This window comes from Lactuca sativa, chromosome 3 (assembly GCF_002870075.4).
Source record: "Lactuca sativa cultivar Salinas chromosome 3, Lsat_Salinas_v11, whole genome shotgun sequence".
NCBI lineage: Eukaryota > Viridiplantae > Streptophyta > Magnoliopsida > Asterales > Asteraceae > Lactuca > Lactuca sativa.
In genome coordinates, this window is record NC_056625.2 from 310,855,947 (window position 1) to 310,928,035 (window position 72,089).

Sequence of the window (72,089 nt, forward strand, 5' to 3'; positions counted from 1 at the left end):
AAAAAGATGACATAAAAACTCAATTTTCTCTCTTTTCTACATTTTGTATAGATTTGATTGTCAAATTTGAACATTCATTTTCTCATGTTTCATACAAGAAAATATGGTAAATGTGATAATCACCATTGTTTTTGTTCACGTAGTCGAATCGAATCGATAATCTTAATGTTGATATTTAAACACATCATATATAAATTTTGTTATTTAGATCATACATTTTATAGGTCAATTAAAAAATTTAGCTCCAATTAAACCGGTCTAGTAGACTTGTTTTTTGGTATGTTTTTAATATGATTGAAGTAAGGTCTTACCATTTTTGTATGTTTTTAATATGTTTGAAGTAACATCTTATCCTTTTGGGTGTGTTTGAGCTCTTGAAAGTTTTTAGGAGGTTGAACTTTTATATCTAACAAAAATGTCTAATTAAATTAAAAGCTTTTTAATACATGATTAAAGCTTTTTTTAAAACAAAAATTCTAATCCAAAAGCTATTTCAAGTAGTGTTTAAAGAAAAACTCTCTTATTATAACAAAATTACAAGGTTGCCCATTAAAAAAAAAGCTCATGTTGTTATTCATCTATTCTTTTATGTGATTTTACACGTTTCAAAGCTTACAACTATTTTTTCCAAACACTTACACAAATAAACATTAGAGTTTCCAAATAAAAAATTCATCTTCTAGCTTCCAACTTCCAACTTCCAACTTTTAGCTTCAAGCTTCTAACTACCGGTCACCATCTACACTTTGCTGATGTACACATTTGAACTATATCGTATTGGAACTAAATCTATGGTTCCTTACGGTTTGGCGTAATTATCACTTTGCTACCTTGAAGTTTTTCTTAATTTCCTTGTAGTAGAATGATCCTTTGAGCTTTCGTTTTTTTTTTCTCAACTTCCTTGTGATGGAATTAATTACATCGTCCTTGATGTCTAACATGTCTCAATTTCGTGTTAATTAACCGATTTCATATCATTATCACTAATTTAAAAGAAGTTGGGGGTACATATCAAGGAGCGCTATTCCACAATAAAACTTACATTTTGATCCCTAAATTTCATGTTTTCTTATGTTTGTTGTATATTATTAACTTTTATTGATTATGAACTTGTTCGGCACGTAGTTTTTAGAAGCTTCTAACTTTTAAGAAAAAAAAAAAAAAAAAAAAAAAAAACTTGCATTCGGTAGTTTTTAGGAGCTTCTAATTTTTTTGGTTAAATAAAAAACTTCAAATCCAAAAGTTACTTTAACTAGAGTTTAAAAAAACTCTTTTAGATTTTAACAAATTGACTTAAATACCTTTTAAAATAAATAAATCATATTCATACTTTTGGTTCTTATCTAATACAATTAAATGTAAATATATTTTAATAATTGTTTACACACGTTGGGTTGGGCTCATTAAGATGTAGCTTGGGTTGGGTCCATTTATGTATGTTGGGTTGGGCCCATTTAGTTATGTGTTGGCTTTTATATGATATATGGTATTTTTGGGGAAAGTTTACTAAGTTTTGTACTTCCGGTTTTGTAGTTTAACATTTTCAAGTACTTCAGTTCAAAAGGGAAGGGTCCATAATGATTGCATCACATCCACTGCAGATTTAAATTTATGATTTGTTGATACTATAATGTTCTTTTGGAAACATTGTTGACAATGATGATCTTTTATGAAAAATACATTGGATGTTTTATTATTTTAAAATGAAAAAAATAATGTCCATGAGTTTTGGGACGTTACAAATACTTGAAAATATTCGATATAGCTACCAAATAAAATAAAAGAAAATTTGCATGAGATTTGACTAAAACGGAATAAAAGCATGTTAAATAAACTACAATAATAATAATAATAATAATAATAATAATAATAATAATAATCTTCCTATTCTAATAAATGAATAAGTTTATTTTCCTATTGACAAGTGTCACAATATTAGAAATTTTTATTAATATTATATGTCACCTATCATGTACATGTCAACCTATTAATTCTCTATTTCAAATTTTAAATTTTAAATTCTCACTCTAATTACATTAAATTAATAATTGATTCTTCATCTCAAATTTCAAAATTTTAATTACATTAAATTAATAACATTAAAATAAAAGATAAAAAATAAAATTAAATTAATATATATATCATAAGGTGATATAATTTCACGTGTTTATTTAAATCAACGATTATAATTTTATATAACTTAAAAATATTTCTTAATTAATAATTTATTTGAAATAACATATTAATAATTTTGAGTTTTTACTATGAAAGTTTAACTAATTTTAAAACCGTAATTATAATGAGTTATAAACTTCTCCAACTCCATCTATATTCTAATAAAAGAATATGTCTATTATCCTATTGACAAATGTTATACTATTAGAACTCCTTATATGTAACATCCCAAAAACACAGTCTGAAAATTTCGTTTTAAATTAGTAATAAAACCATATTCATCAAACGTCATATAAGAATCATAAACAAGGTATCTCAAAATATCTTAACAACTGTCAAATATATCAGAGTATAAACATCCCAGGCTGAACAAATGGTATGTGCACTGCAATCTTCCCGAGCTCCTCTTTTGAAAACTGAGTACCTAAAACCAAAACTGAAAACCATAAGCATGAAGCTTAGTGAGCTCCCCCAAACTACCACATACCATACAATAACATGTAAAGCAACTACTGGGCCTTGCCCACTGCATCGGACCGAAGTCCGGAACTAACCAGGGCCTTGCCCTCTGCATCGGATCGAAGTCCGGAACTATCCAGGGCCTTGCCCTCTGCATCAGACCGAAGTCCGGAAACTGCATCGGACCGAAGTCCGGAACTAACCAGGGCCTTGCCCTCTGCATCAGACCAAAGTCCGGAAACTGACTGGACATAGCATAGCATAATCATAGCTACTAACATAACACATATAATGCATACTGCATCGAAAAGAGTCCAGAACACATAACACAAAACATGTTTGAATCACAAAGACATCAAGCACTCTAACTACTGCATTGGACTGAGGTCCGGAACTAACTGAACATAGCATAACATAATCATAGCATATAATATGAACACATATACTGCATACTACATCAGACCATAATCCGGAACACATAACTCATACCATGTCTATATCACAAAGACACCAAGCATACTGAACTACTGCATCGGACTGAAGTCCGGAACTACTACTAACTTAAACGGGCCGACATTGTGGCCGTAGACCCGTTCCTACTGGAAGGAAACTTACCTCACACTGCTGAAGTCCCGTAGACACAATCTCATACTGTTGAAGTCCCGCAGACTCAACCCTAGCTGCTGGATGACAGATTCCCAAACTGTCAACACGGAAATAACACCCAATTAATAATTGGGTTCCAACTCATTACCATAAGTCCATACTTGGGTAAAAGACTACTTTACCCCTGTCTTAGCTTGACTTAGTCCCAAGGCCCAATCCAAAGGCCCAAAGTCCAACTATGGCTCAAAGCCCAACCTTTGGCCCGATTTTCCAAATTGGGCCCAAACCTCTACTTGGACTTCCCTTAAGGCCCAATTGTTCAGTCCAGTCCAACATGTCTCATTCTAAGGGCCCAATATCATACAACCATCTAGGCCCAACTATGGCCCATCTATGGCCCAATTTTCCAAATTGGGCCCAATCCTTCTTATGGGTCTTACCCTAAAGCCCAACTAATTACTCTAGTCCATTTGATCATTCTTGGATGGCCCAACACAAAGCCCAAGTGAAATTAGGGTTTCACATAAAATGATGATTAGGGTTAAGTGTTTCTTACTTAACCCATTAAGGACTTAATCCATTAAGTCCTTTACTCTACTAGATCAATGATATGGAGAAATTGGGCTTACTACACAATCCAATCTCAATAGCCCAAAAGTGGGTCCAATAAGTCTAAGGCCCAATTACTCACAATTAGGGTTTCTACTCAAACATGGCCCAAAAGGCCCAAAATAAATCTTTAAGCCCATTAGGGTTTTGGCTAGGTCCATTAGGGTTTTGCTTGAGGGGCACCACCAACTACCACCTCGGGTAGTGGTGGTCAATGGCGGCTCACGGCGGCGGCCACCACCTTACGATGGTGGTTACTATTATTATTTTCATTATTCCATGCGATTATAATTACAAGGCTTTTATCCAAAATACACACAATAGCTAATACACACACTAACTAATACATACACACACAGCCACACCATGGTGGTCGGCGGTGGTGCTTGGCGGTAGCCAGCGGCGGAACGGCGGCACGCGGCGGCAGCAAGCGGTGATGATGGATTTTTCCTTCCATTTCTTGACCAAAGAAGACCTACACATCAGTAACCTTATGAAAATGAGCATACACATAACCAATCACATACACAGCCACCCTCACATGGTGGGTGGTGGCGGCAGAAAGAACGACGTAGCGGCAGCCACCTCCTTGTGGTGGTGGCGGCGGGGGTTTTTGGCTAACTGTCTCGCAAACAACCCTCGAATACTGAGAACGACCTGCATACACAATTATACTCATATTCAGCCACCTCTCGGGTGGCTGTCGTCATCGGAAAAAAGGCAAGAACGGTGGCCAAAAGGTCACCGGCGCAGCAGGGACGCGTCTGACACCGCACACACACACACAAAAGGAACGGAGGAGAGGAGATAGAAGGGCGGCAGAGGGTCATACCAGGAGTTCCTCGATAGTTCGCGGCCCAAGCATGCGAACACAACGCTTCCATCGATCCTCGGCGATCCTCCAGTGCCTGCAACGTCTCCGGCAGCAGTGTCGCAGCGGCTCTCATCGGTGGGGCAGCAGGCGGCGTCCTTGCCTAGTCGGAAAAGCGAGAAGAGGGGAGGTGGCGGCTGGAAATGGTTTCTTAGGTTTAGGGTTGAAGATGCGATATGGGGAGGGGATACGGGTATATCCCGTGTCTCTTTCAAACTGATGCCCAAATATACACTTCTGGTCCCTTCCCATCCATTCTTTTTCAAATGAACTCCAATAGTTACCATATAACCCCTCATGACAAATTTCTTTCCAACTAGATACTTAATTTTACCATTTATACCCTGTCTTATGAAACCCCTTTCAAAACAAGTCCCATAATTACTAAGCGCACCCTGACTTCTAAAACTTTTCAAATTAAATCCATAACTTATACTTTTAACCCCCAACTTTTAAAATCCTTCACAAATTACTCTGGGACTTACATTTATTAATTTATTTAAATAAACGGGACGTTACATTATTAATATTATATCTCATTTATCATGCCATATATCAATCTATTAATTATCCATTTCAAATTTCAAATTTCAAATTTCAAATTTTAAATTTCTCATTCTAATTACATTAAATTAATGATTGATTCTCCATTTTAAATTTTCTCACTCTAATTATATTAACTTAATAACATTAGATTAAATAATAAAATAAAATTAATACAGATTAGAATGTGATATAATTTCAAGTATTTATTTAAATCAACGATTATAATTTTATATAACTAAAAAAAATCTCTTAAGTAATAATTTATCTACTCTAATAAATGAAAATGACTTTGCCATATGTCCTTCTCTCATAAGATTAGCCACATGTCATTTTGTCATAATTTGAAATATATTTATTTTCCACTTGTCATTATTTTAATTTTCATTTTCAATATATCATTAATTTACTTTCCATAAATTAAACCTACCATAATGACTATTAAATTTTAAATTTCAAATTCAATTCCAAATAAATTTACAGTTTAAACCTTTATGTTTAATATTGTGTTATAATTAACCCGTTTAGTACACAGTAAACACATAATTTTAATTAATTTATTCTTTGCATGTTTTTTTCTCATAATTTTCACTTATTTCAATTTCAAATTCAAATAAAATTTCTATTTAATCGTGCGTACTTAACATTTTGTTTTAATCAACCCGTATATTATACGGGTCTCACAACTAGTTTAAAATAATTGATTAATAATTTTGATTTTTTAATATGAAAAATTAATTAATTTTATAACCATGATTCTCACGGGTTATAAACTAATAATAATAATAATAATAATAATAATAATAATAATGCCACCCTCACAACAAACTTGTATTGTCCATCTCCCAACTATGCTCTCCCTTCTTAACTGAAAGTTGAACTTTGATGAACTACCAATTCAAGTTCTATACATTGATTGTTTTCAGCCTCACCGTTCTAATTTCTCATCCACTTCCATACCCACACATTATTATGCCACCGATCTGGAATATAACGATTTTTTTTTTCAAATTATACAATCTATGAAACATTGTCTTATGAGGAACATTCCTTACCCACACATCCTTGTAGAAAATATTATCCCCACCAAATTTCCTACCTTTTGTCTCATATTCGTATGAAGGACGATACCAATTCTTGTTTATTAATATTATGTTTTCTACAATCCAAAATCTTGTTTATCAATTTTTGTTCTTCTACCCAATTTTCTAACATTCTAATTACATTTCATTGTAAAAACATCATTTTATATTATTAGCCTTCTTATTCTATTGTCAGTAGATAGTGTGTTTTAAATATTAACTTTGAAAATATCTATAATTTGAATAAAATGAACTAAAATACATTAAATTTACATGTAATTTGCCCTTTTGACTATTGATGATAATCTGCCCCTTTGACTATTGATGATAACTTAGAAGTTCATATTAGAAAATATATATTCCTTTTATCTTATATAACAATTAGCATAAAAATGATGAGTTGTTGACAAGTCTTTGTATTATAAATATGTTACCTATTTTCTTTAGACCAATACCCTCTTGGAGGTGCTTTCATGGTGGGAAGATTGATTCATAATTCATAAAATGAACCATAAATTCGATATAGATATGTTATAACTTTATTTTCAATCAATCAGTAATGAATATCTTATTTATTAATTGGATCTTTTTATTTGAAAAAAAAAGTTATAATATAAACTCTTAAAAGATTATTGTTAAAATATGCCCCAAGTCCTTAGAATAAAATTTGATTTTGAATATATTTATCTCATACATAATAAAACTTGTCCAAAAATAAAATAAATCAATCAAAACATCAATTTTCATTATCCTTTACAACTAAATTTTCTCTAAAAACCAAAGTTGACTTGTAAAGAAATAGCTTAATGTGGCCAAACAAATCGAGAACGTGAAATCCCAAGAATACCCTTGGCCGCCAAAAGACCACGTCATCATTCTTCGGGCAGTTTAAATCAATAATACATCTTGCCCGAATCTGAATTCAGAAATTCTTGCACAAACGTCCTCTTATTCCCCTGCCCGTAAATCTCGGTCAGTCTCACTCCCTCCGTTCTCAACTCTTGCACAGTTTCAACTTTTAACTTTCAACTGCAACTCTTGTTTCAGACGATCAACCTATTACAATACATACAGATTATCTGTATCTATATGCATACAAACCACGCTATACTCTGTGAGAAGTGGTATTGTTAAATTCAGGGAAATGTGGAGGAGAACGGTGGCTCGATCTGCTGCTGCGGCGGCGTTGAATCTCCGGCAATCACGGAGGTTATCGATTTGCGCGTCGTCAACTCCGATCCCTGCTCCTAGTATTGTTCACAAGCGTGGATCCGATATTCTCCATGATCCGTGGTTTAACAAGGTTAGTTGCTGTTATAAACGGATTGAAAGTGAAAAAAACATATTTTTGTTTTTGATTCAAAGTACTAGTAGGTTTAAATCGCAAGTAGTTTGTAATATATTAGAGCTTTAATGAAGTATTTTAGTTCTAAATGTGGTGAACTTGTGATATTGAACTGAACATATGTTTGGAGGATCGTGTTTTTCTAGCTTGTTTCTTAAGTTAAAAGTGATTTTAACTTTATAGTTGATTTAGATTCGTTAAACTTGCTCAAAAACCATGCTATTTTCAATCCTAGTAGGCTTAAGTTACAGTAGTCTGTAATTTATGAGAGCTCTACGTTTTGAAGTATTTTAGTTCTGAATGTGGTGAACTTATGACATTGAACTGACATCTGTTTATCACCAATTGATCATTCCATCTGAAGTTTTTCAAAATTAAGTGTTCAAACATGATAACTGATTAGTTTCAATTGTGTTTTACTCATTCTTATTCTCCAAGAGCAGGATACTGGATTTCCCATGACAGAAAGAGATAGACTTGGACTCCGTGGTCTTCTCCCACCTCGCGTCATATCATTTGATCAGCAATATGATCGTTTTAGTGAGTTCTACACTTCTATTGTTTATACACAGGATTTTATGACTTCTTTTTTCCTATTTTGTGGTGTCAGTTTTTCCAAAATCTATCAGTTATGGAAATGTTACTAAAGCTATTAACTCATTCTTTTTCCCAAATTTTGTTGTTAGTGGAATCATATCATTCATTGGAGCATAATACAAAAGGTCAACCTCAGAGTGTTGTATCATTGGCAAAATGGAGAATCTTAAATAGACTACATGACAGAAACGAGACATTATATTACCGAGTAAGTATTTTAATAAATAACTTACGCTATTGAACATCATAATAATTTAAAGTAATCTAATTGTGTACTTTACAGGTACTTATTGATAACATCAAAGATTTTGCTCCTATAATATACACTCCAACAGTTGGTTTGGTGTGTCAAAACTATTCAGGATTGTTTAGACGCCCACGTGGCATGTACTTCAGTGCAAAAGATAAGGGAGAGATGATGTCCATGATCTATAACTGGCCATCTAAGCAGGTTTCATAATATTCCCAATTTTTTTAAAAGAAATAAATAGCAATGTACTTTCATTTCTTTCTATTACAACATTGTAATTTCTGTTTTTTCGTATTAAGTCATTTTACTTTAACAAATATACCTAGTTATAGCATGGTACTTTTAAATTTCTTCTTATGAAGACATTCTACTTTGCAAAATCTACCCATTTATAGCATTCAACTTTGCTTTGTATTTGGATGACATTGCTAGAATTAGGTAGATTTTTCAAAATTAATGTTGTAATAGGAAGAAGTGAAAATAGGATGCTATAATTAACAAATTAACAAAAGTACGTTACTCTTTCTTGCATTCAACCACTTCCTTTGATCTTTTATTTTCCATTCCTACCCAACTACTCTAATTAAGTTTATGTTTATTTAATGAGTTGGTGTATACTGTATAATTCAAACTTGTAACAAATTCTGTGAATTAATCAAAAACCCTTTGTGTGAATTTTGTAGGTATTGGCTCTTATTATGTTATTAATTAAAACATAAAGTTTTTTCACAATATGCTCTCTGTATACAAAGAATGTGCTAAACTATCATAACTTGTTACATCAAGCATTTTCATTCTAATTATTTTTATTCATAAACCAATTTAGATATAAGTAAATTATTGTAAAAATTTCAGGTAGACATGGTAGTTCTTACAGATGGCAGCCGTATTCTTGGGCTTGGTGATCTTGGGGTTCAGGGAATGGCCATACCTATTGGAAAGCTCGATATGTATGTTGCTGCTGCTGGTATCAATCCTCAAAGAGTATGCTTCTTTTTTTTTTTTTTTTTAAATCACAACTTCAATTTATATGCTATACTACTTGATCAAACACATTCCCTTTGACACTCCCGTGTGAAAAGAAATTATAAGATGTTTAATGGAGTGTTTGGTTTGTGAATGAAATTGGACAGAATAGGAATATAAGATTCCATTATGAGACCTTTTTGGTTGCCAAATGGATGGAATTCAATCCCATTTCTTTCATTTGATATATATTTCAGTAAGTAAACATTAACAAAAAAAAGTTTCATTTATATATGAACCAAGCAAAAGAATGAAATTGAATTCCATTCCATTCCAGTTTTTGTCAACTAAACATGTGACAAATTACAATTCCTTCAAATTCCAATTCCTTTTAATGGATTCATCTCCTCAAATAATATTCTATGAACCAAACGAAAACGTGGTGTACATTCTCACTAATACATTTGGTCTGCATTGCAGATCCTTCCTATCATGCTTGATGTTGGAACTAACAATCAACAGCTACTAGATAATCCCCTTTGTAAGTGGATAAGTGTACACAAACTCATTGTATAGCATCTTTAACTTTACCCACAAGTTAATATTATTTTAATTAAATGATTTCTTTTTTAACTATATTTACTTTGACAGATATAGGACTACGACAACCTAGATTAGAAGGGGATGAATATATATCAGTAGTGGATGAATTAATGGAAGCTCTTCATGCACGTTGGCCAAAGGCTATTGTCCAGGTTCATTTAAAAAAAAAAAAAAAAAAAAAAAAAAAAAACTTTCAAGTGTTTGGTTATTTATGTATGTTGAATTTATATGAAATCTTTTATGATTGTCCATGTTAAATTAGTTTGAAGACTTTCAATTCAAGTGGGCTTTTGAAACTCTTGAAAGATACCGGAAGAAGATCTGCATGTTCAATGATGACATACAGGTTAGAATCTGTCTAATGCTTATGCTCCTTGATTTGAAACATCAAGTTATTGTTTGGTATGATGGAGTCAAGGAAGGAATGGAATGGTTCATTCCACCGGAACGAAAAAAAAAATTCATGTTTGTTTTGCCTGATGGAATGATGGAATGGAATGGGTGATTCCTCCACTTGTTCTTCTTTGCAGGGAACTGCTGGTGTTGCATTGGCTGGATTACTTGGAACTGTTAGGGCACAAGGTCGCCCTTTATCAGACTTTGCAAACCAAAAAATTGTCGTTGTTGGTGCTGGAAGGTACTTCACACCCTCATTTCTCCTTATATATATATATATATATATATATATATATATATATATATATATATATATATATATATATATATATATTATGAACTTTAACTTACATTCTGTATGGTTTTCAGTGCAGGGCTTGGTGTTCTTAAAGTGGCCTATCAGGCGGCTGCAAGGATGGCAGGATCAGAAGCAAAACCTCAATTTTTCCTACTTGATAAAGACGTATGATTTTACGAAAATGCCCTCGTCCAACTTACCATCTTATTCTGTTTCTATTATTTTTCAGTGAACTAATAGTTTGAATAGAAAATAAAAAGGGGAAACGTAAGTGCGTTGCTATTATGAATATAAAGTTTTAAAATTTTTTTGGATGCAGGGTTTGATCACAAAGGAGAGAGGTTGTATTGACTCAGCAGCTGCACCATTTGCCAAAGATATTGGAGAGGTTGAAAGTTTAGGTCTCCATGAGGGATCTGATCTTCTTGAAGTGGTACGTTACATCTATTTTTGGAATAATTGTGTTTTTTTTAGTTAATTATATGAAAAACTTTTTTGAAAAGAAAAAAAAAAAGTTATATACTTTGCAAATGGGGATGCCAATTTTATGGTGTTTTGCAGGTCAAAAAGGTCAAACCTCATGTTCTTCTTGGTTTATCTGGAGTTGGAGGTGTTTTCAATGAGCATGTATGTATTCTTTTTTTGGTTTAATAAGTATAATTTTTCATTAATTGTAGACTAGATTACACAAAATACTTATCATATTTTGGTAAATTTTTGCGGTTTAACAACTAGTATCCGGTATTTTTTTCCAATCAAACCATAAATAAAAAGACATTTTTCCATATTAACCATTTTGACATATATCAGATTTCACTGGTAGTTTTCCAAATTAACCATTTTAGCATGTTATGTTATATCAGGTTAAAATAATTAATTTGAAAAATATCTTAAGCTTTTATGGTTTCATTGGAAAAAATAAAGTATTAAGTGATTAAACCTCAAAATTGCTTAAAATATAATTGTTTTTCTGTGATTTGCCCTTAACTTTATAGAAATATTTCTACACATTGTCCTGAGATATCTAATTACCAGAATATGAGATAATTTTATTGCAAATTAGTTTTTTTTTTTTGGTTGCATTCACTCATGAGCCTTTTATCTTTTTGTTGTTGTATATAAAAAAAGGTGCTTAGAGCCATGCGAGACTCGGATTCCACTAAACCTGCTATTTTCGCCATGTCGAATCCAACTTTGAATGGTTTGTCTTTCTGAATCCATTTTTCGCATAATGTTTTTGAAGGACAATGAGGGTATTTTGGTCATTTGGAAAAATAAAAATTAAGAATGAAATTGAATTCCTTCCACCCAGCCTAGGAATGGTGAAATCCATCAAACATTGAAGGAATTTGATGGAACTGAATTCTTTCCTTTTGTCAACCAAACAAACCATGGAAAGGAATCATGAATTCCAATTCTGTCAGATTCCCTTTGAATCTGTGAAGCAAACACGCTCTTAGTGAATTTTCTATTTTTAATAAAATTTCAACATATACTGCGAGGCTATTTCGGTCTTTTAACAAAAAAAATAAAAATAAAGGAAGAGTTCAAATTCCTCTACGAATGGTGGAGACCGTTAAAACCCTGAATTTGAAGGATTTGGCAACCATGGAATGGAATCTCTAATTCCAGTTGCGTTAAATTCCATGAACCAAACAGGTCCCTTAGATTCATCCTCTAATCAACCAACAGATTTTCTAATAATGATTTATAACTCATGAAACAGCTGAATGCACTGCTGTCGATGCTTTCAAGTATGCGGGTGAAAATATAGTTTTTGGAAGTGGAAGCCCTTTTGAGCATGTTGATCTTGGTATTATTATTTCTTAAACTTTCATTATTTTCATATTTTATCTATCAATATAATTTGAAATTATTCCACCTTTTTTTTTTTGCTTAATTGTTTCTTACAGCATTATTATAAATTATAACACTTGCAGGAAATGGGAAAATAGGTCATGTGAATCAAGCAAATAACATGTACCTCTTCCCCGGGTGAGTGCTCATTTAGTTATTTTAATAATGTTGTTATAAAAATATGTTCTATATTTAATTTATTATATTATATTTGTTCAATATCTTTTGCCTATACATACAGGGTTGGTTTGGGATCTCTGTTATCCGGTGCTCATATTATATCCGATGGAATGTTACAAGCCGCTTCTGAATGGTAATTTAAAAATTAAAAATAAATAATATAGGTTTATATTTCATCTTTTATGAATTTTCTGGAATTAAAAGTAATGGTAGCATAATATTTGTTATATTATAATATAATTTTCTTCTTTCTTTACAGTCTTGCTTCTTATATGACAGAAGAAGAAATTCAGATGGGCAGACTTTATCCATCTATCGATAGGTACAATCATGATGTCTCTCTCTATTTTTGTAAGGAAGGGTATTTTAGACATTTAACGAATTTTTTGAAGGGTAACACATGGGTTCTATATATATATTTTGTCTTTATTGAAGGGTAGACATGATTTTTTTGTCAGTTAAAGGTTGTTACAAGTATAATTTCTCTACTTTGTCTTTGCTGAAGGGTATTGTAGACATTTAATAAATAGTCAAAACATTTTTCTAAAGGGTAGAGATTTCTTTGTTTTTGAGTTGACTGAAGGAAGGAAGGAAGGGTATTTTAGACATATTAGTGGTTTATATTTGCAGTATTCGACATATTACTGCTGAAGTTGGGGCAGCCGTGGTTCGGGCAGCTGTTGCTGAGGAACTGGCGGAAGGGCATGGTGAGGTGGGACCGAGAGAGCTTGCACACATGTCAAAGGTATCATTTTTTAACCTCTTTTTTTTTTTACATTTCCGTACAACAAAAAAAATAACAATATGTAACAAATAAAATATATTGCGCATATTGGTATCAAATTAAAAATATATATATAAGTACATTTTATTACGTGTAAAAAATAAAATAAAATAATTTGTTGTTATCGGTAAATTAATATAAGTACATTGCTATTTATGAATGCAGGAAGAGATTGTTGAATATGTAACAAGCAACATGTGGTATCCCATTTACAGTCCTTTAGTTCATGAGAAATAAGGCATTTTGGAGTCGGGCTATTCTTCTAAAGGAGAGATGTATAAGTATAATAAGTATTATTATTATATCATCTCCTGCAGCCTATTTTATTATAGATATTTAATTAAATGTATAATAAAGAATCAGGTAATTATATTATATTTTCAAATATGTAAAACATGTAACATGCATCATTTAACTGGTTAGAATGAAAGGGTTGAGACTCGTGTTTGACATGCTTCCCTTGAAACAAATTTGTTTACATGCATTGGGAATGTTTTCCAGGGTACAACAACTACTCAACTAACGTATCTGATTAACCTTGCATGCTCTCAATTAATAGTAGTGGAATTTCAACTTGAAACCACAACAAAATAATTGGAAATTAAATGGCTAATTAATCCGTTTACACGTGTCCCACTTGTGAACTGTGTCCATGGGTGTGCGTATTGGATTCCTATCATTCAACTAGATGGTTCGGAACTCCTTAATATATAAATCCACTAAAAGTTTGTTTTCCCACTTATTTAACTCTGATTTGGACATGTTATATATATATATATATATATATATATATATATATATATATATATATATATATATATATATATATATATATATATATATATATATATATATATATATATATATATATATATATATATCGTTTCCAAGCTATGAATATTACATCTATGGATATTAAAATATTCCAATTTCCATGTTTTCAATAGTCGGTGAAAATCATATTTTATATTTAAAGAAAATCATTTTTTTCGGACACTTATGCACCGATGTGTTCGATTTTTGGACATAATATCAATACACAACTTGGATAATTTAGGATCGCGTTATAACCACTTTCCGAAATATATAGTTCGGTCATGTTGCATGGGGTTACACACATCTTTGGATAATCCGAGAAAAAAAATGGATTTCATGCAAAATCCAAGATCAAACTACAGAAACACCCTGCTTTCGTTTTTTGTTCTTTGAGACCATATTTTTGCAGCGTAATGTTATAAAAGAATAACATATGCAATCACCAAAAATATCTATCTTATAAAGGCACCAAAAAATTATATTTTGTTATTTTTGGAGGGAAAAAGCAATTGTTTCCAAAAGTTGCAATGGTTCTTTTTTTGTGGGAAATTAACTTCCAGCTATATTTGTTACGTATAATCACTCCATAACCGCATTTCGGACTAACATGATTCTTCATCGGATGTTTCATTTCGGACAAACATGATTCTTTATCGGATGTTACAGAGTTATACGAAACCATATTTCGGAATTACGATTTTATGAAGGATGTCTTCTGATAGTGAAGAGCCAGAGAAAGTGTTGTTAGTACTCTTTTAGAGGAAATATTTCGTTTAAAGTAGATGTAGGTGGTATTTAGGTTTTTTGTGTGATTAATATATGTATTAGGAACAATTGGTATAAGTAAAAACCTAGAAAACCAATTTTGGAACATTTCGGAATACGTAGAACTAATCTGAAGTCCGTAGAACAAGTCCACAACAATATGCTAATTTAATATTTTTGCAACATTGCGGTACATATGAAGCGGTTGGCACTACAAACTACAAACCTGAATTGGGTCGGGAAATAAAGGCTAGGTTTAACCCTACACCAATAAGGGTGACGCTTTTCAGGGCGTCCTATTTTAAACGGTAGTTCGATGTGTCGATGGGTGTAAAATGTCACCCATTACTATGTCATTACTTGTTATGCAAGGAGGTAGTGACCTATCTAGACCTAATGTTAACAAGTTTCTACTTCAATAGACGACTATCAACTCTTTTTTAGAGTTTTCTGTATTGTTACCGACTTGTAGTTCGGGGAGTATTTTCCTGCTCATTTGTCGTCTGCACAGTTCAGGCATCACGTGTTTCCTTTTGCAAGTTACCGAATTACAACATTTCTTCAATAACTCATGTAATGACTTATCCAATGAAGACGATATCCGAGTGTCCATGGTGTATATGTTAGAGCGGTGATTTTGTTGTAGATACCATTGGCAATCGGTATAAGACGAATACCTTACACTCGTATTAGATTTTGGCCAAGGTAACAATTAACTAACATTAAAATTATGATTTCATATTTGATATAATATTTATAAAATGGAAATTGGTGAAACAGATATCCTTGGATACAAGTAAGTTGGGATTACACATACATACAATTGTCCATCGTCTATTATAAAATCGAGGAGCATCTGAGCCTACCTGCCCAAGAACCAGTTAGACCTTCCATACCATGCATGGATTTATGCATCCCTTTAAGGTGAAAATATTGTACTTTTAGGCAAAACTATTATATGAAGATAATTATGTTTGCTAATTAGTTAACATCTTAATCTTATAGATTTGGTTCATGGAAACTTTTCCATACTTTAGGACCCTCGGGTATCACCATAGGGGGTGTGATCCTGCGAGTGGTTTCATGTCAAATGTGTGTGCGTACTTTAGGCGTTTGGCCAAATGTGTACGCACACTTAATTTTAGTGTGGTAGGCGTTTTAATTACCAATTTTCTTTTTCTTTAACATGATATAGGGGAATATGATATCATTAACCTTTATTTATTATTTTATGTAGAATCCCCCGATCAAGACCTTACAACCGATGGACCATGAGCAAAGTGCTTTGTGGTGGGTTGATAATTGGTCATGGATAGACACTGGTGATTTATATTTCAGTGTGTTGGTTTTAAGTATGTTGTAAACAATTTTGTTTTGGTGGTGTAATATAAACAACTCATGGAAAAAGATATTTCTTTAAGTTTAAGAAGTTTTATATTAGTACAAACATTACTAGGGGTTTTTTAGATCACTACTAGTATATTCTTGACTATGTTCTTGACCAACTTTTACCTCTGACTTATACTTAGCCTTAGTTTTAACGCTCGATTTTGTCTTGGTTCTTGACTCTCTAATGGACAACAATAAGTGAATTCGACATTGAAGTACTTTGCTTTCAAGTAATTTTCTTTTTAAAATGATATGGATGCCTTATATAAGAAGCTCAACCTGATGCCAAAATGAAGATGAAGCCTTATGTCGTACATGATTTTGTTGTTGGAAATAGAAATAAAATTTATATTTTTTATTCAGATTTTTACAACTCTACCGGTGTTTGGCTTAGCTTTTAAATGGCCAAAAAATGTCAAAAAAAATATATATATGTTACTGTTCGCCCTTCATATACCCTAGAAATCAAAAATCGTCCAACGGAGAAATTAGAGAAAAAATTACTAGACACCGGAGAAATTGAAAAGATGACAGTCGGCATAAATGAGATTGGAACCATTGGAGATGAATACACAACCATTGAACTAACTGATGACCATAAAGGATGAGTGGAAATCGACGGAGTCGGCTGCGACGCATGTGGAATTACCGGCGGTGGGCGGTGGGCGGAGGACGGAGGTTGGGGAAGGCGGATAATCTTCTGTTGACCCAGAGAGTTGTGTAAGTTTTGATTTATCGGGTTTTGCACTTTTACTTCTATTTTAGTAGTTTTTTGTTGTTATATATAATATGAAACAATTTTTTATGTTAATCACATTAGCTGCTAAATCATCGGCATCCATATTCAAATTCAAAATATGTTCAAGAAATTTTGTGTTATACATTTCATGGGTAATCCCCTGTATGTTTGAATTTGTGTTGGCATGATTAATATGTTGAATTTGATGAATTGAATCTACTTTTTTACATGTCCTCTTCTCCTTCATTTGGACACATGATATTTTCTAACATTTTTAAATTTTCTATTTTACACTTGTCATTTTATTATTGTATTTTTCATTTTATTAAATTAAAATTTCATATTTAATATGTAAGGTAATATATATGTAAGGTATTTATTAGAAAATGTTTATATATGTAATATATCCAATACATTAAAGTCTCATTAATTTTAATAATTCAAAAGATTTCCTATTTTTCTTATAAATTCAAATTTTTCAAATTATTAAAATTTTATATATAATTTTTTTAAATAAACCCATGTAATATACATGGGTCTCACACCTAGTTGATTAATATGTGATTGGGTTTTTAGGTTTCGAAGTTGATTAGGTTTAAATACTTATGCTTTGTTTATGAATATGTAGTTAAAGATTATGCAAACTTTTTGGACCATATGAATGGGAAATAGCGTAAGGAGTTACTCATATGTAAAGAAATATTTATAAGGAGAGTTTTTAGTTTTCAAATATAAACATTGATTGGAATCATCACAACAGGAACAAACAATAGCAGTACAGAATCTTTGACGTTTGTTAATCATGAGAAGATTTTTTTTTTTTTTTTTTTTGTTTAAGTGGGAGACAAATAAAAGTACATTGGCATTACATGTTAAAATGAAAGTGGGGTGTTATAACTTAAAGATTTGAAATATAAGGTCATTATAACGTAAAATTTTACATATAAGGTCCCTAAGAAATAAGTTAGAAATAAAAAATAAAAAAAAATCAAAAATAGGGAAAAAAAAAATGAAAACAATGATGTTATAACTGTTGAAAAAAGGAAGTATATTGTTATAGAAAAAAGGTTCCTGGTTCAAAATGATTAATAGAAATATAAACAGCTTTTAAATTTAATCTGGTATAATGATCCTCGGTTGTACAAAATTAACATAATTGGTCCTTGTATAAAAAGATTACAAAAATTGTTCTTTAAATATAAAAAGATCAATAAATTGCCAGTGTTTAAAAAGATTAATATAAATAGAAACAGTATAGAAAAATGATTTTATGATCCCTGTTATGACCAAAATTAACAAACTTGGTGCCTATATAAAAACATTAAAAATAATGGTCCTTTAAATAAAAAATAGTAATAAATAGTCGGTGTTTATCCAAGATTAACAGAAATAGAAACAGTTTATAAACTGATATAATAGTCCATGTTTGAACAAAAATAACATAACTGGTACCTGTATAAATAGATTTACCAAAATGATCCTTTAAATATAAAAAGAGCAATAAACGGTAAGTGTTTAAAAATATTAACATAAGTGGTCCCTATATATTAGAGAAATAGCAAAAAATGGTCCTTTAAATAAAACATATAAATAAATGGTCAGTGTTTAAAAGGATTAAAAGAAGTCTGGAAACAGTTTATAAAACTGATATAAATATATAATGGACATTGTTTGAACAAAAATAACATAACTGGTGCGTGTTTAAAAAGATTTAAGAAAGGCCCTTTATATAAAAGGATAGCAATAACTGGTCAATGTTTAAAAACATTAACAGAAATATATAAAAAAAAAATACAACAGTAATGATTAAGAAATTCAAAAACATTAACAGAAATATATAAAAAAAAATACAATAGTAATGATTAAGAAATTCAAAAATTAAATGGTATAAACATCTGTGTAATCCCTAAATTCGTATAATTGTATTAGAGTAAGTTGAAATTTTGAAAAATTAACAAAAAATATTGATATTAGAGGCCGATTTTAAAGGGATTTGAATTTAATTATGGTTGGATATTTTAATGAGTCAACGATTTTTTATATTAAGGGCAGTTTAGAAATTACTATATTAGACTAGAATACTAAAACCTATATAAGGAAATCCAACTTATTGCCTTGTTGTCTAAGAAATCTTGTTGCCTAAGTTTCCTTCTAATTAGTATATATAAGATAAGATGTAATCGTTGTCTTTTTAATTCATTGATCGAATCAAGTTTTAATAAGATTTCGCAGTAATTTTTTTTCTCTCCTCTGTTTTCTGTTATTCCCCTGTGTTCGTCCCTTCTTCTACACTCCTGTTCTTCTGTTTTCTTTTATCTCGGTGAACAAGGTAATGATGGAGCTTGTTAATTCCAATCGCCCTGAAGTGGATCTTCCATATGCTGAAATGGGAAAAGTTTTGTTGAGATTTGCACCTGAACCAAGTGGCTATCTCCACATAGGCCATGCGAAAGCCGCTTTATTGAACCAATATTTTGCTCAGAAATACAACGGGAAAGTAATCCTAAGGTTTGATGACACAAATCCTGCAAAAGAAAGCAACGAATTTGTTGATAATATTTTAATAGATATCGCGACATTAGGAATCAACTATGAAAAAATCGCATATACTTCCGATTACTTTCCGAATCTCATGGAAATGGCTGAGAAGTTGATTAAAGAAGGGAAAGCATACGTCGACGACACCCCAAAAGAACAGATGAGATACGAGCGAGAGAAGAAAATAGAATCAAAGTGTCGATGAAAACCTCAAGCTATGGAACGAGATGGTTCTTGGAACGGAAAAGGGAGTTGAATGTTGTTTAAGAGGAAAATTGGACATAACCGATAACAATGGATCAATGAGGGACCCGACTTACTATCGGTGTAATCCGATTCCAACTTAGTTTCGGTAGGTTTTTTTTTTTTTTTTTTTTTTTTTTTTTTTTTTTTTTTATTATTTTTAATGATGAAATTGAGAAGGAATGGAATGGAATGTTTGTTTCGTGTTGGAATGGAATGGACCAATCCTAAACAAAGTTTCCTTCTGTTTTGTTAATTTTTCACCCCTTAATCATTGAATGGAATGGAAATTTGCAATATAATTTTTTTTAACAAAATTTGATGTTTTCAATTAACTTACGTAACAGCTATACAACTTCTCATAGCTAATATGTGTAGGGGCTGTTCTTGTAATTTTCTATTTTCTTATTCCTTTGTTGTATTTATTGTATCTATTTGTAGTCTTCTCCTGTTATCAAGGAGATCATTCAATCTAATTTACTTTCATGGTATCAGAGCGTTAATCCTCTCCTGTTTCCTCTTCTTGCCCTTCTCTCTTCCGTCTTTTCTTCTTTTTTCTTCTTTTGTTCTTCCCTCCCTCCGCCTCCATGGCTAATTCTTCTGATGCATCAATCCCATTAAACACATTGATGCACATGATAACTGTTAAACTCAATTCTACCAATTACCTGTTATGGAAGCATCAGATGCACCCTATCTTAACCTATCAAGACTTATTCTCTCATGTTGATGGCTCTCTCCCGTGTCCACCCAGCACCATTACTGTTGCAGAAAAACTAGTTGTGAACCCTGAATTCACGTCCTGGGGCAGTACCGATCAGCGCGGCATCATCATTCTTCAAGCCTCTTTATCGGAGGAAGCCATCACTGTTATCGTGGGTCTGACTTCCGCTAGACAAATCTGGGTTGCACTTGAAAAAGCTTATGGTAACTCATCGATTGAACGGGTCCATAATCTCCGTGACCAACTTCGCTTAATCCAGAAAGGAACCAAGACAGTTGCTAAGTTTGGTTGCGCCTTTAAAGCCCTGTGCGATTAGTTGGCTGCGATCGGGTTTCCGGTTGATGAAGATGATCAGTTGCACTGGTTCTTGTGCGGCCTCGGACCCATCTTTGAGACCTTCTCCACTACTGTTCGCTCAATCAGGCCTGCTCCGCCCTTCGCAGACTTGCTTGCTCGGGCTGAAAGTCACGAGCTATTCATCCGGGCTCTACATCACTCCGCTACACCCCCAATCGCATTCAACGCCAATTTTGAACCACCTGTGACTGCTTCGACTGCTCCCGGAAATCGTGGGGGTCATGGACCCTATCGTGGTGGTAACAATGGAGGGTCTCGCGGTGGTCGTGGCAATCGGGGTGGCAGACGCAGTCCCCATTGTCAACTGTGTCGCACCAATGGTCATTATGCCAATGCTTGTCCCGATTTAAAGAAATTTGTTGCTGGGATCGATGGGAAGGACAATGACCTAGCCACTGCCCTCTTATCTCAATGCCATGTCTCGTCTCTGGTTCCTGATTGGTTCGTTGACTCCGGCGCAACCGATCATATGACTTCCACCACTCACTCGGTGTCCGATGCTTCATCTACCATAGGTACCGAATCTGTTACCTTTGGTAATGGCAAGTCTCTCCCTGTCACTCATAAAGGGCACTCAATACTCAATAATAATCTCCGTTTGAATGATATCTTGGTTGTACCGAATCTCACTCACAACCTTTTGTCTATCAGTAAACTCACTAAAGATAACTTGGTGGATGTCTTACTTTCTTATCCTTCGTTTTCTATTCAGGATCGTCACACCAAACAGGTCCTAGCCAAAGGAAATTGTGAGAATGGTCTTTATGTCCTCCACCCAAGTCATCAAGCATTTGTGTCTCATTCACGACCCCAAGCATCGTTTGAAGTGTGGCATTCCCGTTTGGGTCATGCAAATTTTGACGTTATTACATCTTTACAAAAACTTGGTTATCTTGTAGTGAATGCACTGTTACCTAAACCGGGCTTATGTTCCCCGTGTCAACTTGCTAAAAGTCAACGTTTACCGTTTGACATAAATAAAGCTCGTGCCTTACATTTATTAGATCTTGTTCATTGTGACCTATGGGGACCTTCCCCTATTGCTTCAAACGACAACTATCGATATTATGTCATATTTGTTGATGACCATTCTCGCTTCTCTTGGTTATACCCCTTAAAGGCAAAATCTGATTTCTCACGTGTATTAGTGGGTTTCCTCAATATGGTACAAACTCAATTTTCAAGGAAAATCAAAATATTTCAAAGTGACGGTGGTACTGAGTTTTTTAATCACCATGTCAAGTCCATATTTGAAGCAAATGGTACTTTACATCGGTCCTCGTGCCCGTATACTCTGCAACAAAATGGACGGGCAGAAAGAAAACACTGACACATTGTTGAAACGGGTTTGGCAATGATGTTTAATGCCCACCTGCCTTCAACTTATTGGGTTGATGCCTTTTCATCTGCAATTTACATAATTAACCGTCTACCCACAAAAGTTCTTGATGGAAAATCACCATTTGAGATTGTACATTCCACACCACCCAATTACTCCACATTTAGGGCATTTGGGTGTCGGGTCTTCCCGTATCTTCGTGATTACTCAGAAAACAAACTTGCTCCACGAAGCATACCGTGTGTTTTCATTGGCTATAGCCCTATGTACAAGGGTTATCGGTGCCTTGATCCTATCTCATCTCGGATATATGTTTCTCGACACGCAAGATTTGATGAAAGTGTCTTCCCCTTTATGGCTAACACTAAACCCAGTTCACTCACCAGCCTTGAGATTTGCACCTTCCTTGACAACCCTCATACTTCTCTGTCAAAACCAAGCACCCCGATCTCTCCCATTCACCCTGCCACTATCGACAACTCCTCCCCATGCAAACTATGCTCAGATAACAACTCTTCAAACCCACATCCGAGCCACCCTCAAGCCCAACTTCGAGCCACGCCTCCAGCCCAATCACCGACTCCTCCTCAAGCTCGTCATCCCCTTCCTCTCCACATCCTGTGACTCCACCCAACACTATTCCCTTACCATCACCTTCGCCACCCCTGCCACCCACACATCCTATGACCACTCGTGCCAAGGCAGGAATTTTCAAGCCTCGCCACTTCGCCGACTTCTCCACTCTTTCAAGCCAGCCATTACACACTGCTTTGCTCGCTACTAGTGACCCCAAAAATGTGCAATCTGCCCTTAAACAACCTCAATGGGTTGACGCCATGAAACGTGAACTTGATGCTCTTCATAAAAATACCACTTGGACCCTAGTTCCACGTCCTTTAAATCGCCAGGTGGTGGGGTCCAAATGGCTGTATCGCACAAAGTTCCATTCCGATGGCACCATTGAACGACACAAAGCACGACTTGTTGCACAAGGGTTCAGTCAAACTCCTAGGCTAGACTACTCCCACATTTTTAGCCCTGTGGTTAAAGCTTCCACCGTTCGGATCATTCTATCTCTTGCAGTTCTTAACAACTGGTCCTTACATCAACTGGATGTTAACAATGCATTCTTGCATGGGCAGCTCACAGAGTGTTTATTCATTGAGCAACCTCCTGGGTTTGTTGATCCTCAACACCCAAATTATGTGTGCAAGTTGAATAAGGCAATTTACGGCCTTAAACAGGCCCCACGTGCATGGTTTCATCGACTAAGCACCTTTTTAATTTCTAACGGCTTTTCTTGTAGCAGGGCCGATACTTCTCTATTTATCTTTTCACGTGGCGGGTGTATCATGTATCTTTTGGTGTATGTTGATGATTTAATTTTAACTGGAAATCAAGATGGGATGCTCAAAGAGTTTATCACTCAGCTTCACAATCACTTTGCCATCAAAGACTTGGGAAAGCTTAACTACTTTTTTGGTCTTGAGGTCTCCTATCTACATGATGGTTTGTTCCTAAGCCAAAGATGTGCTTGAACGCGCTAAGATGCTTGATGCCAAACCGGCACCCACTCCCTTGTCACCAACTGTCACCCTCTCCTCGACGGGTGACCCATATTCGGATCCGACTCAGTACCGCTCTATTGTAGGGGCACTGCAATATCTCACCATAACGCGACCTGATATCTCCTATGCGGTCAATCAAGTCAGCCAATTCCTCCATGCTCCAACCAATCAACACTTTCAAGAAGTCAAACGAATCCTCCGCTACATTAAAGGCACGCTTACGTTTGGTTTGACGTTCTCTAAGCCCACCAACACTTCCCTACTTGGATATTCTGATGCGGACTGGGCTCGGTGTGTTGAGACTCGTCGGTCAACCTATGGCTACTCGATTTTTTTGGGTGGCAACCTTGTTTCTTGGAGTGCCAAGAAACAACCCACAGTATCTCGATCCAGCTATGAATCCGAATATCGTGCCATGGCCAATGTCGCTGCTGAGATCATCTGGATCACTCATTTGCTTCACGAGCTTCACACTCTTCCAGCGGTTCGACCTACACTCCTCTGTGACAATCAGAGTGCTCTCTTCCTCACTCAAAATCCTATTGCTCACAAGCGAATGAAGCACATTGATTTAGATTACCACTTTGTCCGAGAACTCGTTGCTTCCGGGAAACTTCACACCAAGTTCATACCATCAAAGCTTCAAGTTGCTGATATTTTCACTAAAAGCCTTCCTCGGCGTCAGTTTGAGTTCTTCCGAGACAAGCTTCGGCTCGGCCCTCCGCCCCTCAGCTTGAGGGGGGATAACAGCTATACAACTTCTCATAGTTAATATGTGTAGGGGCTGTTCCTGTAATTTTCTATTTTCTCATTCCTTTGTTGTATTTATTGTATCTATTTATAGTCTTCTCCTGTTATCAAGGAGATCATTCAATCTAATTTACTTTCATTACGTTTTCATTTTCTAAAAGTAACAACAATATCTTAATATTCTTTTTTCACAGGGAGCATCAATGAATCTGAATCTCATGGAATGGGACAAACTCTAGAACATTAACAAAAAAATGATCGACCCTGTTTGCCCCAGACACACTGCAATCCTTGAAGAGAACCGTGTCTTGTTGACTTTATTAGATGGGCCCCACAGGCCATTTGTGCATGTCATACCAAAGCACAAGAAATACGTTGCTGCAGGGGATAAAACCATCACTTTTACCAAAAATATTTGGATAGAACAAGCCGATGCCAAGGCCATATCCCCTAACGAGGAAATTACGTTGATGGACTGGGGAAATGCGATTGTTAGAGAAATCAACAAGGACAAAAACGGAAATGTGACCGAGTTAACCGGGGTTTTGCATCTTGAGGGATCGTTTAAGACCGCGAAACTGAAACTCACATGGTTGCCTGACACTAACGAGCTTGTTCCATTAACTCTAGTGGAGTTCGGATACCTAATCACGAAAAAGAAGGTATGATAAGTGATAAATTGTACCATATCCATATCTTGTGTGTATGTGTGTGTGAAAAGACATAAATGCCCCTTATCATTATCATGACTGAAAATGTGGAACTTACTTATAATTAATTAATTAATTGTGTGTTTTTGATGCAGATGAAAAAAGGAGAGGATTTTATTCCAGTGTTGAACAGGGATACAAAGAAAGAGATTGGGGTGTTGGGGATTCGAATATGAGAATACTGAAAGGTGGAGACATATTGCAATTGGAGAGGAAAGGCTACTTCAGATGCGATGTTCCTTTCATAACACCTTTAAACCCCATTGTTCTCTTTGCTATTCCAGATGGCAGGCAAACTGCAACTACCAAATAATAATAATAATAATAACATTCATCTGTTAGTTAGTAAACATGGATTACAAGATTTTGGGACTAATTGTGTTTTCATTTGATATTATAGTTACCTGCAGTTACTCACTTTTGCTATGTTTATTCTTTCTTCAAATTAGTTCTTAACCTCATGTATATATTACAAAATGTTGGAATTTGTGTGTTAAATCCCATTTGTCTATAGCTTTCGATATTGGTCTCTCCTACTAAAAGCCGTGGGTTAAAGTTTTTTCTGGTAGTAGATGTTTTCGAATGGTTTTGTTTCATGAGATTAGCTTGCTTGTTGGATAAACATTCTTATCTTCTAATCCTGTAATAAAACAACTTTATGCATCACCGAGTAAAGAACTGCAACATACAGTTGATACCATTAAATGCAACTAAATTATGGTTTATTATACCCAAAAACCGCTTGTTAATGAACCAATAAAAACCGGCCGGTTCTTAAAAAACCGGATTTAACCAGCTAAAAACCGGCTCAATATGTAAAAACTGAATTTTTATGACTGAATCCGGTTTACACCGGGGGTAAGTAGCATGAACCGGACTTAAATTAGTCCGTAGAAGCTTCCTTGAAAACTTGAAAACTAGAATATATATTAATACAATGTTTTTCTTTCTGAGCGATCTAGAACTTTTTCCCACATAAAAGATACTATGCACCCATCTTACATTCAATACATCTCTTTTAATTTATTTTTTATTTTTCTAATTATATTATTATTATTATTTTTAATTAATTACATAAATGAACATGTGTTTAATCATTAATGGCTATTTTACAAAATCTTTTTTTGTTTCACCTCGATTATAAAGTAAAAAGTGATAATCCAACATAAGTTTTTTATTTAAATTCATTGGTATTTTAGTTTTAGATGTTTTTTATATATTATATATTTCTTTAATTATGATGTAATAATGACATTATCCGGTTTTTTGGTCCGGTCCGACTGGTTGAACCATAGAGCCGGTAAGACGACTGATTCGGTGACTGATTAGGTTTTCAAAACATTTGTTTAAATTATACACCTTTAAGGTTTTAATTGAGAGTAATTGTTTTAATTCCATTAATTTTGTCATCGGGTCATCAAATGGAAGTGGATTCATACACAACGTGTGACACCGTAAATTTTCAAACAAAATTTTCATTTAAAATCACATAATTCTCATAACACATTTCACAAAAATCTCATTTACTTAATTTACAAATCGCAACTCCATAATTGTTTGATTGATAATCCAGGATCCTCAAAACATAACTCTTTCACTGGTGTGTTACAATCAAGCCGATGCCTTCCCGCGATCCTGAGAAAAACTTGAAACACATATCACATAACACGGTAAGCACGAAGCTTAGTGAGTTCCCCAAAATACCACACACAGCTCATTAGCCACTCGAGGCTATAACACAATAAGACCCTTCGGTCAATGTGTCTCAGTGGGACCCTTCGGTTCCACACTTGGGTGGACCCTCCGGTCCTAACTTAGTAAGCACAGAATAATACATAGCATAAATCACATATACATAATTGCAGGATATCACAGTACTCAATATAAACACATAACACCCTCTAGTCACACAAGAATTACCACTCTAGGTAAAGTATAGTGAGAAGACTCACCTCAGATGATGAACATCCCCTATAAACACTGATGTTGCATACTAGCCTCTATCTCTGAGCCAAACCCACAATTAACCCAATTAGGAACTAAGTCCAAACTTTCACTCATTAGGTCTAAAAGTAGTCCACTATCCAGTCCGTCAATAATCTAGAACCCATTGGGCCCACCAAGGCCCAATAATAAATGGGCCCAACTCTCAAATCTAAATGGAAAGCCTAACTCAAGTGCCCAAAGCACACACACATACACACACACACACACACACACATATATATATATATATATATATATATATATATATATATATATATATATATATTCCTTTGATCCAAAACTCTATTGCAACCAACCCAAATTCCAAGCCCAACACTCAAGGCCCAAAATGACACTTAGCCCAAAAGTCCACAGTAAGGTTATGCGGGGCATACCTCCCTTGGTACGCTCAACGTACCCACGAATCCAGATTGGCCATCGAGGACACTTGGTCAGTACGTGGGGCGTACTGGGATTACACTCAGCGTACGACCCAACTTCACTCTTTCTACTCATTTGGTCTTAATCAGTTAAGACCTTGGCTCATATCATAGATTTGGACTCCCTAATAGCTCTTACTCCATAAATTCAGTGACTTTAAGCCTTGGCATGGCTGATAAGGTCACAAACACACAAAACTCTCACTCTCTTATCTAAAAAGGCTCATATCTCATGCATGGCTTGAATCCAACTTCCAAGTATTGATTTTTATGACATTACACCACGAAATACACTCAAAGGGGCTGATCATAGTCTATGGAGCTCAAATATCACATAAAGTCTCCAACTTTTGGGACAAAACCCTAAAATACTCTACTAAGATGCACAAATCAAAAGAGTGAGAAAGCTTGAAGCTTTATACCTCTATATGAAGCTCCCAACATAGATATGCTCAGATCCAAGGGTCTGGACTCTCACTCCTTCTTCTCCAAAGCTTCTTCTTCACTCCAAGAACACACAAAAACACTCAAAGGCTCTCAAATGCACTCACAAGCTCCATGAACGAAGGTTTAGGGTTTAAGAGGGTTTTCAATCTGAGGATGGTGGCCAGGAATGAGACCATCTTATTCTTTATATAGGGACACCCTTCAACTAGGGTTTTTCATTAAGTGCCTAGTACGCCCAGCGTACTAGATGGCTCCGCTTAAAATTCGCGCGCATGAGTACGCTAAGTGTACTCACACGTACGCCCAGCGTACTCGACTGCCACATTTCTCAAATAAGGGACTTATCCTGCCAAAACTTCAAACTTCCATAGCTTCCTTGATATAACTGATGGGTTTTAGCCATAAGAACATCCTATGTGCTCATACAAACCCTAATGCTTGGATCTAGGTTTCTCTATTGTACATGCAATTCATCCAAGACTTTAAACCCTAGATCTAGCATATGATAATCAATATTAACATAACAATGGGTTTAAGATATTATCTTGATTGTTATGTAGCAATAACAATCACAAATCCTCCTTGTAATGACTTTAGAAAGCTTAGAGTCACAAATGTAACTCCTCTAGTGGTTCACAAACACCAAGAGTAAGAGGATGAAGAATGAGGAGAGAAGGAGGTTGCCCAAAACGTGTACAAACCTTAATGATCTTGTTCACCACGTTTTTGGGGCTTAAGGGTCCTTTATATACATGTAGGCTATTAGGGTTTTGAACTAGGAAACCCTAAACTGACTGCTTAAACCCTAAGCAGCCCATGGACCCTTCCTTAATAAGCCTTGGATGATTTCTAATGGGTTTCCCCATAGAATTCGTCTAACCTTATATTATAAGATTATCCATAGCCTAATTGCAACTATCTTATAATTACAATTCCAGTCTTCTCTTTTAGCCACAAAATTAATTATCAATTAATTCTTGACTAATAATAATAAAACAATATGATTTCTCCTTTAATATATTATTCTCATAATATATTAATAAATCATAATTAATCCTCTCTCTCCATAATTCATCCTATCAAGTTGCTTTGGTGAAGGCAACCCAAAAGGACCATGCACCATCGGGTGAAGTATATACCAAAATAGTTATGGACTTAGACACTAATCCAAAAATAACTCTGATTCCAATGAACCTCATACTTACGGAAAGGTGTCGAGATGCCCTACGCTTCTAGCAACTCGTCGCAACCCCGAGGCTTCCTCATGCCCGGGTTGCAGCCCACAAACCTTAATCTCAGACGATCTGAAACAAGATGTTACACAACGGTTTTTCTGTAACACCCATAAAATTCGAGCCAAATTAAAACATTTTAATTCATTCAAAAACCATTAAGTTCATACATTTGTTTTCAAAGTGGTTTAAACATCAGAGTATTTCCCCAGAACCATATCACATAAATCATAAAACATGAGGAGCGGTACGATCACGCCTTCGCCTTGCCACGATCTCCTGAAGTACCTGAAACAAAACACTGAACTGTAAGCCTGAAAGCTTAGTGAGTTACCCCCAAAATACCAACCACACATAAACATACTCATAACATATCACAAATAGAACAATCATGCACATCGGGTCTACTGTGTGACTGGTCTCCCCGCACCGGGCCTTTAGTCCACCTGGTCCACCCTCCGAGTCTAGCCATGTACATTGAGTCTATAGTATGATTGGTCCGCCCGCATCGGGCCTTCAATTCACCTGGATCTAAAATGTTTTAAAATGAATAAAAATAATTTTCTTCGTAAATGTTTTGATAACGTATTTAACATGTTTTACTGGGAACAAATTCCGCAACATTTTTATTAAAAGAGGTATTCTGATTTTATAAAGCATAAACAAAAATAAGTATTTTCTGGCCGTGAAAATGGGGATGTCACAGATATACAATAACATTTTTGGTTATATTGTCGTCCTTGTAAACTTGCTTGCACCAATTCAATGTGTATGGACAAATGGAAACAATACAAAACTCATAAACCATGATATATTAACCTTTTTTTGAAATTAGATAATCCAATTACACAAAAAAAAACATTAACCAAATCATAAAGACTACATATTCCTACATCAAAGACTACATCAAAATAAGATCAAATCATAAAGACATTAACCAAATCACAAAGACTACATGAAAATAATGCCACTAGTACATTAACCCTATGACCAAGACAACACTTCCTACATCCAGACACCACATCAAACTCTAATCAACCATGTTTCAAGTAACGAATTGCAAAAAGACCCCAAATGAAGAGAAGTATTAACTGATACATCCTTGTTTGCATTGTAACTTGTTGAAGGGATTATTGGAGCTTGTTCATAGATCTAAGTATCCCAAGTATCACTTCCACCGATCTAAGACGTGTGGGCTCATCAAACCACTCAATCTAACCGTACCTCCTCTCATTACAAACGTATGACCAAAATCACCTTCCAGGGTTGCGACCAGACCACGATGTGACGATAACAAGATCGCAATTTCCACATGCGCATATTAGCATTCTATTGCGTTTACTCCGTTCTTTATAAGTCACAGTGGTCGATCAGATTAGGGGGAAGAAGAGAGTAATATACCTCTTCGGATAATTGTTCACAAACAATCTTTTTAGGTGAAATGATTAAAATACCCTCATGTGCAAGCACATGAGACATATTAACGTTGCTTTAGACGGACATCCAACCCAGTTCGCGTCAATGTTACGTCCGTAGGTACCATCTAAGGGAAAAAAACTTTCGTAAGGACCACTTTAAGAAAAAATACAAACTTAAATGACCATTCGTTTAATTTACTCTAAAATTTATAAAAAAAAATAATTACTGTTATCAAATTTATACGAGATACATTACTCAATTTCCTATTATATTAATCTTGTATGATCCAACACTCACTGCTGTAATCCGTTTATGTCCGACCCGATTAACAAGCTCAGCCCAGATTTTTAAGGCATCTTTTACTCTTTTAGTATATTCTTTCTTTTTAGACACAACTCTCTCCTCCTCTTCCCCTGGGCCACTGACGTCATCATCCCTTCATCATTTCCATTTTTAACCTAATTTTTTCCTGAGAAAATCCGCCATTGATATTTTTCGAGCTCAACCTTCCGGTCTTACTCCACATGTAACGATCGATCAGTAAGTTTTCACTTCATCTGCACAAACGTATACAGTTCTAACTACACACACATATACATGTTCTTTTAAGTTTATATTTCGAAGTAGAATGTAGAACGGAAGCTTGATTGCGGTTAATTTGTTGATTATTTTAGTGTTTTCTAGAGCATATTTAGCCAATATTGAAGTCAACTTATTAGAAACTAGACATTGGATGATCGAAACTTTTGTTATTCGAACACGAATGAGCTGTCATCTGTACATAATTATTTCGAATTTATATAGACATTTTATACAGATGTCGTTCGATCGATACATATACAAAAATTTGAACTGGAATGTACGATGATAGCTTGATAATTGATTAGCTTTGAGTAGGACATGGTTGTGATGTTCTGTAGGGTACTTATAATGAATTATGAAGTCGAGCTATCAAGAATTGACTTGAAATTTGACATGTCGAACCTATCTGCATATAGACATTCACACATGCAGAAAAAAAGTGGTTGTTTTGTTATTTTTGAGTTGGTATGTAGGAATGATGCTTGTTTTTATATAGAAATTGAGATAGAGTATATGTACTATACTTGAGCATGATTTCTGAATGGATATATATAAATATTAAGTAATTTGTGATTGTGTGTTTTTGTTTATTTTGAAGTGAAATTTGCTTAAGTTACAGTAGTAGAGTTTTTAGGTACATCTGAATTCTAATCCAGTTTGTTTTTTAATATTTTTTTGGTGGCAAATTTGACGGCGATAAGAGATTCAACAACTATTGAATCTTTGACTTATGCTTGAAATTAACTACACATATTGTACAAATTAGACTTTGGATGACTGAAATTTGGATTATTAAGCACATGTATATAGCATGCATGTTTGATTCTTTTCTGAAGTATGTGTGAAATCAATTTGCTTCAACAGGTGAATGATGACACAAAAAGGAGAGTTGGTTCTATCAGTAGTTTATAGTTAGAAAGTGAAAAGGGGAGGTAAATATGGATATTTCATGTAGTTTTCAAATCCGTGGCAGTGAAGGTACTAGTTATAGAGCATTAAAGCAGCTAACTGTGCGCTCAAGGTATGATTACAAATTGTTTGGCAACACACGGCTCGTGTTTGTTGGGCCTAGAAAGAAGTTAAAGAAATTGATTTTGTCTAGTCATAGTGGAGGTGAGTTGAAAAGTTGTTTGTGGAGTTATAGTAAACCGAAATCCACTGTCTGTATACTTAAGACATCAAGAGGAGTTAAAGTAGCATGTCAAGGAAATGATTCAATTGCATATATAGATGGGACAGAGAGGGATGTTGATTTTATTGAGAGTAGCAGTGAAGAGAACCCAACAGGGGACACTAATTTTGATCCAGAAAAGTTAAATGACGAGGGGGAAGATGAGGAAACAGAAAACCCAAGTGTTGATGAATTAAAGAAAGTGTTGCAGAAGGCACTTAAGGAGTTGGAGATTGCTCAACTTAACAGTACCATGTTTGAAGAAAAGGCTCAAAGGGTATCAGAAGCAGCAATAGCACTAAAAGATGAAGCTTCAAGTGCTCAAGATAGTGTCAATTCAACTTTGCTTTTGATTGAAGAGATTACAAATGAAGAGATTGCTGCTAATGAAGCTGTTCAGAGAGCTGCAATGGCACTATCATTGTCTGAGGCTAGGCTTACATTGGCTCTTGATTCGCTAGAAGTTGCTAAAGAAAGAACAAGTATGGAAAATGAAAGTGAAGAAAAAAATTTAAATCCATTGAGAGAAGAAGAGGAAGCTGTCTTTATTGCTCAAGAAGATATAAGAGAGTGTCTTTTGACTTTGGCAAACTGTGAAGGAGCATTGTCTCAGTTGCAGAATAGGACAGATGGGTTGGAAAGAGAAGTGGAAACGCTTAAAGATCTTGCAAAGAAAGCAGAGATGGAAGCTTTGAGAGCTGAAGAGGATGTGGCAAATATAATGCTTTTAGCAGAGGAAGCTGTTGCTTTTGAACTCGAGGCTACAAAACGTGTTAATGATGCTGAAATTGCATTGCAGAAAGCTGAGAAATTGCTTCCCATCTCCCCTGTGGATACCTCTGAAAGTTTAAATGAGGATTCAATGGGTGAGGATGATAAGGGCATTCAAGGAAATTCTGTGGAGATAATTGTTGATGGATCTATTGAGGGTTCTTCCACCACTGAAGATGTAATAGATAGCCAAATGTTTGAAGAGTCGAGATTTTCTGATGAGAGTGAACAAGAGAATGGGAAACCAAGTTTACCATCTAAAGAGATGGAATATGAGGCAGAAAAGACGAAAAGTCAAACAAAAAAGCCAGAAACACAGAAGGATTTGACCAAGGACACCTCACCATTAAATTCTTCTAAAACATTGTTGAAGAAGTCCTCCCGTTTCTTTTCAGCATCGTTTTTCTCTTCTGCAGAGGATGATACCGAGTTTACTCCTACTTCATTTTTTCAATGGCTAATTGATTCCACAAGATCACAAATACCTAAACTTGTGCTTGGCTCTATGCTTCTTGCTGCAGGGTATAAATTTCTTTCTAATTCAGTTATTTAAAAGAAAAAAAGAACTAGTCACTTACTAATATTTGGTCCTGAAATTCTTTTCCTCTTATCATGTGATGACTATATACATGTCAGTTTTGCTTTTTATGCTAAACGGGAAGAAAGAATCCATCAGCTATTTCAACAACCTGACATTATCACCACAAGTATTGATGAAGTTTCATCAAATGCTAAGCCATTGGTCAAACAAATAAGGAAATTACCAATGAGAGTCAAAAAGCTTATTGCGATGCTTCCTCATCAAGAGGTATGCTGCTGTTTGCCATTTGTCTCAAGTTGGGCAATGAATGTATTTAGTTTTGTGCTTTATGCTTACTGATCTCATGTTTAATCTATTCAGATGAATGAAGAAGAAGCTTCCCTGTTGGACATTCTATGGTTATTACTTGCCAGTGTTATCTTTGTTCCTATATTCCAGAAACTTCCTGGAGGTATATTTATGCTAACATTGTTATATGCTTTATCTTTGAAATTGCATGTCAAAATATCAAATGATCATGTCCCTAAAATCTTGTTTATTAGTTATTATGTTTTTTTTTTTTTTTTTTTTTTTTTTTTTAAATAAATCTTGATCATGACCTAATCTTTTGATTCTTTCATCTGATTGTGTCTCCAGGCAGTCCTGTTCTTGGGTATCTGACTGCTGGCATCTTGATTGGACCATATGGTCTTTCAATTATACGCAATGTACATGCTACAAAAGCAATAGCTGAATTCGGAGTTGTTTTCTTGCTTTTCAATATCGGTCTTGAGGTTAGTATACCTAAGTCTGATTTAAGTTTGGGGCTAAATACAAGAAATAACAACATACCATCATTTATTTGCTTAGTACAGCATCCTACTTTCATTTTTTTCTACTACAACATTGTATTTTCATTTTTTTCTTATTGACGCATTGTACTTTGAAAAATATACTCAATTATAGCAATGCAAATTGCTTTATATTTGAATGGTATTGCTATAATCGTCTATATTTTTCAAAGTACAATGCGGGTAACAATATGAAATGAAAAATGAAATGGTATAATAAACAAATAAATGGAAGTACGTTGCTAGCTCTTGCATTTAGCCCTTAGTTTATCTTAAGTTTGTGCATCTGTATCAGAAGAAAGTTGATTAAAACCGTAAACTCTGCAGCTTTCTGTTGAAAGGCTGAGTTCCATGAAGAAATATGTTTTTGGATTAGGTTCTGCTCAGGTAATTGCAAGCATTTGGTTTTTATACTTATTAACAAGCCTAAATCATTATTATTATTATTTTTTTTTTTTGCATTACTTCCAATATTTAAATCCTTGTTACACAGGTCTTGGCGACAGCTGTTGTTGTTGGAATGGTTGCCCATTTTGTTTGTGGACAGCTAGGGCCTGCTGCAATTGTCATTGGTAATGGCCTGGCACTATCTTCCACTGCTGTTGTCCTCCAGGTAATCACCAGTACTTTCATTGATATGTTTATTATAGCATCTTACAATCATTTTTTTCTTTCTATTATACCCTTGTACTTTTAAAAATCTACCCAATTAGTAGCAATGTCATTCAAATACAGATCATTTTCACTGCTATAATTTTATAGATTTTCACAGACAATGCTCTAATAAGAAATTCTTTTTGAAAGGATGATGCTGTAATATGGTAGATTTTTCAAAAAACAATGTTTTATTATGAATTTCTTTTGAAAGTAGGAAGTTGTAATTGGAAGAAATGCAAATAGAATGCTATAATAAACAAGTAAATTAGAGTAAGTTGCTGTTTCTAGCACTTAGCCCATTAAATCAAATATAAAAACATTTTCACAGTTATAATGGGGTAGGTTTTTCAAAGTACAATGGCTTAATAAGAAAAGGAAAAAATGAAAGTACAATGCTGTAATTGGAAGAAAGAAATGAAAAGAGAATGCTATAATAAAAAATAAATAAAAGTACATTGCTATTTCTTGCACGTATCCCATTAAGTTAATATCAATCTTCTACTTGTACAGGTATTGCAGGAACGAGGTGAGAGCACATCACGCCATGGACGAGCTACATTCTCTGTTTTACTTTTTCAAGTATGTTTTCTTGCTCATTCTCTCTATCTTAAGAAATCATGCTCCTTTTTATTTTTATTTTTTTGATTTGTCTCTTTTTTGTCAGGACTTGGCCGTTGTTGTTTTGCTGATTCTCATACCTCTTATTTCACCAAATTCGTCAAAAGGAGGGGTAAGTATTTTTATCAACACACACCATTCATTTAATGACTATGCTCTTTAAGTCAAAACCAAAACCAAACCTAAACAATCGGTTTCTAGCCCAGTTCAACTGGATCTGTTTTTCATATGGGCATGCAAAAAAAGTTGAAACCTAACCAAAAATGAGAAATTATGGAAACCAAAAAACCCCGAACTGAACGGAAATATTAAATATTCAAAACGTCTGTTTAATTGAATAAGTATGTTAAAAATTAAAATAAGTAACATGCATTTACGGTTTCCATTGAAAATTTATATATGTTATTATAATGATGTCATATTAAGATACTGTTGGGTTCGGTTTTGAAACAAAAACCCGTAACTAATATGTTGTTTTTTATGCTCTCAGATTGGCTTCCAAGCAATTGCTGAAGCTCTTGGATTGGCTGCTGTGAAGGCACTTGTTGCTATTAGCGCCATTATTGCTGGAGGACGCTTGGTAAACTTTCTATACATTTTATGAAATTTATTACAACATCTGCATTTGATTCTTAACATGATCCAACTTGTACCCTTCTTTAATAATTTCATTTGCTTACATAAGGTCATAACCTTTACTCTCTTAGGGGTGTTTGGTTAGAATGTTTTTGGAAGGAATGGAATCTATTAAACAAATTGGAATTTGGAGGATCCATAATCTGTCACGTGTTTGGTTGGCAGGAAATGAAATGGAATTCAATAATAAAAATTAATATATATTTACATTTAAATATTTATTGTTAATGTGTGTGTGTGTGTGTATATATATATATATATATATATATATATATATATATATATATATATATATATATATATATATATATATATATATAATTGAATCTTTTACATTAAACAATAATGAAGGTACTTTGGTCTTTTAAAAAAACTAATGCATGAAATTAAATTTCCTTCCGCCATCCCTAGGAATAGTTGAATCCATCGAACATGGAATTTAAAGGATTCCAACGGAATTGATTTCCATCCATTTAACTACCAATGAACCAAACATGGAATGGAATCTTAAATTCCAATTCCGACAGATTCCATCAGAATGAGTCTGCAAACCAGACACGCCCTAGTTCCTACACTCTGATCGAGACCCAAAAAAATTGTTGCATGCTCCCTATAAGATCCCATCTCCAAAGTATAAGATGAGTTAGAGTTAAATGCAAGAAATAACAGCGTACTTCCTTTTATTTCTTTACATAGCATCTAACTTCCGTCTTTTTCTACTACAACATTGTATTTTCATTTTTTTTCTCATTACAGTATTTTACTTTGAAAAATCTATCCAATTGTAGCATTGTACTTACAATCTTTTTCATATTACGATATTGTCCTTTTGAAAAATCTATCTAATTATAGCAATGTAAATTGCTTTGTATTTGGATGATATTGCTATCATTGGGTGGATTTTTCAAAGTAAAATGCTGTAATAGGATAAAAATGGAAGTATGATGCTATATAATAAACAAATATATTAAAGTAAATTGCTATTTCATGCATTTAATCCATTATAAGAAAACATGGTCAAAGTATAATGATAGAAGTTTTGATGCATTTTATGGGCAATTGTTAGCTTATTTCCCCTCTTGCTACTTACAGTTGCTTCGACCAATTTACAAGCAAATTGCAGAGATGCAGAATGCAGAAATATTCTCTGCAAATACTCTCCTGGTTATCCTGGGAACTAGTCTCCTTACTGCGAGGGTGAGCACACTTAATTTAACTATCTTTATATTTAAAAAATCATTTTGTCATTCATATTTATTTTCACAGGCTGGGCTTTCCATGGCACTAGGAGCATTTTTGGCTGGTTTGCTACTTGCAGAAACTGAATTCTCTTTGCAAGTTGAATCAGATATTGCTCCATATCGTGGCCTTCTATTAGGCCTCTTCTTCATGACGGTATACCTTCTATTGAACTGAATGCCACATCATCAGTTGTCGGACTGAATGCCACGTCATCAGTTAGTTAGTTCCCTTGTTTGTATCTTGTATAAAAATCCTGAACTCGACATCTCAGGATTCATACAATATAGTGATATACAAACAAGGAATTAACAAACTGACTGATGACGTGGCATTCAGTCCCAATGAATGAAAAACTCTATAATTAAGCTTGTACTTGCACATGTATTCCAAAAAACTCCACAATAGGAGAGTTGACTATTTGGTAGCTTAATATGACCCAATAAGCTCCCTATTGTGGATGTTCTTATCTAGAATTGTACCATTTACAAAAGGAAGGGGATTTCAAAGGACTTGAATTTTTTTTTTCAGGTTGGAATGTCAATTGATCCAAAACTTCTAGTTTCAAACTTTCCTGTTATTATGGGGATTTTAGGGCTTCTGCTTGTTGGGAAGACAATACTTGTGGCTGTAGTTGGTAGGCTTTTTGGTGTCTCATTGATATCTGCAATCAGAGTTGGTCTTCTACTTGCACCTGGTGGAGAATTTGCATTTGTGGCCTTTGGTGAAGCTGTCAATCAGGTATGTAATCTAAGTTGTGACGGGATTGGAATCGAGATTCCATTCCATGGTGTGTATGGTTGACAAATGGATGGAATTCAATTCCATTTGAATCCTGCAAATTCCGTGTTTGATGGATTTACAATTCCTAGGGGAGGCTAAAAGGAATGTAGTTCCGTTCTTTTTTATTAAACGACCAAAATATGCTCGTTATATATCGATAATGAAAAATAGATAAAATATTAAAAAATGATTTAGTTATTTTGTTATTAAATTCCTTTTCTTTTTCTGCCAACCAAGCACATGAGAGATTAGGATTCCTTCATGTTCCAATTCCTTTGATGGATTCCATTCCTTCCAAAAACATTCTTCAAACCCACACCCTCTGCAAACCATTCTTCCCTTTTTATTAAATGACCAAAATAAATACCTCATTATATTTTGAAACTAATAAATTTAATTATTTATATCTACATAAACAAAAGATAATTTAAATACAAATAAAAATTCCAAAATCAATAATTTCTTTTATTATTCAATTCAATTCCATCTTGTTTCCTGCCAACCAAACGCTTTTCAGATGACAGATATGATTCCTTCAGATTCCAATTCCCTTGACAGATTTCATTTCTTCCATTATTCCTTTCTTTAAGCCATGGAACTGGATGGAATCATATTATAGTTACTATGTTTATAATTTGTAATTTTATGTTTCTTTTCAGGGTATAATGACTTCTCAGTTGTCTTCTTTGCTATTTCTTGTGGTGGGGATTTCAATGGCTATCACACCATGGTTAGCTGCTGGAGGCCAATTAATAGCATCTCGTTTTGAGCAGCAAGATGTCCGTAGTCTATTACCTGTAGAAAGTGAGGTAATATATAATATCCCAAAAATTACTTTTCCCAAATGTATATATATGTAACTTTATCTTTTAGGGGGAAATTAGAAAATGACACAAAAAGTTGGAGGGAAAGCATTGGACATGGAATTTAGTATGTAAAGTGCTTTTTGAGTGAATCTAGTTACTATATGTCAAGAAGGTTTCAGAAAATGGCATCACATCTGTAGATTTATTTAATAATGTGATTTTGGAAACTACATGGATCAAGTCTTTTGTTCATTTCTAATTTCTTGTAATTTGATGTATCCTATTTTCAGACGGATGATTTGCAGGATCATATCATTATATGTGGTTTTGGACGTGTAGGCCAGGTATATTCTAATCTTAAAATTTTGTTTTGTTATTAAATTTAACTAAAGTTCTTAAGATGGACATGAACATGATGTTCGTGACTATTTTTATATGATGTTTAAATGTTTTTACTTTTATTAGTGTTTTAACTTTTTTGGTTCTTTCAGATCATTGCCCAGCTTCTTTCTGAAAGGCTGATTCCATTTGTTGCTCTTGACGTGAGGAGGTATGGAGTTATTTTACTTTTATGTCCCTTCAACTGTCTTCTCTCACCCAACTCTCACAAAATTATAACATCTCTTCGTTATTCTGTTTATGAATTTTTGGGTTAACTGCAAAAAATAGCAATGTACTTTCACTGAGGTTTATTATAGCATCACACTTCCCATTTTTTTTTCCCATTACAGCATTGTACCTTAGAAAATATACACAGTTATAGCAATGTCATCTGAATACAAAGCAATTTTCACTGCTATAATAAGAAGCAATAAATAAAAGTACAATGCTATAATTGGGTAGATATTTAATAAGAAAAAAAACTGATAGTACAATGCTGTAATAGAAAGAAACGAAAGAACGTTGGATGCTATAATACACAAATATATGAATGTACATTGTTGTTACTTGCATTTAGCCCTTACCATTTGTGAAGTGTATAACAACTAGCCTATACTGTTTCTCTCACCTAACTTTCACACTTATCCACATCTCTTCTTGCTTTTTTATAAATTCTTATGCAAGAAATAGCAATGCACTTTCAATGATTGCATCTTACTTTCATTTTTTCTTATTACAGCAATGTACTTTAGCAAATCTATCCAATTATGGCAATGTCATCCAAGTACAAAGCACTTTTTACTACTATAATAAGAAAAAGAAATTAAAAGTAAAATGCTATAATTGGGTTGATTTTTCAAATTACAATGGCCTAATAAGAAAAAAATTCGAAAAGACAAATATATGAAAGTACATTGTGCTTTAGAAAATCTACCTAGTTATAGGCTACACAAATGTCACTTAGATACCAAACCGTTTTCACTTGTATAATAAGAAAAAAAAAGTGCAATACTATATATAGTTGGGTAGACTTTTCAAAGTATAACAATGGCTTAATAAGAAAAAACAATGTTGTTGTAATAGAAAGAAAGCAAGACGCTATAATACACACAAATATATGACAGTACATGGTTGTTTCTTCCATTCATCCCTTACTATTTTTGAATTATATAATAACTACTAGTCAATTGGCATCTAAAATTTCCATGATCACCAGTGATCGAGTAGCAGTGGGACGTGCACTTGACCTTCCTGTATACTTTGGTGATGCTGGTAGTCGAGAGGTGAACCCCACCCAATTTCAATTTCTATCACAACAAAAACAACAACAAAACAAAAACACATTTGTAAGAAATAGCACTGTACTTTCATTGATTTATTTAATGTTTATTGATTGATTTTTCAGGTTCTTCATAAAATTGGGGCAGAAAGGGCCTGTGCTGCAGCAATAACTTTGGATACACCTGGTGCAAATTATAGAACTGTTTGGGCTCTCAGCAAATACTTCCCCAATGTGAAGACTTTTGTGCGTGCTCATGATGTTGATCATGGACTCAATTTGGAGAAAGCTGGAGCAACAGCGGTATTTTTCTCTTTACAACAAATACCAACCTACTTTTATTGATTTGTTTATCATTGGCGCATCATACTTTTTGAAAAATCTAGCAAACTTTTTCAAATATAAACCAATTTTCATTGCTATAATTCGATACAAGTTTTAAAATATGTTGTACTAATCGGAATTTATGTCTTAAATTATAGCCTCTATTTTTCATGAGTTTTTTATATTGCTCTACTTTATTCGTTGTTTAGTTATTTGGGCTAAATGCAAGAAGTATCAGGTTACTTTAATTTATTATTTTATTACATCCTACTTTAAGTTCTTTTATATTATAGCATTGTACTTCAAAATTTTATATCCAATTATAGCATTGTATTTTGAAAATTTATTATTAAGATGTTATACTTTGAAAAATGCACCTTGTTATGGTGGTGAAATTGGTTTGTATTTTGATGGCATTGCTATAATTAGGTAGAGTTTTAAAGTTCAATGTCATAATAGGAAAAATGAAAGCAGGATGCCCTAATAAACAAATCAATGAAACTACATTGCTGTTTCTTGCATTTACCCTTAAAGTTATTTTATTTTCAAAGAGTAATAATGCAAGAAATAGCAAAACATTTTTATTGATTTTTTTAATATAACATCCATCATTATACTTTGAAAATCCACCCAATAATGGCAATGTCATTGAAATACAAAGCAAATTTTGCTGTTATAAGTTATAACTTGGTAGATTTTTTGAAGTATGATGCCTTAATAAGAAAAAAAAAATGTTAAGTATAACAAAAAGAAATAAAGTAGTATGCTATAATACACAAAGAAATAAAATGACGTTGCTATTTCTTGCATTTAGCACTTACAAAATTAAAAAAATTAAACATGATACAAGGTCATTAGAAAATCAAATTTGTAATTTAATTAAAATCATGACGCTTTCCAAAATTTATTTTTCATTTTTTATTTCCATTCCATGATGAAATGAAAAAAAGAACACTCCCTGTTTGAGGAATGAAAATTAACAAAATGGGAAGAATCACATTGCTTCAAGAAACAACATTTTTCTTTACAATGGAATCAAGCATTCATTCCCTTCCTTGTCCTTGATCTTGACACTTGTCTTAATTTGGGTTTTGTATCATTATTGTTTTACTCTTCCTTTTCATATAAATCCCTCACACCATATTAACTTTGAGTAAAAAAAACACGATGCAGGTTGTGCCAGAGACTTTAGAACCAAGTTTACAGCTAGCAGCTGCTGTTCTTGCACAAGTAAGGCCTTGTTTTTTATATATTCCATTAAATGCTATCCGGTTTTTAATTTCAGGTTAAAAAAACCCATTTATCTGCTTTTTTTTTTTTTTTTTTATTTTTTTTTTATGAAAACTATGATGATAATTCAGTGACTAAATCGATAAAATGGTATACATACATTATGCTTTTATAAAAATCCAAAAGTAAAAAAAATAATAATTGTTTAATTATACCAATTTTCGTTGCTATAATTGTTCGACCTTTTCAAAGTATAAAAAAGAAAGTAGAATGCCTTAGACTTGGTATGAAAAAAAGCACAATGCTGAATAGAAGAAAAAGGAAGTAGGATGCTATAACACACAAATAAATAAAAGTAGTGTTATTTCTATTCTTGCATCTAGACCTATAAGGGCAAATTTCTAAAAAGTTGGTACTTAATGTTTGATTTTATCTCTAAGTAAATAAAAGTATTCTTATTTCTGCAATAAATGGATCAGAATTCAGAAACATTTTCTCAACTCATTTTTGATAGGCTAAATTACCAATGTCCGAAATAGCTGCCACAATCAATGAGTTTAGAACACGTCACCTCTCAGAACTAACCGAGGTATCAAATCATCCTTTTATTTTTCATCTTTTCTCAAGAAATAAAATGATTTATTTTTAATAAACACTTTTTTTTTTCAGCTATGTGAAACTAGTGGAAGCTCTCTTGGATACGGGTTTTCTCGTGTTGTTATAAAACCTAAATCCCAAACTTCAGATTTTATCGATGATAGCCAAGTCAATGAAGGAACACTCGCAGCATAAATAAAGAAAAAAAACACTGAAATTTCTAGATGTTTATAGTAAATTTCGCCCCTTAAATACAAACTGTACAGGTAAAGATTTTCTATTCTCACCATTTGGAACCTTCTACCCATATTTTTAGGGTTATTTTGGACTGTGACTTGATTTTGTGGGGGCCAAACTTGATAATAGTTGGATGACGAAATTTTGGATTTGGTGATACGTTTTAATTTGTTAAAGACTTTCGAATTTGGTAATATTCAAGATACGTGGTCAATGCTTTATAATGTGATATTATGATGAAACAGTTGGATAACTGATAATGTACTTTCATGAGATATGGATTATAAAAACAATGGCTTTTGACTTTTATACCCTTAATTTTAATTAAAGATAGAAAATCATAATTAAGATATACGAGTCAAAACACATTTTTATATGGATGGATTTTATGGAAAGCCTCTAATCTCTCCTAGGGGGGTTGTCTAACCTTATGCAAATCAGTCATCGACAGCTTTGACGCTTTTTTTTTTCTCTGTTATACAAAGCACCCTTGAAAGTCGTAAATTCTTGCAAATCTACATAAAATTGGTATTGGGAGTTGGGACTACTTTGTGCAAATTCTGTAATTTTGCTACCGAAGATGAAGATCACATATTCATTCGATGAGCTGTCATAAAATTATTGGGCCTGATGACAAAAAAAAAATAAGCGATGTCCATATAGCTATTTCTCTGATATTCAAATGGGTTTTATAAACGATAAAATCTTCAACCCGGCTTCAAAACACAACACTGGCAAGTGATGTACAACTTTAACATCGGTGGACATTTAAGATGGCAAGAATTGTGTTCGAATCATGTTCTAGAATGTAATACTCATTTGTTTTATTTTTTTATTTGTTTTTTTTTTTTTTTTTATTTCCACAACTCTTGTCTCCTAGCTTCTTGTTAGTTTCATTTGATATAAATCTTGCTGCCATTTAAAAAATAATATAGACGTTTTTTTTTTTTGGGTGATATAGAATTATAGAAATACTGATACAAGAAGGTTATTTAAAATTTATAATATTTCAAGGAAAATATATAACTATAAAAGCTGTGAAATGGGGAGTTCCATTTTGGTTATATACCAAATTAAGCTATATAGTCTTTCGAATAATAGTATAGTAACTATTGTCTCTTTTTATTCGAACAAACTTTTAACTTTCAAATTTCATGCAATAACTAACCCAGTACAAGTGCTATTCAATTCAACTTGCCCCCAACCTACATGCACCAAACCTCCCCACCACCACCACTTGTTACTGATATACTTTTGATTAGTTACATACAAAAAATATTTTTTTTATCCAAGTCAATTTTTTTTTTCAGGTTTAAACCTAAAATTTAAAAAAGAATTCAAGAAATCCGTCCAGAGTGATACATTTTCGGTTTGATAAATTTAGCTGGTTTCCATTTTGACTTTTTTTTCCTCCACAAAATACCCAATATGTTTTTTTTTTCAGAGGTCTATTGTCATTTTTTTTCCTATTTAAACTTAGTTACTATTATATTGTGATTTGATGATGAGTTTATGGTGATAATCATGATTAAGATGCTTTTCATGCTTAGATGGTAAATTTTGATTGCTAAATGGTGTTAGGCATTTTACGTACATGTTGCATCTTATGTATGAAGTTTATGGGTGAGAGGATTGTGTGGTGCACTCTTTCCGATGTTTTTGTAGGTTCATCTCTTACACACTTTGCATGTTTCGGGACCTGTTTTATCCCTTATGTCCCTAAGCTTGTCTATGTGGCCCCATACATTTATGAGGTTTTTAAGGTCTATTGAGGACGTTGGTGATTCTATATGAGTTTTCGCTATTGATGTCTTACATGAGAGGTGAAACAATCCTATGGACATGCAAGCATATGAGGGATGAAACAAGGTCATGATACATGAGTGATGAAACAAGCTCATCGCCCCATATACAGTTACACCCCTATTATATACTAAGCTTCTATAACAAAACGTAACTCCTCCTGTCTTCATATAAGTTAGTATTAAGTTAATCGAACACATAATTAACAACAATCCATAGGCTTTATACATATATCCAAAAAAAGCCCTGGTGAACACAAAGAAAGCCAAAGAAATGCCAAAACGTAGATTAAAAAATTGCTAAATATCATTCATCATCATCATTGGTCCAAAACGGTCATAGCTAAGTTGATAACAGTTAGTTGTTTCACACCTAAGCTCATAAAAGCGTCATGATTATATATATAAAATTACAATACAACGAAGACCTCGTACTCAAATATCTTGTCTTCTTTCATAAAAACTGATACCAGAAGAGAACCTGTCTGAAACGAGCTGTCTGTCAGACAGTTTCTCTTCTAGTTCAACTTTAATTGAAATGTGCTTCCAAGAAGCTCATATCATTTTGACCAGGGAAATCAAAAAACAACTGTAACGCGGTATCCGACGAATCCTCAACTTCATCCGAGCTCGAGGAATGTGTGATTCCAGTGTAGAAATGTCCGCTTTTACCCTCAAATTTCAATTCCGATTCCAATTCCGGTTTGTGTACCGTTTCCATAGTCGTCCCGGAAACCGAGGCTTGTGAAGCCGGACTAGAACACACAACCTTATTCATGCTTCTAAATGAGTTCCCGACTTCGGAATGCCAAATCCGGAGAAAATAGTCGGCATTAGCGGTGTTGTTGATTCTTTTGTTTGTTATCGATGGGCTTAAAAGTAGAGACGATTCCATTGAAAGACGTGCTTCGGCCTCCAGCCTGGCACTCTCCCATTGCGCCATGTGGCGGGTGGACGGGGAGGCCGGCGGTCGTTTTAGCGGGCCCGATATGGCGGTCGGCTCGTGGGTTTGTGGGTCGATTCCGATGGAAAGAAGACGTTTTCGCAAGTGAGTGTTCCATAAATTCTTGATCTCGTTATCTGTTCTTCCTGGTATTTGGGCTGCAATTGCAGCCCATCTGGAAAATACAGATAAAACTTTAATATAAAGTCATAAATTAAAAACTTTATGTTCCCCAAATAAAAACCATAACCATTCAGTAACCCTCAGCAGATAAATCCCACACACATTGTCACAAGTCCTTTTCTGACAGTGTGGGCCAGGGCGAGCTGAGGGTTAGTGATGATTGATTATATCAATCCATTTGCGTAGTGCAAATAAAAATCCCAATCCACATTGGGATTAAGACTCCAACACTGTGTCCCTTTTGCAGAAAAGGGACAAGGGTTTGAGTACGAGCAGTACCGATTGCCGAGAATGGCATGCAGTTGAATGACGAGTTTTTCTTCTTCGGGGCTAAAGGGACCGCGCTTGATGTCTGGTCGAAGGTAGTTTGTCCACCGGAGCCGACAACTCTTACCACACCGGAGCAAACCTGGAAAATTGTTTAAATAATTAATGAATTTTCTGATATAAAATATATTGGTTCTAATTTTGATGTGCGAATAGTGATAGAATGGACAATACAACAAAAGTGTACTTTCATCCATGTGATGTCAATAAGATGCATTTAAATCCAAGTCTTGATATTATGTTATATAATAATATATAATAAGAGATATGCATCGACCCCACACATTTATTTGTCTGTTTTGTTGATGACACAAAGAGAATATGAATCAATGATTACTCTCTTCAACATAATCCATATCCATACATACAAATAAACAATCTCCTAACACATTTCATGATTTTTTTTTTTTAACTTTTGATATATACAACAGTTAACTTAATAGTAAGATTACAAACATGTAATTATTATATTAGAAAAAGATTACTAGGTACGTAGTATTTAAAAATATTGATTTACATGTAGATTTTCTAATTTCTTAACCAAAATAATTAAGGATTAATAAAAGTATATAAGATAGAATGATTTTTGAAAATAAAGGTAAAAATTAATTATCATGACTTTAACGAATATTAACCACTAGCAATCTGCTCCACAAAAATGGGTTTTCTGACATTCTAGAGCCATAATAAATACATATTTATTTACTTTTATTTTTCCAAAACTAAGTATTGGGACTTTTGTTATAAAATTTTATCTGCTTCACAATATGAATATGTTTTTCGTTTTTTAGTTGCAAAATAATCAAATTTATCTACTACAAAATTAATTATTACGAGTTAAAATGTTCAATATTCACAAAACTGAATTTTTCCGACCTCTTAAAAAAAAATTCAACAAATAATTAATTTCTTAACTTATAAAAAAAAAAATTAAAAACAAAATAAGCATTTTTTTTTTTTGCATAATCACAAAAATGAAACGAAAGTATATATGTAAAAGTACCACTTTGCGATATATGATTTGCTCGATTGTTGATTTTTTTAAGGTAAAATTCAGAGGGAGAAATTTTGAAACCAAAATCGAAGCAAAAAATGGAGGTGAATAACTGAATATCATATCTTTCGATCATTTGATTCTTTTAAAGATTTTGAAATCAAAATCGAGTAGAATGCTATGATCTTCGATCAAAACAAGTTTAACCTAGATTTCATGGATAAAATAGCGAACGAGATAAACAGAAACACACCAGCGAGTTTTGGTAGAGATCGCCAGCTTCCATGGCCGTTCTTCTTGATATACTCAATCAACAGTTCGTCTTCTTCTTGAGTCCATGGCCCTCTCTTCAATCCTGTCTTCTCACAACAAGGTGCTCTCCCCATTTTCAACGACTCTTAATCAAAACCCTAGAAATTTAAACCGAATCAATGTACATATGTAGGGGAAGAACTAAGAAGAAGAGTATATATGATTTGAGCAATAATTATGGAGAGAGAGAGAGAGAGAGAGATGGAGATTTGAGAATGAATTTGAAAAGAAAATGTGTGTTGGTGTGTGTGGGGGAAAAGACATGTCAAGAGAAGAATCAAAATCTCAGGTACGACGACCGGCGAATTACATGCCGACACTATTTGCATTTATTGATCGTATTTATATATCTCCCTCTCTCTCTATTATCTTCAAGAGTTTTGCAAAACACGATACAGAAACTATGTATCAGCATATTTGGTAATCGGCCTTCATTACAACGACGACAAACCGGTTAATAATTTAGGAGGTCGTATTAAAAACTTGTAACCAAATCATTTATAAAGGAAGTTTTTTTTATTTAGAAAATGTTTGGACTATATTTATAAAATATCCAAGTAGAAACAAAAAAAAAAAAGTTAGAAACCACTTCGTAGTTATTAAACTGTGAAAATATGTACAACCTATTAAAATGAATGTGTGTCATAATCGTAAATAACACTAGATCATTGCAGTTATTAAACTGCAAACTAAGTTAACTCACAACTATTTAAACTATGAATGCATCTCAATGATTTGGTGTTTTTTATAAGAGAAAATTACAAAGCTAATCATTTTTCTTAAATACTTTTTAGTTTTTAGTCAAAAATTAGCATTTATTGCAAACTAGCCACTGAAATCGTAGGTGATTAAGAAAACCTACGGTCAACGCATGGTTGACTATAGTCAATGTTGTGTTGACTATTCTTTTCGAGCAATGGACTATTATTTCGTGGGGCGTCTTCTGTATCAGGGCTGTTAGCCACAATATAAAAAGTTGAAAATTTCGTTTTTGCTCATTTTTTGTATTTTTTAACTTAAGAAAACTCTTTCAATGAAGCCTTCAAAGAACGACTATATATTCTTTCGAATCTTGGACTTTTTTTTGTTTTTTCTTATTTGCGATGAGATTCAATACATAGGGTTTAGCTTTTTTGGAAAAAATCGAAAAAATAAAAACAAAACCGTACGCTTCATAAGATACCTACGATGCACAAGCAGCCAATGCACAAAAACGTGCATTGATTTACTTTTACACCGTAGGTTTCTTATGAAGCCTACAGTTTTCGTAATTTTTCCGTTTTCTCTTTTTTTGTTTGTATATCGTATACAATAACATATAGTTGTGATGCGGTGATTTTTTTACAAAAAATGCAAAAAAAAGGGAAACCGTAGGTTTCCTAAGAACCTACGATGTACAAGCAATCAATGTATGTTTTGTGCATTGACTGTTTATACATCGTAGGTTCTTATGAAACCTACAGTTTGGGAAACGGTAGACTTATCAAAGGATATCATAGGTCATTTAGAAACCTACGGTTTCATATGGTATTTTGATAAAAAAAATCTTATATATTTATACATAAACTGTAGGTATTAGGGCGAATCAGTAGGTGATTTAAGATACCTACAACTTCAATGACTATTTTGGAATAGTTAGTATTTTTGGCTAAAAAGTAATAAATAATTAGTAAAATTGGCTAGTTTAGTCATTTTTTTTATAATAAGTTTCAGCTTAATGATTTGTATTCACAATTTAATAATATGTGAATTTTGTTCCTAATCTTAATTTTTTTTTCTTTTTTTTTTATTTGAACAAATTGAGATGTTAGACAAAATTCATAACAAAATTTAAAACTTACGTCAAAAATTTAAAATTAAACTATGACACGCTTTACCGGTATAGTAGAGGTGGAAATGAAAAATATTGTTTTTCATTTATAATTAGTTAGATTTGTAGGCAACTTAATGTCAAACGTTAAAAATAGTTGATTTTTTAATACAATTTTAACCTAATAATTTAACCGTTATCATTTTCTTTATGGTATTATTTGCAATGACACAAATCTAGTTATATGATCCTTAAACATTGATCAGTTTTATTATTAATCGACACAAAATAAATTATATGATCCTTAAATACTTGATGATAAATAATTCATCAAACAATAAAACCTAATTATTACAATTTAAAATAATAACTCAACTTGTTTTTTTTTTCTCTAAATGCAGAAGAACAATAATGGCTAAATAATTTTTGGTTATTATTTTTCGAGATCAATTAATTGTTCTTTTGAAAAACCCTAGGAGATAGACATGTTGATCCAATACTTTTTGCAAATAAAAAGCATTGAAAAACTGAATTTAATGTGTTGCTTCCTCTTTTACAAGCTTCCGCCCCCATCAGTTCTTACAAATCGCCATTAAATTCATGAATAGCACTTGATAATAATTGCAAAATTAAATGCAGTAGAGAGAGAAAACAACGATATCTAGAGAGAGAGAGAGAGAGAGAGAGAGAGAGAGAGAGAGAGAAACTTACTTGAAGTTATAATAGTGATAATAGGTCGTAAGAGCTGAATACGCAAAGCAACGAGGAGAAATTTTGCAGGAAGGAAGCATTAATAGCGGAGACTGGATTCGAAAACCAAAAAGACACAATATATATTATTGTGTGTGTGTGTGTACGTCAGTTGTGTTGTCGCTTCAAATCATACATATACATACATGTATGTATTGTATGTATATGTGTATGTAAAGATATTGTAAGTAGAGGTTGCAGAGGAGGGAAAGAGAGCATTAATGGCGATGATAGCATTTAATTGGAGACTGAGCGGAAGGGAAGGACCAAGGGGGCCATCAGCCATCTACATTCTACACCTAAACATACATTCCGTATACACATGTAGGCACATGTAGAGTAAATAACTAAATGTATAAGTTTTAAGAGAATATAACAAATTAATACATTTTGGTTGTTTTTTATGGTCTAACGATTATAAATCAAAGAAATTCTAATAAGTCAGGGACATACCTATTTGGTGTTAGGAGTGACATGGATAACCTTTTAAATTTTATCGTTAAGTGTAAAATTTAGTGTAAATTCGTTAAAATCCGTCACGAATCATTTGGAAATCCGTCAGAAATAAGTGTAAATTTAATGTAAATATGTCGGTGTAACTCTTTTATGATGGAAACTGCTATTGGAAAATGAGTTTTTTTTAGTAGTACAACCCTTTTTTATGTATCCGTCACTAATTCAAGCTTAACAAACTAAAACTATATTGGTTAGTTTTATTTACTATAACAAGTTAAAGTAGTCATATTAGAATAAAATTGTTGAAGTTGATTGGATCTGTGAAGGATTCACGAATACTAAGATAAAAAATGGTTAAAATATCATGCTTTCATGTAATTTTCTTTAATTAACATTTTTTCTATGATGATCATATTTATACATACAAACTCCTTTTTTTTAACCTTTCATTTGTTTGATCAGTAGTTAGATCAATTCTCAACATTTTTATAGTTCTCAAGAATATTCATCGATAAGTTGGTGTAACACTAGGTTTCAGATTTGCTTTTTTCATTCGGGGCTGCAGTCCAATCTTCAGTGGTCATGAGGCTTAGGGCCTTGGGAAATGAAGAATTTGGCCCTTCTCGAGTGTGGGTGTTATGGTCCAAGTGATCCAAGTGTTAGATTGAGTCTTCGGAGGCCAAGGGTATTACCATAATTTGATATTTCGGTCTTTTATGGATTTTAGGTTTTGTTCGGGAGGTTTTAAGATGAAGGTGGGTTGTTAGAAGTGTAAAGCTTCTCGCCAACTTTCTGTGGATATACAGAACGTCGAAAACGGATAAGGGATGCAAAAGTTATGACCATTTGAAGTTAGAGGGGTGTTGGGCCAAAACGGATACGCATGGCGTACAAGGGAGGTACGCAGGGTGTACATGGGAAATGCGGATGCAGGAAGATTTGGGAACGCATGGCGTTCATATGATCAGATGGAAACCCTAATTTAGGGTCTTGGACCCTATTTAAACACCTTAAGTCCCAGCTGATGTTGGCCTCATTTCCAGCCTCACGCCTTAATCTCGAAACCCTAGAGCCTCCTTGTGAGTTGTGAGCTCATTGTGTGTGTTTTATGCTCATTCAAGGAAGAGAAGCTTGGTGCAAGTTGGTGATTAAACTAAGAGCTTTTAGATATTGGTTCTCTGCTCCAATTCCAACACATTTAAGGTATAAAGCTCTAACCTTGCTCATTAGAAGCTTAGATCTAAGTTTTTATGGATTTTGGTCCCATGGTTGAGATCTTGTAGTTATGGTCACTCAAGAAGCTTTGAGTTGCTTCTCTTGGTGTTTATGATGTTTTAGATTCATAAAGTTTACATCTTTAGAGTTGTATAAGTGCCATGCATGAGATTAAGCCTTTTTTATGGAAGTTGAATACTATACCTTGAAGTTGGGACCTTTTGGGGCATGCAAAGCCACCAAGTCAGCGACTTTATGGTTCTATATGATCTTTAGGACTTGGATCTAGGTTATGGTTGTGTGGCTTTAGGCATTAAGTGCTTAATAAGCACTTTTGGGCATCAGTGTGCGAACGCCTATGTAACGCCCAGTTTCCTGGTACGTATTTAACTTAATCATTTATGCATCTTAGAAGGGCTACTCGACGAGTTGGTGGCCCTAACTCGTCGAGTAGAAGGCAATAAGTGAGCTACTCGACAAGTCGGGGTCTTAACTCGACGAGTAGGACAAGCTGGATGAAACCCTAATCTTTAGGGTTTGCACCCTATTTAAGCATCATATATGGCCTCCACCCCATCCTCTATCACCTCCAAACCCTAATCTCGAAACCCTAATCCACCTTGAGTGATCTTGAGCTATTTCTTGTCATTTTGAGTGTTATTTGTGCCTTTTGAAGCTTGTGGAAGAAGAAGAAGTTAGAGGACTCAAGAGAGAAACAGTAAATCCAAAAGTTTCATCCCTTTAGCTGCATGTTCTGGTAATAAAGCTTTAAACTTGATCACTTTCTTCTTAGATCTATTTATGACCTCTTTGTTGGATTAATGTCTAAGTCCATAACTATAATTGGTAAGACTTGACCCGACTCGGCATGGTCCATTTGGGTTGCATGGCATCATGCATTTGGATAGACTATAATGAGAGAAATGACACTTAAGGTTTGTTAATATATTATAAGTTATAATATATTAATAAGATTATTTAATTAATATTGATCAAGAATTAATCTAGAATTAATTAAGTGATCAAAAGAAGACTAATTAAATATATGGGTTGATTATGTAAATCATCCATACTTGTATAGTGGGCTAATGCTCCATGGATTATCAAGTTGGGCTAAAACCCATATGATGCTCCATGGATGATCCATGGTGTATTTGAACCAATGGATCCAAGGAAATGGAAAGCCATGACAATTAGGGTTTACCCTAATTGTAACAACTATATAAGATCATATTCTTTGACAAAATCGACACTAAGTTAGGAAGAGAAGGGCTAGCCGATTTTAGAAGTGTTCAAGTTTCTCTCAAGTTATTCCAAGTGCATTTGGTGTTGTGTGAACCATTTGAGGTGTCACACTTGGGGCACTAGGCACTCAAGCTTCATGAGGACATTCTACATCAAAGAGGTATGTATTCTATCTTGTTATATTCATTGTTTTGTGTGCTAGATTAAGATAATACCTTGGAAGTTCATATTTGCATGTATAATATAGAAAACATAGATCCAAGGTATTTAGGGTTGCATGTACACTTGGGAGTGTTAGAATGCTCAAAACCCAACACTCTTTATGTGGGTTTTGGTCCAAGATTGCTAGCTTGTGGGTAAGGATCGACCCAAGAGTTACTTTTCCAGATCTAGTGCCTAGAGGGGATGTGAAGACATAAAGGTGCAACTTTATGTCCTTAGAGCCCCCATGCAAGTGCTAAAGACGTATTTATGGCCTTTTGAGCTAAAAAAGGCCATGCATGGAAGCAAGCTTGAGACTTTTCGTGGTTATCTGATAGCTAGGCCCTAGATCTAGGTTTGCATGCGTGGATTTGAGATTCTAAGGCTTTTTGGACAAGATCTATGTGCTAGAGGAATTAGGGTTTTAGCTAAACCCTTCAAAAAGAGTTATCAACGGGTAAAGTTGGAAACTTCAAGGTCATTCCCAGCGAACAAGTGAAGTATTCTCACCCTTAGAGAACAAGGGCTTAGAAAGGTCACCCTTAGAGAACAAGGGCTTAATCTATTAAGATGGCCAATCAGACAGAAGGACTTGTTGAGTCCATGAGGGAACTCGACGAGTCGAGTCGTGTTGTCCCGATTCTAGTTTATAGTAGAACTCGACGAGTCTGTAGAGGGACTCAACGAGTGGATTATCCGAGTCGCGAATGAGCAGCTCGATAGGACTCGACGATTCGGTGGAGCGACTCGGCGAGTTGAGTCGCGATTCCAGGATTTCTGAGTTATAGAATCGACGAGTTGGTCAACCTAGAATGTTGTCTTTGACCAGAGTATGGACTTTGACTGGGGGTAGAATGGTCATTTTACCCTTAGATGGATTTTTAGTTTTCTGACTAAGTAATATTGTATAGAGGTAGCCGGAGAGTCATGGGAGCAGCTAGCAGAGATTCCTCACGCACGAGTTCAACATCCAGTTTAAGAGGTGAGTCCTCTTCCAGTAGGAACGGGTCTAAGGCCACAATGCCGGCCCGTTTGGTTGTTAGTAGTTCCGGACTACGGTCTGATGCCGGGGCGGTCTCGAGAAGAGTATATGTATGCTTGATGTCTTTGTGATTCATGCATCTTATGTGTTGTGTGTTCCGTGGCAAGCCCGATGCGTGTTAGTTTATATGATATTTGTTATGTGTTCCGGGCTTCGGTCTGATGTCGGGGTAAGCCCGATGTATGTTATATGCTTATGTTATGTGTTTATGATATATGATATGTTGTGTATGTGTCGGGGTAAGCCTGATGCCGGGGCAAGCCCAATGCCAGGGTGAGCCCGATGCCAAATGTGGTCTGATGCCGGGGTGAGCCCGATGTCGGGTTCGTCCCGATGCAGCTGGGCGGTGTCCTATAGTTGTGTTATCTGTTATATGATATATGTGTATGGTATGTGGTAGTTTGGGGGAGCTCGCTAAGCTTCGTGCTTATAGTTTTCAGTTTGGTTTCAGGTACTTCAACTAGCAAAGGGAAGGGCTCGGGATGATCGCATGGCACACACCACAGTTTACTAGCCTGGGAGATTTACTCTGATATTTGATATGAGATTTTGATATGTTGAAAGACATTATGATATTTTGAGATACATGGTTTATCATTTTATACTATAATGATGATATTTATGGTTTTAATAATGATTTAAAAACGAAAATTTTGGACCGTATTTTTGGGATGTTTCAACCTTGGGTCGAGGAACGCCCAACGTTCTGGCTAGGGCTCGCGATCTGTTCACTGGTAACGAACACCCAACGTTCCACAAGGGAATGCCCAACGTTCGACCAAACAGTGGGCTTTCCTTGGGCCATTTTCTTGGACTTGTTGCTTTGGGCTATAGTGGACCATATGAAATCAGCTTTGGGCTATGTTTATGTTTGGGCTTTAGGGTAAAGCCCATTAGAGGAATTTGGGTCCAATTTGGAAAATTAGGCCATAAGCAGGCCACTGGTGGGATTTAGAAGATTATCTAGTGATGGAATTTTATGTTATGTGTCACACCCAAAAACCGGAACGACGGAAACGTTCTGGGGCGGAGGACGTCATGTAATGTATCACAACAATGTAAAGTAGTAAACAAGCAACAACATCATCCATTGCATTAATAGTATAATTTTATTTACAAGTGTGTTCTTTCATGGTAATAACAACATAATGAATACTCAAAACAAAAGACGAGACTTGACTGCTCCGTCTTCTCTAAACCTTGCATTGGTACCTGTCTATTTGTGACCTGAGAATACAAGTTATTTTGAAAGCGAGTATCAGCTTTAAAGCTGGTGAATTCATAAGTATTTAATGTCGTTATTTATATAAGTATTAATGAAAAGTCTTATAAGTAAAAGTGTAAACGTTTGAATTCCCTAGAAAATCCCATATTTCGTACTAGTATAAAAAGGTAGTCTTCTACCAAAACTAGACTGTTTTGAAAGTAGTCTTCTACCAAGACTTAAGTGAAAGAAAGTAAGCAAGTAAGTAGTCTTCTCACGAGACCCGCTGTAAGTAAGTAGTCTTCTCACAAGACCCGCTGTAAGTAAGTAGTCTTCTCACGAGACCTGCTGTAAGTAAGTAATAATATGATTGGTACTCCCTATTCTACGATTGGAACTAAAGGTGACTTCCGCAACGAATCGCTAGGTCGAAATCCATATTTTTTACCAAATCATATATAAGCCAAATCTATACCTATAATAGCTTACTAGGGATATATGAACGTATACCTTTGCTACCCAAAGGTACTGAACTAACTGATTAGAACTATTATGTCCGTATATGTACACATGATATATAACTAAATATCTAAACGACCTTCGGACGGATACCCAATACCCACCAGACCACATCCCAACGAGGAAAATGAAATAAAGCGGGTTAGCCTTCCTAAGTCCTTTAAACATTACTTATATAACTATACATATACAGGCATGCTTTTAACAAGGTATCTATGTGAAAGTATCCATGTAAGTGTATACAAGTAAGTGTATCCATGTAAGTGTATCCATGTAAGTGTATCCAAGTAAGTGTATCCATGTAAGTGTATCCATGTAAGTGTATCTCTTCATATAGCATCTAGTATAGACTCATGAATGAACTGAATCTGGTGTATTCCTTGTACTTGGAATGGTAAGTAGTATCTCCTAACTATACCGATAATAGTTACTAGTAAGGTACAAGTATAACGAAGGTATACCTTTGCTAGCCAAAGGTACTAAACTGACTGAGGGTACTTTTATGTCTATATATGTATACATGATATATAACTAATAGTTGAACAACCTTCGGACGGATAACCGATACCCTAAAGCCACATCCCAACGAGGAAAAGGAAATAAGGCGAGCTAGCCTTCCTAAGTCCTTCAAGCATTACTTATATAACTATACATATACAGGCATGCTTTTAACAATTTAAAATTATAAAAGAAGTTTTGTAAAACATTTAAGAGTTTTGAACAATAAATAAATAATAATGACTTGATGTCATTTTATAAAGCATTTCGAAAGTAATTCTTTTGATAACAAAGTATAACAGAGTTTTGAAAGGAAACATACAGAACATAATATAGTTTAATAAAGAGTTTTAAACAAGTAAAAACGTTTTAGAAAGCTATCTGAAGTAATCTGTTTGATAAAACAGCTAAAAGTGTAGTAAATCCAGTGGTATGCTGGTTATTAATCACATGTGATTGATATAATAACTAGCATAACTTAACTTGTATCCCCCCCATAAAATCATTTAAACACATTTAAAACATTGATTAAAGGGTATGAACTTACCTGTAGTGAGCGGATCGAAAGGAAGTATCGGACAAGTGCTTGGTGTCAAGTGAAGACTTAGACACACACAATGATCCTAATAACATATGAAGACATATGTATATATATAATTAGTGATTATAACACTAGCTAAACATGTATAAACATCCTATTGCGAGGATAACACTTTGGTCAAGTGCTAGGAGGCCATCGGGTTGCAACAAAGGAGTGCAAGGCCTCATACGGGAGTTTATGGTCAATGGACCATCTTTGTTGGATTTTACGGCCCAGGGGAGTTTACTCCTGGCCGTAAACTCTCAATTGGTCACCAAAAGAGGCTCAAAACTCTAAGGGCTTAAGTGGTTAAGTGATCCAAATCTTTAAACAAGTGTTTGGGTGGGTTTAAGGTCCTAAAATGACCTTGTTTGTTGTTTACGACACTGGGACCACTTCCCCATGAGTTTACGGCCGTAAAATCATGGTAAGAAGTACCATTTCGTGAATTGTGGTCCTTAGGTCAATGGTTTAAGGTTCTATGTCACTAACCAAGGCTTACTAAGGTGTTAGGGTGTCATTTGCACCCTTAAAAGGGGTTTACAGCCCAAGAACATGTATTGGCCGTAAACTCCTTGAATCCTATGATTTCTTATGTTTTCTAAGTTCCAAATATGATAGAACTAGTGTACAATGAGTTGGATCAAGAGTACTTACAATCTAGGAGCTTGAATGGTCGGTTTTGGCCAAGAACACTAGTGTGTGTTCTTGGTGTTTCTTGAAGATCTAAGAAAACATGATTTTTGTGGATGAAATCATGAGAGAATGCTAGATTAAGAGGTGTATCAGCTAATAAAGGATGAATACTTACTAGTTTTGAAGATCTAGGGTGATTGTTGTTATGATAGTTGAGAGATAATGAAAGAAAATCCGGCCAAGAACTGAAGAAATGAGAAGAAATGACCCAATGCCCTATATATACTCTTGAGTTTACGGCCACATGAGTTTACGACCATAAACTCATGGTCTTGTGGCCGTGAACTCATTTAGATGGGGTTAGGATTCGTTTTGCCACACTGTGGTTCTAGCGGGTACTTTCTAACACTTATTCCTTAAGTGTATTTGGCTCAAAACTCCTTAGAATGACTTGTAACTAGGCTAGAACTCTGTACTAATGATTTTGACACTCATTTGAGTTGATTTACTGAGCTTTAAATAATAAAAATTTCCGGGTTGTCACATTATGGTTTTGGGGCTTAGTCATTATCCAAATTAGGCCAGGGGTAAAATGGTCATTTTACCCTAAGATGGATTATTAGATTTTGATTGATTGTTATTTTGCATTGATAGCTTGGGAGTCATCAGGGCAGCATCAAGAGATTTCTTTATGAGAGATTTAGCTTTTCGAGGTGAGTCTCCCTTCGTAGAATTCGTGGGTCGAAGGCACCAAGGCCGGCCTACTAGTTATGTTGTAGTATGATGATTGTCTTTGTGATAATTGTCGGTTGTGCATGTATTGCTTGATGATTTCTGTGTAATATTATGTGGTAGTGATAGAGGTGAAATAGACCCGTTATCCGGTTGAAATAGAGCTAAGGGGGCATGTCGAGCACCCATATATGCTCGGCAGTATCCAATTGAGATAGACCGAAGGGGGCAGGTCGAGCACCCATATATGCTCGGCAGTATCCGGTTGAGATAAACCGAAGGGGCAGGTCGAGCACCCAGATATGCTCGGCAGTATCTGGTTGAAATAGACTGAATGGGTAGGCCAGCACCCATATATGTTTGGAGGTATGTTTGTTATATATGGTATGTGGTATTTGGGGAACTTACTAAGCTTTGTGCTTACAGTTTGTAGTTTGTGGTTTTAGGTACTTCCGGTTCAGAAGGGAATGGTCCAACTTAATCGCAGCGCATACACTCATGTTTTCCGTAATACGTGATTTTAGGAATGAACTCTTATAATTGTTTTATTTTGAAACACTTCTAAATGTTTGAATAAAGGTTAAATGAATGTTTGGATTATAATAAAAGTGAAAATTTTACCCTATGATTTTCGGGATGTTGCAATTGGACGTTGTTATACATTTGGTACCTAATAAACTATCGAAGATGTAAACTTTTATCAGAATTACAATCGAAATACAAATCCAGATATAATCATTGTAGTTTTCAACTATTATGGTTTTGATCCCCTCTTCCTGATATATTATACTATCTTGCATCAGATCACTAATTATAAAAATTTGATTTGTTTATGAAGGAGCTCATGATCATGAACTTGTCAAATAGTTTTCCTGAAATTCTAGGTTACACACGTCTTAATTAGGCTAGATAAGATAATCTTCATAATGTTTACAAGCTGTTAGTTCAAATGCCAAAGAGAATGATGCATTGTGATTTGCTTTAACTATGTGACTAACATGACTATCGGTAACAAGTGCACATTAGGATTATCAACAACATATGTATTATTTCTCCATTGTTTCTCTCTTTGTAGCACTCAAGATCATGGGTGAGTGTAAGTTATGGCTAGGTGAGTCTGTTGGGTTATGAGAGTCCTTAGACAACGAAAGGTACAACAAAAGCAACATTAAAATCATAACCAATTAAGGACCTTTGTTCACCAGATCTAGGCAACTGATACATAAAGCGAAAACTAGAAATATAGCATACATATACTTGTGTTCTTCGGTTTCTTTGATTTTGCTAATTGATTGGACTAAGATGACCCAACATAGAATCCCTCTGTTATTATCTCACCCAAGATACAAACGTCAAGACTGAAACCACCTTAGCTGAAAGCACACCACGAATCGGGACATGTTTGAATATGTTGAATAAGGTGTATAAGCCAATAATTAAATTGGTATATTCTTGTAATTAAAAACAAAGTTCTTTTTGGGTTGTCCTCATAACTAGAACTTGATTAGAATGACATTTATAGAGAGATGATGATTTATTAGATTATTATATGATTAATAAACTAATTGAAAATTGTGAGGAAATAATTTGTTAATATATTATATGATTAATATATTAATTGGAAATAGAAAATTGATTTGTTAGTTTATTATGATTAATAAATTAATATGAAATAAATTAGAATTAATTAATTAATCAAAATTAATAAGGAATTAATTAAAGGTCCAAGGGTTAAATTGTATTGTTCATAATTGAGCAAGAAAATAAAATTCTAGAACCCATATAGGGGTGAACGGAATTAGGAGGGTTTTTTTAGGTTTCTAGAAGCCTCATGTTTGTAAATAAGAAAATGATTTGAATTGGGATTAAATCTATTATTGAATCATTTAAATCTTGCTTTGTCCCTAAGTTAGCTAAACTATATAGGACCCCTTGGGATCTCAGATTTATTCATACTCTTCCTTGGAAGATACCTTGACTGAAAATCTCCTCTCTCCTCTTGTCTTTTAGTTCTAAGGTTTGGATGTGAGCCATCAGAGGCATCATCCTTTTGGTGCCAAGCTTTCTACAACCTACACTACAAGGAGATTGAAGTGATTTGTTACTACAAAAAATCAAAGGTTTTTAACCTTAATCCCATTATTTCGATTTATATTAGGGTTATACAAGTTTAGTTGTTCATTGTATGTTGCTATCAAGGTGTATGACATAGATTTTTTATAGGATGCATGTAGTCTATTAAATGTTAATTGTTTTTCGCATTATACAAATTTTGTTTCCTATAAAACACATTACTGGTATCCGAGTTTAGGCTTTTCAAACATTGATTGCACATGAGTTGAATCGAACTAAACTTTTTTTCGCAAAATACTGATCTCACGATGTGAGAGTATAGTGCTCACGACGTGAGCACGATTTTTTTTTCCAGATTTTTGGTAATTATCTTCCTAATATGATTTATGGTATTATTTTTGGTAATTATCTAGTATTGATTCTGTTACATTTTGAATTTTGAATGTCTTGCGTGATAATCCATAAAACCCTAAATATTAGGAGATATCCTTATTAGATAATTTATAATTAGATAAATGAAATTGAATTACCCCTTATGAATTTTATAATTAATTTAATTGCAATGCAATTAAAGATATTTATAAATTCATTATATGTTTAAATTGATTAATTAATTATATGATAATTTAGATAATTAATATTTAAACCTTGTATTTTAAAAGGATTTAAAATACACCTTATACTATATATGATTAAAAGTTTAGTATACTATATGTATAAGACAAGTCAGTCAAATCAATAGTAGGCTCATTCACGAAGCCATACTCTTAGGGGGGATAAAGAAACGACCTATACAATAACAGTCATTGGGTGTCCATCCTCACCCACTGCTCCTTTGTATAGTGGATCGTCGTTATTCGAACGGGTTTGATATGACATAACTTCTAAAAGTATGATACTATAAAGTAACTAAACCTTTTATAAATCCCACTCTAGTTACTTTAGAAAAATGTGAAATTATATGCTAATCTATGAAAACACACACCACTCTTTATATGTCATTAGTGGAGTGTGCATGGCTAATTGGCACACTAATTTAGGGCTATAAAGTTAAGGTGATTGACAAATAGAAAATTATCATTATTGATGGAGCGTGTGTGGTTAGCCGACACATTAATTCAAGATGATAAACGACCTCGAGGTTGTCAGACAGGTTTGCATGGTTGTTCACATCTTAATTATGATACTCGGCATCCCAGTAACATTGGTAAGAGCATAATAGATATTAAATATGACATTGATAAGATTTAATGAATCTTAAAGATCTAGGAGTTTCATATGATGTAAATTGGTGAGATGATTCTACTTACCTAAATTAGATTCGAAATTGATTATGACATCCTTCTTCAGAAGCCAAATCGAAAATATAGATCCTAACCTTAATTTAAATTATGGTTAATAATTAAGGATTAAAATCAACTAACATGAATTCTATCTTCTCCCGAATTCTATATGTCAAGACAAGACAACGATGGTCTTCCTCTTTCTTATAGAAATGTTTTTCCTCGTTCTTTTGAAGATGGCCTTCCACATTTTGATAAAGGTGAAGATGATCTTCCCCATACTCACAACAACATCATAAAAAGGGAATGAATCATTTTCAACTATGCTTTGTGGTTATTGGATATGTGGTAAGATAATCTTGTTATAAATTTTAATTGTTTATTTAAATTTTCCAATGTTTTTATAATTAATTCTTTTATTTTTCAAAAAAAAAAAGAATGTCGCTTCATACATTCATAGCGTGCATGCTACCTGTCATCTTTATAAGTAGTGTCCCTTTAAGAGGGGACTACCTATAGACAATGTTTATAATAGTTGCTATGGACAGATACAACTAGAACCTGCCTATAACATTTTATTCTGGGCGTGACAAATAGTGTCGACTCTTGTACGTGGTTCCCGATGAGATTGAAGGAAGCTCTTGGGGATGTTGAGGAATTATTATTCATAACCAATATAGAGGATTGATAACTTTTTCCTAAGGTCATGTATTCCTTATTTCATATCATGAGTATTGTTGTAAAAGTGTGAAAATTATGATTGTGCGCTCGAGAGTTGGTCGAAACAATACATTTAAACCTTTGTTTTGGCATACATACAAATCATATACAAATGATTTTCAAGAAAACTTCCGTTGACTACGCAATGTTGCATGTGAGTGGCTTGCCAACATCGCTCATGTGAAATGTGCAAGAACCTATTTCACTAACATCCATTGGAATGTACTTAACATTGCTATTCTAGAGTCCATCAACATGTTATCGGTTCATGAACGTAATTTACCGATAACAACGCTCATTGAGGTTGTTTGTGAGTACACTCAACAAATTTATATTCAACACGGCGACTAAGGAGGTAAAATACTATATATAATTTCTAGTTGTAAAATGACCGAAATCATAATATTTCTTTTTCAGGGGGTTCATTGGTGTACTCACGCCGTATGCAGATATGGTGCTTCACAGGAGGATGCACAAGTCTGTTCAGTGAAAGTAAAGAAGGATGTCGTCTGAGATGTTGTCTGACATTTTTCAAGTAACAAATTTTAGGAAAACTTGTGTTGTAGATCTGCAACTTCATATGTTTACATGTGGAAAATGGTGCAGTCGTGGTATAACATGATGTTATGTTCATACTGCAACACATTATTTAACCTACAATGACTTTTACCATATGGTGCAACTGTATTGGAGGTCTATGTATACTGAGTTGCATACCAAACGAAAACTGTGCATCCTCTGCCGCCTCCTTCTTAATAGAAAATACCGGTACCAATAATGGTCGTTTTAAACCCTAAGTAATCGAATAATTTATGTTTTATCGGAAATAATTATATTTGGATATGGAATTATGAAGTATGTCTTCTTCAAAATTGGGTTTTTAACAAAATTTTCACTTTGTAGCTTAATTTGGACCTAAAAAAAGTATGTATTCCCGTAATCCAAACTTGGAGTTTGATATGTTCATGAATAACCTTTATTAAGTAGAACACAAACAAAAACATTTCACCTCGAAAAGAGTTCGTATTGAATAGTTACGAAGGTTCGAATAAAAACATAATAAATAAATAAAAACTTGAATTTTGTAAGTGTAATTGTGACAACCCAAATTTTATTCCGTTATATTAACCCGTTTCCGTTAACGGAATATTCCATTTTATAAAAGTTCCGTTAATTTGAGGTCGGCAAATAAATAAATGTTTTATTTATTTATTTATATCTTATGTCGTTATCGTCGTGATAAAATAAATAAAGACAAGTAACTTACATTTCCATTTGATTGGAAAAAGTTAATTTTTATTACGACCATTTAACCCGGGTAAAAAGTTTAAACCTCGTTAAACACTAGTATCGGGTAGTCGTATACCGGGTGCAACACTTAGGGCATATATATAGGGAGTTGAATACTCCATAGGACTCTTTTACCACCGTAAACCCATTTCCTCCCTCTACGCTCTCTCTCAAGCTCGTTTTCGACTCAAAACCGCGAGTTTCCGCCTCCAAAACGTAAGTCCCCTTACCCTAACTTGTTCTAAACATCATTGGTTGTGGTTTTAACCCAAAAATCGAACATATAAGCAGTTAAAGAGGAGTTTATGGCCTAAGAACCTCCTTAGGCCGTAAACCCCTTAAATGAGGCCAAATGTCCCAAATTTCCTTCCTTTAAGCTTAGAAACTAGTTGGGGATTTAACCTAGGAGTGTTTAAACCATAAAACAATAATTTTTAGGGCATAAAAGAGAGTTTACGACCCAAGCACATGCTTAGGCCGTAAACACCCTCTAACCATGCATAAATGCCCAAAAACACTTCCAAATCATGTTTAAGCTTGAGATATGACTTAGGGAATTTCCATTTCGAGTTTGGAACAATTAAACATCATCATTTGAGGGGCAAACTAGATTTTACGGCCCAAGCATATGCTTAGACCGTAAACTCCCCCAAACCATGTCAAATGAGAGTTTAAGTCCCCTAAATGGCCCTATAACTTCACTAGAAATTGTTGGGGTTGAAACAAGGACCTTAAAATCAAAGATTGGAGGGTGCACAAGAGTTCACAGCCTAAGCCATGGGGCTTACGGCCGTAAACTCCCAAGGAGTGTCCTTTGGGCCGTGAACTCCAAGGGAGTAAGCTCTTGGACCCTTAGACACCCCTTTGGCCTTGTATAATTCCCTAGAACCACTTCTAAATCCATATGAGACTTGAAAGATATCAAGAACACTCCTCCCATGAGTTTACGGCCATAAACTCATGGGGTATGTGGCCTCCCAACCGTGAACTCACATAAAGTGAGTTTTAGGAGAGTAAACTCCTTATCCGAGCCATACACACCCTTAAATGTTACCCGAGACACCCCTAGCACTTAATTAAAGTGTTTTCCGCACTTTAGCATGCGTATACGTGTTAAATTAGTATTATATGTACTAATTGTATGTAAACATATGTTATCATATGTTAATAGGTCACTAAGTGTGCTCAAGTCTTTACTTGACACCGAGCACCCAACCGGCACCTTCATTCGATCCACTTACATCAGGTGAGTTCATACCCCTGAATGAACATTTTTAAATGTTTTTACATGTTTTATGGGGGGGGGGGATACAAGTTAAACATGCCAGTTATCATATCAATCACATGTGATTGATAACCCGCATGCACAAGGATTTGTTACACTGTCAACTGTTTTACAAAGAATGATATTGTAAATGGTTTTCCTAAAATGTTTTCACTTGTTCAAAGCTCTTCTCAAATTGTTTCTTGCGCTGCATGTTTTATTTCAAATTCCGTTACAACAGCATTATAAACAAAGGTTTTTTGTACTTAAAATGATTTCTCAAAGTTTCATTTAAAACTTATTTTACAAAAGAATACCAAGACGTGATTTTCTCAAGTATAAAGGTTTTCCCAAGTTTTTCATCAATGTTTTCTCCCATGTTTTTATACTCCTACTTGGTTAAGATACTACTGCTTCACTTCTACTTAGTTTAAACTCCTACTTGATAACGCTTTCACTTCGTGATACGCTTATACTTGTTAATGCTTCTACTTCACTTATACTTGTTAATGCTCCTACTTCACAATACGCTTATACTTCACGATACGCTTATACTTCACGATACGCTTCTACTTCACGATAAGCTCCTACTTGTTAACACTTATACTTTGGGAAACACTTCTACTTCGTTAAACACTTAAACTTCGTTAAATGCTTCTACTTAGTTAAATGTATGCCTGTGCTTATATATATATATATATATATATATATATATATATATATATATATATATATATATATAAGTAATGTTTAAAGGACTTAGGAAGGCTTGTTCGCCCTATTTCCTTTTCTTCGTTGAGATGTGGTCTGGTGGGATCGGATGTCCGTCCGAAGGTCGTTTGATCATTAGTTATATATTATGTATACAAGCATAGACATATAGGTTTACATTAGTCAGTTCAGTTGTGAGTCTCTATCATTAGTCCAGTATTTTACATCAGATCTCACTACACGAGATACATCTTCAGTACACGGCCTTCTCCGTTGTCAAGTTGGTAACCAGAGTCTCTTGTAGGGAGAGCGGACATTGTGTGTATAGATCTATACGGGATTGACACCCCCGCACCCTGACTGCTAGCTACAGTCCACGGCCTACCAAGCCAAGGGGTGACAAATGTCACACTTACACAGATGCTTGTAGGGCGTCTAGTTCTCTAGTGTCTATCAGTATGGTTACGAGTATCTCGGGGTTACCTTATAATTCATGGTCTTAAGGTAACGGGTTTTTAACACTTTATTCACTGTTTTAGACCGTGCTAGCTGTATCTTTCATTTGATACTGTCTAGGGTCTGTATTCACTGTTTTAGACCGTGCTAGCTGTATCTTTCATTTGATACTGTCTAGGGTCTGTATTCACTGTTTTAGACCGTGCTAGCTGTATCTTTCATTTGATACTGTCTAGGGTCTGTATTCTCTGTTTTAGACCGTGCTAGCTGTATCTTTCATTTGATACTGTCTAGGGTCTGTATTCACTGTTTTAGACCTTACTAGCTGTATCTTTCATTTGATACTGTCTAGGGTCTGTATTCACTGTTTTAGACCTTACTAGCTGTATCTTTCATTTGATACCGTCTGGGGTCTGTGTCTCCTTTTGTTAGACTGAGCCAGGTGTGTCGTTCAGTCGATACTCTCCTGGAGTCTATGATTCCTTTTGCCTTAGTCAGCAGTCCTCACTGCTGAGGTATATGTTATTTTCCCTGATATTCTCCTACTTTTTTAAAATCAAATCTCGTATTTTGATAATGATAGTGTTTAAGGGAAAACTAACTTTTTACAACATAACTCTGTCCAGTCTTGGTAGAAGACTGCTTTTAAATTAGAAAATATAGGATTTTCTGGAAAGGACTCTAATACACTGTAGACTCTAAAACTACTACTTTTATAAAGTTAATTTGAACTTACACAAATGACACTAAATACTTATGAACTCACCAGCATTGTAAAAATGCTGATACTCGCTTTTCAAATAACTTGTATTCTCAGGTCAGCAATAGACAGGTACACCCCGGAGCTTTTGATGAAGACAATTTAGTACCAAGTTGCACCTATATTATTACTTGTATTACTTTGATGATGTATTGTAATGTAAACCATGTAAAACTATTACTATTAATGCAATGGTTGTTGTACTTTGATTACTATACTACATATGTTGTGATACTTGACATGACATCATCCACCCCATAACGTTTCCGCCGTTCCGGTTTTGGGGTGTGACAATAATATATAGAAATATATCCAAACAATGCACATATTTTAAAAAAATGGCAAGACAATAAAATCCTTTAGAAAAAACAATATATATATATATATATATATATATATATATATATATATATATATATATATATATATATATATATATACAGTGTTCTAAAAGGCGCGCCATGGCGGGAGGCGTGGCTCCGCCGTTACGAAAAGCTTCATAACGTTGCTGTTAGGCGTGGCGTGTGGCAAGGCGTGATATGGCGCGCCATGGCGCGTTATAGCGTGTTATGGCGCGTGTTTTTTCGTTTGAGACACGGTTTTTTTCTCTTTGTTATGTCTTTTCTAATCGGAGATACAGGTATTGTGGTTTTCGTTAAATTTTTGTTACTAGTTATTGATCTAACACTTCTAAAAAGTAGTTATATGTAATATAAATTTATATTTATGTGGTAATATAATTTTAAATTAATACAAAATCGCCGCCTTACATCACGTCTTGAAAAACGTCATGGCTCGTTAAGCTTGAGGCTTGACCTTGCCGTCACGCCACGCCTCACGCCATTTAAACCTATATATATATATATATATATATATATATATATATATATATATATATATATATATATATATATATATATATATATATATATATATATATATATATATATATATATATATAGGTTTAGGTTCTATGGAAAAAAACCCTAAAAATCATAAAAATGCATAAAAAAATACTTAAAGATCACAAATTTTTTTTAATGCTAATAATTTCTGATCAACCCTGGATTTTTGTAGTCAATGTCCCCAAAATGATGTTGTTTTAGACGGAAAAAAAAGGGAAAATCCCCAAAAAAAACCCACATATTATAAGTGAGTGCTTAAAAAACCCTTCTAATATTTTTTTGTACGATTTAACCATCATTATTTACCAAACCGTGTAACATATCTTGGTTATCCAGTTACCCGTTCTCATGGTGCACGTGTAATACACCGCTTAAGAATGAAGCTACCCTCTTCTCTCTCTAACGTATCATCTCTCTCTCTCTACTCTCTCTCTCTCTCTCTCCCATTTTTCTTCTTTCTTCCATTTCTTCTTCAATTGACTGCCAAGAACCATGTGTCATCCGCCACCCATTGGTCACCGAATCACTCCGCTCTCCGCTGCTCTCTACAGAATTAATGGATGGGGTGCGCCTTACTTCTCTGTTAACTCCTCCGGCAATGTCACCGTCCGTCCACATGGTTCCGGTACCATGGACCATCAGGAGATTGATCTCCTGAAGGTTGTGAAGAAGGCGTCTGAACCGAAATCTACCAGAGGTTTCGACCTGCCGCTTCCACTCATCATCCGATTTCTGGACGTCCTCAAGAACCGCCTGGAGTCGTTCCAGTCGGCTTTTAATTGTGTCGTCGAGTTACATGAATACGGCTCCCATTACCAGGGAGTTTATCCCGTAAAATGCATTCATGACCGGTTCGTCGTTGAGGACATTGTGAAATTCGGTTCCTCTTTCAGGTTCGGATTGGAAGTCGGATCCAAACCGGAGCTTCTTCTAGCCATGAGCTATCTCTTCAAAGGAAGTTCTAACTCTCTCCTGATTTGCAACGATTTCAAAGATGTTGAATACATCTCACTAGCTTTGATCGCTTGAAAGCTTTCATTGAATACTGTGGTTCTTCTCGAGAAAGAAGAGGAACTGGATTCTATTATTGATATGAGCCGAAGACTTTGTGTTCTTCCCGGTGTAAGAGTCACTTTACTTCTTGCTGTGAAGTCAGAAGTTACAATCTTGAATGGGAAAAAAAGGAAGTTCTTACATTACAAGAGTTTCTTGCACAACCTGCTTTAGATTCAAGAAGTTTGCTTTTAAGTGTTCATATACTTCTTATTGATTAAGTTGAGTGTTGGTTTGATGCATAAAGCTCTCAAGTTAATAAGGGCTAGTGTACAACCAGAGATAGGACATCACATCCTGCTTATCGATCAAGCTTGGCTGCTAGTTTTCTCTTTGATTTTCTCTTCCTTTAGTTGATGTTGATTCCTTAAATATAAATGGTTCAAGGATGACATTTGATCAATGATAAAAAAGACCATTATTGTCGTCTGCAAAGCAGGTGCTGGAATCTAGCCATGAACAATACCCTGTTGGCGAATCGATTTTTTTTACGTGAAGAAGGGTCTCGTTTTTCAACTTCAAATCGACCCTTTCTCATGAAGAATTTGAGAAAGGAAAAGACGATTTGTGTAGGACCCTTCTCAAATGAAGTATCTGATTCTATAGCTTGAAGTATATGATTCTATAACTTGAAGTTGAGGAAAAAGAAGATCAATATGATGGATCACCATTCGAGATGTAGCACCAACTGAAAAGAAGTAGAAGAACAACTTCTGGAGATGAGAATGAAACACACTTTTTTAACCTTGAAAAGATTTAAAAGCACATCATCATTTTAACCCTTTTCATCCAATTTAACGCCACGTAAGCTATGTTACCGGTAGCTTATGGCTAACCGGTCACAAAGCATGAAAACAATCGAATTTAGAAAAAATAATGGTTGATTTATACAAAAAAATTATGTAAGGGTTTTTTTTAAGCATTGAAGTATAAAACATAGGGTTTTTATGAGATTTTCCCAAAAAAAAATCTACAAATGATGTAATCTTCGAAAATTATGGCTGTATGTTTTTTTTTTTTTTTTTTTTTTTTTTTTTTTTTTTTTTTGTGGCTATTTTGTGGTAATTTTTTTTAATAAAAAATTACTCTTATAGTCTTTTGCTCTATTTAAAAACGACTTAAATAATTAAAAATAAATACAATTCTATTTCAACATTACAAAAAACTGAAAAAGAATACATTTATCACTATTTTTTAACTTTTGTCTATATTTGGGGATTTGAATAACAGGGAACCACATAAGTCAATGACGTCAAACGGGAAACTATAATTCACCGCGTGGAACCCACCGAAAAAATATTTAATGTAGTCAAAGAGTCAAACCATCATTATTACGTGTCCATGAACCTATGGATAATGCATAGCATGTTTTCCAATAAAGACAATAACTTTCGTGCATACGTGTAAATTTACATTATTAGCATTAAGGGTCAACAATCCCGAATCATCGAAAGGAAGCGGATGAAAAAAAGATACCGATTATTTAACTGAACTAATATTATCGATACTAATACAAGAAATGGAACCAATTTTCGATAATGGTACTGATGATTACTGAATCCTAAATTTCATGATTTTTGAATTTCAAGTATTATCTCATCTCATATTAGTATAAACAACGATATTCGGTACTGATTCAGATTAGAAATTCCGGTATATTTTCACACCTCTAATTTGCATATTCACATGGAAACAATGGAAATGGAAAAATAAGTACATATCCAAATTAAAAAGAAAAATGATGCGCTCATAGTCCTTATTGCTTATTATACCTCCTAAAATTAGTTAAATCAATTAAGTTTTATTAAATCATGTTTTAATTTTAATTTTTTATTTTATTTATGTACCCTTCCTATTATTTATTGTAACTTTTTTTATTTGATTTTGTGATCTTTTATTGTTTTCTTGTTTTTTATGTTACCAAATCGACTGAAATGTCGTGTATGGAAGTGGATGGAAAAAGATACTGAGTACTTAACCGAACTAATATTATCGATACTGGTACAAGAAATGGAACCGATTTTAGATACTAACAACGGTACCGACACTGTTTGATGAGCCTGCGTAAAGACCTTGATTGGTGAAGGGCTTAAAAGTTAGGTAGCTGCTGATTACTGAATCCTGAATTTCATGATTTTTGAATTCCAAGTACTATCTCATCTCATATTAATATAAACGACATTCGGTACTGATTCAGATTAGAAATTCCGGTACATTTTCACACCTCTAATTTGCATATTCATATGGAAAGAATGGAAATGGAAAAATAAGTACATATCCAAATTAAAAAGAAAAATGATGCGTTCATAGTCCTTATTGCTTATTATACCTCCTAAAATTAGTTAAATCAATTAAGTTTT

The 72,089-nt window shown here is 34.2% G+C and overlaps 4 protein-coding genes and 1 long non-coding RNA gene across 7 annotated transcripts; 3 read left to right on the forward strand and 2 right to left on the reverse strand.

The window, feature by feature from the left end:
• Positions 1-7,182: 7,182 nt before the first annotated feature.
• Positions 7,183-14,073, forward strand: LOC111916924 (NAD-dependent malic enzyme 59 kDa isoform, mitochondrial). 2 transcript variants are annotated; one of them, XM_052769607.1, is made up of 20 exons: positions 7,183-7,317; positions 7,393-7,648; positions 8,134-8,230; positions 8,377-8,495; positions 8,571-8,738; positions 9,393-9,521; positions 9,984-10,044; positions 10,155-10,258; positions 10,369-10,452; positions 10,637-10,743; positions 10,872-10,965; positions 11,120-11,233; positions 11,362-11,427; positions 11,929-12,001; positions 12,527-12,613; positions 12,741-12,795; positions 12,899-12,970; positions 13,097-13,159; positions 13,468-13,582; positions 13,787-14,073. In XM_052769607.1, exons 2-20 carry the CDS (start codon positions 7,490-7,492, stop codon positions 13,856-13,858), a joined length of 1,839 nt encoding a protein of 612 aa, XP_052625567.1. In that variant the 5' UTR covers positions 7,183-7,317; positions 7,393-7,489; the 3' UTR covers positions 13,859-14,073. The 2 variants fall into 2 exon arrangements, with proteins under 2 accessions (XP_052625567.1, XP_052625566.1); XM_052769606.1 differs by lacking the exon at positions 7,183-7,317 and having other exon boundaries at positions 7,333-7,648.
• A 5,429-nt stretch (positions 14,074-19,502) lies between these two features.
• LOC128132707 (uncharacterized) lies at positions 19,503-20,432 on the reverse strand. The gene is made up of 2 exons (XR_008231150.1): positions 19,941-20,432; positions 19,503-19,855 (listed from the first exon to the last, which is right to left on the reverse strand). It is a non-coding gene; the product is annotated as an uncharacterized LOC128132707 (long non-coding RNA).
• Positions 20,433-25,034: 4,602 nt separating this feature from the next.
• Positions 25,035-25,985, forward strand: LOC111916890 (glutamate--tRNA ligase, cytoplasmic). The gene is given in 3 exon segments (XM_023912547.3): positions 25,035-25,511; positions 25,655-25,709; positions 25,712-25,985. Coding segments are annotated over 3 exon segments (624 nt in total). The 5' UTR covers positions 25,035-25,103; the 3' UTR covers positions 25,873-25,985.
• Positions 25,986-31,460: 5,475 nt separating this feature from the next.
• On the forward strand, positions 31,461-43,989 carry LOC111916850 (K(+) efflux antiporter 2, chloroplastic). The gene is made up of 21 exons (XM_023912506.3): positions 31,461-31,623; positions 32,530-34,129; positions 34,244-34,415; positions 34,509-34,599; positions 34,785-34,921; positions 35,306-35,365; positions 35,472-35,591; positions 36,146-36,214; positions 36,300-36,365; positions 36,744-36,833; positions 37,982-38,086; positions 38,156-38,284; positions 38,660-38,869; positions 39,571-39,720; positions 40,008-40,061; positions 40,209-40,267; positions 41,315-41,381; positions 41,504-41,680; positions 42,875-42,931; positions 43,446-43,520; positions 43,601-43,989. Exons 2-21 carry the CDS (start codon positions 32,604-32,606, stop codon positions 43,721-43,723), a joined length of 3,537 nt encoding a protein of 1,178 aa, XP_023768274.1. The 5' UTR covers positions 31,461-31,623; positions 32,530-32,603; the 3' UTR covers positions 43,724-43,989.
• Positions 43,990-45,946: 1,957 nt separating this feature from the next.
• Positions 45,947-51,151, reverse strand: LOC111916857 (transcription factor MYB17). Of its 2 annotated transcripts, XM_023912517.3 has the most exons (4): positions 50,848-51,151; positions 48,268-48,424; positions 46,973-47,102; positions 45,947-46,685 (listed from the first exon to the last, which is right to left on the reverse strand). In XM_023912517.3, the coding sequence occupies exons 2-4, from the start codon at positions 48,398-48,400 to the stop codon at positions 46,097-46,099; spliced, it is 852 nt and encodes a 283-aa protein (XP_023768285.1). In that variant the 5' UTR covers positions 48,401-48,424; positions 50,848-51,151; the 3' UTR covers positions 45,947-46,096. The 2 variants fall into 2 exon arrangements, with proteins under 2 accessions (XP_023768285.1, XP_023768283.1); XM_023912515.3 differs by lacking the exon at positions 50,848-51,151 and having other exon boundaries at positions 48,268-48,793.
• Between the last annotated feature and the right edge of the window lie 20,938 nt (positions 51,152-72,089).

Coding starts and splice junctions, on each gene's coding strand:
- LOC111916924 (XM_052769607.1), top strand. CDS start 7,490: ATGTGGAGGAGAACGGTGGCTCGATCTGCTGCTGCGGCGGCGTTGAAT. Junction 10,966..11,119: donor TTTTCCTACTTGATAAAGAC/GTATGATTTTAC, acceptor TTTTGGATGCAG/GGTTTGATCACAAAGGAGAG. Junction 13,583..13,786: donor AGCTTGCACACATGTCAAAG/GTATCATTTTTT, acceptor TTATGAATGCAG/GAAGAGATTGTTGAATATGT.
- LOC111916850 (XM_023912506.3), top strand. CDS start 32,604: ATGGATATTTCATGTAGTTTTCAAATCCGTGGCAGTGAAGGTACTAGT. Junction 34,922..35,305: donor TTTTCAATATCGGTCTTGAG/GTTAGTATACCT, acceptor TAAACTCTGCAG/CTTTCTGTTGAAAGGCTGAG. Junction 42,932..43,445: donor CAGCTGCTGTTCTTGCACAA/GTAAGGCCTTGT, acceptor CATTTTTGATAG/GCTAAATTACCAATGTCCGA.
- LOC111916857 (XM_023912517.3), bottom strand. CDS start 48,400: ATGGGGAGAGCACCTTGTTGTGAGAAGACAGGATTGAAGAGAGGGCCA. Junction 47,103..48,267: donor ATCTCTACCAAAACTCGCTG/GTGTGTTTCTGT, acceptor ACAATTTTCCAG/GTTTGCTCCGGTGTGGTAAG. Junction 46,686..46,972: donor CATGCCATTCTCGGCAATCG/GTACTGCTCGTA, acceptor TGTATTTTCCAG/ATGGGCTGCAATTGCAGCCC.